Source organism: Delphinus delphis, chromosome 2 (assembly GCF_949987515.2).
Source record: "Delphinus delphis chromosome 2, mDelDel1.2, whole genome shotgun sequence".
NCBI classification, from domain to species: domain Eukaryota; kingdom Metazoa; phylum Chordata; class Mammalia; order Artiodactyla; family Delphinidae; genus Delphinus; species Delphinus delphis.
Window position 1 is genome coordinate 12128361 of NC_082684.1, and position 70394 is coordinate 12198754.

Here is a 70394-nt window from a genome sequence, read left to right on the forward strand (position 1 = left end):
CGTGGCTGGCCTAGGCTAGACACCTTACAGCCTCTTCTGAGGCTTACCTGACCTTCACCATGGCAACCCCCAGCCACGCCCCTCCCCATGTCCTCAACTTTCAGCCACCTTCTCTTGTCCCAACTTTGAGCTCTCAGCCCACAGTGATGCTGAGGGAGACTGAGGGGGCTACCCCCGGCCCTTTGTTTGCCTAAACATGCCTGGCACCAGGCCACTATTTTTATTCCATTTCAGTTGTGAAAGCCTCACCAGCCAGAGGTCGCCATTTATTCTGGGTGAATTGAGGGAGTGGTTAAGGACACTCTGCCTCTCTTACTAGACAGTAAGTTTTCAAGGGTAAGGGACAGAATCCTAATTCTCTCCATGTTCAGTTACACCTGGCATATGTTAATGTTCCCCATTGAGGAAGACTGTGAAAGCATAGTGGTCATGACAATTGACCTTGGGCTAGGGTAGACCTGAGCTTGAAGCCCATGTTCACTCCGGAGCTGTGATCTTGGGCCAGCTGCTTAACTCAGGGTGGGTGAGCTTTTTCTGTAAATGGTCAGACAGTATATATATTCTTTTGTGGGCTATATAGTCTCTCCTATAAATACTCATCTCTGCCTTGTTCCCCAAAACAGTCACACCTAAACCAATGGGTGTGGCTGTGTTCTTTTTTTTTTTTTTTTTGGCAGCACCAGCGGCTTGTGGTATCTTAGTTCCTTGACCAGGTATCGAACCCGGCCCCAGCAGTGAAAGCGTGGAGTCCTAACCACTGGACTGCCAGGGAATTACCGAGGCTGTGCTCTTATAGACTTTTATTCACAAAATAGGCAGTAGGCCCAGGATAGTATGCTGACCCATGATTTACTGTAAAAGAAGATTATAAAAGAAGATCAGGGAATTCCCTGGCGGTACAGTGGTTACACCTCTGTGCTTTCACTGCCAAGGGCCTGGGTTCAATCCCTAGTCAGGGAACTAAGATCCCATAAGCTGCCCCGCCAAAAAAAAACCAAAAACCAAAAAAGACAGCCCATGAATGTAGTCCTATATCTTGCACTTGACGTCTTGATGTTCTTGGGCAAAACTGGACTTATTCCCTCACAATAATTCAACTCAACTTTCTGTGCTCCACAACATGGCACTTTGTATGTATAGTATTTCATTTTTCTCTCCCTGTGAGATAATACCAACCGTCTGAGAAGTAGCATTGCATATGGATTAAAAGCACGGGATTCTGCAACTAGACTGCCTGGCTCCGCATTCTGGCTCTGCCACTTCAGAGGTGTGTGACCTTCAGAAAATTAACCTCCCTGACAAAACTTCCCTCCGTTGCCTTATGTGTACGCTAATAGTTCCTCCCTCTCGTGGGGTTGTTAGGAGGACGAAACAGATCTGCACATCGAATCTCCTGGGGCTCTTTAAAGATTCCAAAACCCAGGCCACACGCAGACCAATGAACTCACAGTCTCTAGGGTGAGACGGAGGCATCAGTGTCTCTGAAGCTACTCTAGGTGGTTCCAAATATGTGCACAAGTTTGGAAACTGAGGGTTAAAGTGCTCCGCGCGCTGGCTTTGATCCTTGGGTGGAATCACTGCGCCCCCTGTTCCCACGCACTCCAGGACCCCCGTCCCCACCCACCCAGCCCTAGCTCACTGCGTACCCGCCTCCCTGGGTTTCTTTAGCCTCGGAGCTCAGAAGGCCCGGCGGGTGCACGCTGGGACTCGTAGTCCCTGCGACTCTCCGGCCGCTTTCCCGCTTCCCATTGGCTTTCTAAGACGCCCCGCCCCGAAGCTCCGCCAATCACCACGGCGCAGCAGACCCTCAAAGCGGGGAGCGAGGACGCTGCTCTGCAATCACTGCAGGGCTACCGTCGGAAGGTGGCTGGTTGGAGGCGGCGCGTTGCGAGGAGTTCCCACGGTCCCACCGCAGGTAACCTTGATTCCTGGCAGGGGACTGCGGCCGGGTCCCAAGCCCCGGACCAGGGTCGCCCATCTGCCGCAGCTCTTGGCTTCAAGGCAGGGATTTTCAGTTTCCCCGGCCTTTGCTGAGTAATCCATTTCTCACCCAGCGAAAGGGAGTTTCTGCAAACGATGAATTCCGAGGGAAACCCTGCACCTCTCAGCCTGCCATGCTGTGGGGTTGTTGGTTGGCAGGGTGGGGCTCCTTCTGTTACGCGTGCTCTGGCAGGAGACCCAGGCCCCTCCGAGCTCAGAGAGAAACAGACCCGAGACGAGAGCACATTTACTAAGGTCTCATAGCCAGAGAGTGCCGGGAGGTGTCTGGGGCCTGGCTCCCATCTTCACAGTCTAGAAACAGGTCAAGCTGTTGAGGCTTGTAATGCGGAGGATTGCACCAGTTTCCAGTTAGTTCTCAGTAGTCCAGGGGGGAAGGGGTTATGTTAACCACCACAACTAATATACCCAAACGTATAAAAACATCCCTCCTGAGAAATCAGGAAAGCTCTACTTCTCAGAGGCTTGAGCTGGTGGGACTTACAGGATGATTCACATCAACAATGGAAGTGAAAGTTACCTGGATTTGGTCCCCTCTCCTAACTCTTAGAGTTGAGGTTATACCCACAGGTGTTATTCAGTGCCAAGAACTGCAGAATCTGGGGGCTGGGAGAAGGAACTTTGTGTCGTATGCTTTGTTTGAGAGGTGAAAATAAATGCCCAGGATTTGAGAGTTGCCCTGTGGTATGTAGTGAGTGGAGTAGCCCCGCTTTCTTCACTCCAGGGCTGCATTCGTTAGCAAACATATATTGAGCCTTACTCAGCTTTTTGAGCAGGGATTATTTCGTAAAGGGGAGAGGCAGTCTACCATGAACCATTCCAGTGTTCAAGGGGCAGCATCTAACCCTGACTTGTGGGAAGAGAGAGAACTTTGCAGAGAAGGGAATGATTGAATGGAGCTTGAGGGATGGGCAGGAGCTAATGAGATGTAGGAGAAGAGCGTTTCGCCTGGGAAACAGCATGATGAAGACAGGGAAAGAGCACCAATTTTGGACCTGGAGTCCCGGAGCCTGGTTGGAGCAAGGGATTTCACGTGGATAGTGGAGAACAGAGAGGCACGTCTTGGCAGGATCTCCTGTGCTGCTGTAAGAGATTTGGATTTTGTCCTGAAAGCCCTGGAAGCCGAATTTAGTAGATGTGTATCTTAGATACTCTCTAATTTGGAAAGGTGTTGGAGAGAGGCCACACCAGGGAGCTCATTGCAGTAATTCCCAGGAGAATTGCTGAGGGTTTTAAAAACTGTTGCAGCGGGAAGGGAGAGAAGATGAAAAAACTGTGAACTGTTAAGGAGGTGAACACCATACCCAGTATTGTTCAGTAAAAATATACTGAAGCGAATGCTGTCTCTTGAGTTTTCCACCTATGACTATCTTTTTAGGAAATTACCCACATTTTTTCCCCCCTTAAACTGCAGACATTGCTTTGTAGACCAAAATTCGAATCCCAGTTTAGGATGGGGAAATTATCACATATGTCGAGGATGTTGAAATCTGAATGGTTAAGCATATAAGACTTGAATTTTCCTGTAATCCAGGAGAGACAAATTAAACCCCATAATTAGATCACTTTATATCTATCAGATTAGGAATTATGAAGTTTGATACTCTCGAGAGATGATAGAAATTTGGAAGAGTATCTTAGAACAGTACAGCTGCTAGCAAAATAGGTATATCTTTTTTTTTTTTTATTTTTGGCTGCGTTGGGTTTTCATTGCTGCACGTGGGCTTTCTCTAGTTGCAGCGAGCGGGGGCTTCTCTTCGTTGCGGTGAGCGGGCTTCTCATTGCGGTGGCTTCTCTTGTGTGGAGCACGGGCTCTAGGTGCACAGGCTTCAGTAGTTGCAGCATGCAGGCTCGATAGTTGTGGCTCACGGGCTCTAGAGCGCAGGCTCAGTAGTTGTGGTGCACAAGCTTAGTTGCTCCGCGGCGTATGGGATCTTCTTGGACCAGGGCTCGAACTTGTGTCTCCTGCATTGGCAGGCAGATTCTTAACCACTGCACCACCAGGGAAGCCCCCAAATAGGTATATCTTAAGACTCAGTGGTTCTACTCCTAAAGTACCTTAGAGAAAGAGACATTTGTGTACAAGGAGATGAGTATAAGAATGTTTTTGCAACATTGTTTGTAATAGTAAAAAAATTGAAACAGCCTAAATGTCTGTTAGTAGGGGAATGTTTATAAAGTGGATATATATTTTTTAAAGTATAATAAATTGATTGGAATGAAATAACTTACGGTAGTGGTTACCTTGTGGTATGGGGAGAATGGGACAGGACATGGGGGACTATTTTTTCTGTAATGTTTTGTTTACGGGGAAAGAGGGTTAACGGATTTACAGAATATTAACAGTTGATGATCTGGATGATGGTAACAGGTATTTTATGTTATACTTTGTACATTTCTGTAGTTTAATGTGTATCCTTCAATTTTGTAAAATATAAATTATAGCAAAATTAAACTTAATAATTAACATCTGGCTATAAAAGTCATGTTCATTGATTTTGGGAAAAGACTACAAACTATTATTAATCCCAGGTTTCAAAATATAGTAATTTGGAAGAAATTCAAAAAAAGGAATTCAAGTGCCAATAAAAGCAGTGAAAATAAAACTGTAGAAAAACCATTAACCATTGGTCAGATTTAACTTTGCTAGATTCCTAATTGTAATCATTAGTAGATTTAAAAAATGTAGGGAGGGGGAAAGGTAAGCTGGGATGAAGTGAGAGAGTGGCATTTACATATATACACTACCAAAGGTAAAATAAATAGCTAGTGGGAAGCAGCGGCATAGCACAGGGAGATCATCAGCTCGGTGCTTTGTGACCACCTAGAGGGGTGGGATAGGGAGGGTGGGAGGGAGACGCAAGAGGGAGGGCATATGGAAATATATGTATACGTATAGCTGATTCACTTTGTTATACAGCAGAAACTAACACAACATTGTAAAGCAATTATACTCCAATAAAGATGTCAAAAAAAATCTTTGATGTAAAAAATAAAAATAATAAATAATGCTTTCTTGACTATATTTTGAAATATGATATAGCTGCTAGTACCTTTTGTAATGTTAAAATATAATTTTTAAAAAGTAAAGTCATAATTTTATACAGATATAAAAATGAACCAGTGTTAAAGATTGTATTTAACTTATTAATGAGGAGATTCAGTGAGGTATTACAACCAGTTGAAAGGAGAATCCAAAGTACATTTGTAGATTAGAAATACTGAAATGTGCCTTGTGAAGCCTGGATTCTTTCTTTCACTAGAGTCACTTGAACCTTCACTTGATAGAATTCATTTGCATGTCTTTAGACATGAATTACTAGCATTGCTAGTATCCATGGTTTACAGAGTTGTGAAAAAAATTTCCATAGAATCAGAATTAGATAACTTTGAAGGACATGCTCTAATCTAGAATCTGCTTTGCCACTGAATCAGAAATTTTCCCTATGGAAAAAAGTTTGATTAACTAACTTGAACAAAATCCATATTTTGTTTGAGATTTGAGATAAGACCTATTTGGATTCTTTTTTTTTTATTTCACTCTTGAAACAGGAAATCAAAGGATTTGAGAACTGAATGGGCCCTTAATAGTTTAGTTCTACCGTCTCATTTCACAGATGGACAATTAAGGCCCAGAGAGGGTCTCCCTTGACTTAGTAACTACCTGTCCCATATTAAAGAGTAATTGCACCTGACATTTTTTAAAAAATGGCAAGACGGGTTTTATTCCAGCAGTTGCATTAGAAGAGAGAGACTTCAGTATAGAACTGAGTTCAACTCCAAATACATCAAGGACAGCCGAGACTTATCACCAATAGGCAGAGTGGGAGGGTCAGTGGCTGAAAAATGACTAAGAGGAGCTTGATAAGATGTCAAAGATGGGAGGTTCTTGCAGGATTCTTGCTAAACCTGGGCTCAGCAGGCCAAGGTCTAGTCGAGAAGAGGGCTCAGAGGAGCTCGACTTAAGTTTGGTGAAGGAGGGGTCCTTGTCATCTGTCCTTGTCTCTCTTGCATGATGATTTTGTTGTAAGCCCCCAGGGAACAGAGAGCAGAATCAAAAACCTGTAGGTTTGGAAGGCTCTTCACATATACCATTGTCTGCCCAGCTGCTTCTCCTGGCTTTGACGGTTCGCTGTCTCTAACCCAGAGCAAGTAGCAAGTACAGGGCTGATGGTGGGAGGTCATAATGGTGGTTAAGGTGCGGGCTTTGGTGTCAGACGTGGAGCTGAACTTGATTCTGCTATTTAGATGGTCCTCTAACGGTAGCCTATTACTTGCATTGCTGGTACCAGTTGATCTAGAATGGGCATTCTGTCCCAAACCTCCCAAATGGATAAACCCCAATTGATGGTACACTTCCTGAAGTCAAGTGGAGTCCTTCAATTGAATCACTGACCTCATGTAGCCCTGTAGCCTGAGAGGGTTGCAGGACCAGTGGAACCAGTGAGGACCTGTCCTTGGAGGCTGCTGAAATTCATTTGTAAAGGCTTGTCCGTTGACTTTGACTTTGTGTGGTTCAGGTTCTCCTTTGACGGGTTCTTCTTCTAAGAGCTCTTTATAACCAATTACCAACAAGAGCTTTAAAATAGGGTGGTGAAGAGTACTGTGGGTATCCTGCTACTGGGGGAAACTTGGAGGCCCTGGGGTATGGGGTGCAGCGCTCCCATCTGTGGTTGCAGGGTCTCCCAGATGTTCACATAAACAGTGCTTTTTTGTGACAAGCAAGGTGGTGTAGTGGAAGAAGCAATCTTTGGAATGAGATCTGTGTGTCACCCAGCAGTGCCACTTTCTACCTAGTTTCTCCACCTCTGCGAGTCCGTCTCAGCTGAAGGGAGTAATGAGCCTGCTCACAGGCTGCTGTGAAGATGGTAAAGTGCCTCACACACTGCATGGCTCATAGACACACACATATCCCACTCACCCACCGTGTGCAGCAGCACAGCACTCTTGGGGAAACTTCCGTCCCGCCCGTGGTTAGAGCAAAAGCTACCTGGGTCATTTTCTCCCTGCAAACAGTTAGCAGACTGAACACATACCCCTAACCATCCCCTTGGAGGTCTTTCCACGCTTGGCACGTTAAAAACTGCCTTCCTCTTTTAAAGGCGTCACTGTATCCCATTATAAGGATGTATCATAATTGATTTAACTAGGCAGGCTCCTGTAGATGACCATTTATGTTGCTTCCAGGCGGGCTCCCTTACCTTCTTAAAATCTCCCCCGGGCTTCCCTGGTGGCGGGGCAGGTGGTTGAGAGTCCACCTGCCGATGCAGGGGACACGGGTTCGTGCCCCGGTCCGGGAAGATCCCACATGCCGCGGAGCGGCTGGGCCCGTGAGCCGTGGCCGCTGAGCCTGCGCGTCCGGAGCCTGTGCTCCGCAACGGGAGAGGCCACAACAGTGAGAGGCCCGCGTACCGCAAAAAAAAAAAAAAAAAAAAAAAAATCTCCCCCTTTTGAAAATGATACCAGCCACTCCCACTGGGACTGCCTCCCCCTGCCTTTATTTCTTCCCCAGCACTCATCACCACCGGACAACCTGTGCGTTTCAGTGGTCTGTCTCTTCCTGCTAGAATGTCAGCTCTGCGAAGGGTTTCATCTGTTTGGGCCCTCTTCAGTGCCTGTGAGCACCTGGTGGGTGCTCAGGCCATGTTTGTTGGACGGGTGGGTGGGTAGACAGGAAGAAGTAGATGACAGCGCCCGTGTGACTGGTGCCATGGAGGGCCACGAGCAAAGGGCGGTCGCCAAGGGCTCGTTTGTCGGGGATCATTTACTTTTTCCTCATGAACTTTTCACTCTGATGAAACAAGAATAATAGGTATGCTGCAAGATTATGACTTTGTTTTCATGTTTTGACGTTGTCAAGAACATTGCTGACCAGGAAGTTGCTGTCTGAGACCTGCTGCTTTGAGATGTATTCATTGCTGAGGGCAATGGAAGGATTAGATTACTTTCACATCTTTCCTTTGCCCCAGGCCCTGATATGTTTCCCAGAATAGCATTAGTATGTTTTTTTAAGTTGCATTTCCCAGTCAGTGTCACCCTGTGAGGCTTTTATTTATTTATTTGTTTTAAAAATTTATTTTATTGATTTATTTTTGGCTGCCTTGGGTCTTCGATGCTGCCCTCAGGCTTTCTCGAGTTGCGGAGAGCGGGGGCTACTCTTCGTTACGGTGCGTGGGATTCTCATTGCGGTGGCTTCTCTTGTTGGAGCGCAGGCAGGCGGATTCTTAACCACTGCGCCACCAGCGAAGTCCCTGTGAGGCTTTTAACTTGGCATTGTGTTCAAGGAACCACAACTCTGTGTTTATAAGAAGAAGAAAAAAAAGAAGATAGACAGGAACCATCGCCAAATGTTAACCATGAAAATATCACTTGTGTATGGATAAGGTACTTTGCCTCACCGAGGAGTAACTTGCTAGTATTTTAGTAGAAGAATGAAAGGTAAACTGGAACTTGTAAAACTAACCTGGTGGTGTTTTCTGTTTGCTAATTTAGGCATTTGAGCTCGTGATGTCTATTCTGTTGTTCACAGTCAGCCAACCATTCAATTTTAGTATTTTATTTCAATATGAAGGGGGAGGACTTGCCTCGTGGTCCAGTGGTTAAGGATCCATGCTTCCACTGCAGGGGCCACGAGTTCGATCCCTGGTCAGGGGAACTAAGATCCTGCATGCTGTGAGGCACAGGAAAAAAAAAAGAGGGGGAAAGGTCACACACCAGTGTCTCCAGAGGAATGAGCCCCTTCGGGATTAAGTCGCATGATTAAAACTCAGAAGAGAATGGTGTGCAAACCAGAGAGCCTGTTACATGATTGTCGATGCAAGATGATAAAAACCCCAGGCTGTACCAGTCACGTGGGCTGAGAGCACATTCTGGCTCCCCGTGGTTTCAGTTTTCCCGGAACGTAGCCATGTCTACTGGTTTCTGTATTGTCTCTGTCTGCTTTCCTGATACAATGGGAATTGAAGAGTTGTGATGGAAATGATGTGACCTGCAAAGCTGAAAATACTTACTTTCCAACCCTTTACAGAAAGAGTTTGCCGACCCCTGCCGCATGGGACGGCTTCCTGGGAGGCTTGGCTACAGCGGGGAGGCTGCTGGCTGGAGGACCTCAGCAGTCACTGGCACACCTCCCCTCCCGTTTGGAGGCCACTGCAGAGCTCTGGGGACGGGAGCTTGGCTGTCTCTTGCCTGACCTCACTGCTGCTGCTTCATATATTTGTATAACTTCACCTTTTATTGCCCCATGGTGAGCCCTGGGCAGGTCGAGTGGACTCGGGAGAGCATCCTCCGATACACGCTAACGTACTCACAGACCAGCAGGTTCCAGTGTTGGGGCAGCCTGGGCAGTCCACTGCCCTCATCTGTGACGCACCTTGACCGTTTCAAGACAATCTTGAAAACAAACCTGGGGCACGTTATTGTAGCTACCCGTGCATCCATGACCTTGCAGTAGAGCTAAAGAAACCTGGATCCAGCACCAACTCAGATTCTTAATTCTTACACATTAAGAACTGAGTTCTTGGGAGACGTTATTCGGGGGATAGGGTAGTGTGGTTTCTTGACGGGGATGCCAGGCTTCTGGGCGGAGCCGACTAGAGCCTGCCAGGGTTAAGGAAGAGGCCTGCTGTGAGTCCAAGTGTTGTCCTGGGCATCACCCAGAGCTTGTCAGAAATGCAGAGTCTCAGGCCCTGCCCAGGCCTACTGAATCAGAATCGGCCTTCTAACAAGCCCCCCAGGTGATCTCGGCGGACAGTCAAGTTGGAGAAGTGCTGGCCCGAGGTGCTTTTACTTGTTTAAACTTTGACCAGACTCAGGGCTTTCTGTTCTTTCACTTGGGGGGACATCCATCATTTTGAGTTTCAGCACAGTGTCAGGCACAGATGCCGAGGATGGTTTCTTAGGCTTAGACGTGGTTCATGCCTTAGCTGGCTGTGCGATCCGTGAGGACAGAGGCCTTTTCCTGTCCCTGCTGCGTTCCTGGCACCCAGCACTTTGTTTGGCAGGGTTGGAGTTCAGGAGACTCTGGCCCAATGGGTGAATGAATGAGTGAATAAATTAGTGAATGAGTGAATGAGCGCTATTTCGTCAGAAGGCATCGGAGGCAGAGGTTAGCCTCCTAGACTTTGCTCTGCTCTGAGTTTCTATATCTCAGAGCAGACTGAGATGCTCAAAGACTGTTTTTCCTCTTGTCTCAGAGTGAGAGGCCTGGCTTCTGTCACAGGAAGGCTGTTTTTTAAAATAACATAGTCAGGACACAGGGCAGTAAGATAACATACTTGTCTGAGTAATGCAAAGTGGCCTCAGTCTTGCCTTTTGTGCTTTAAAGCCCTTCAAAGTTTTGGCAATGAAGTATAAAATTGGGCATGTACTTCATTAAGAATAAAGTCTTGAGATGCAGAACCATGTGGCAGAAAGGCTGGACCAGGAATTCAGAAGGCATTGGTTCTGATCTCTGGCCAGAGCTGACTGTCTGCAGATATTGGACAAGTCACTTCTCTCATGCTTCAACCTCCCCGTCCTGTAACACAAGGATTAAAATATTTGCCCCGCCTCTTGAACAGAATAATGTAAATGGATTGTGTTATGCAAAGACATTCATTTGGGCTGCCAGTGTTAGACTCTAGCTTATCCAGATATCTCCCAAATGTAAATTGCCCCCCCTGTGTTTATATTGAATGTATGTTGAATTTTTACAAACTTTATTGTATAATCTATTAATTGTAGTAAAAGAGACAAAAATAAAGATCATCCTTAATTCCACCTACCAAGAATAACTGCTGTTAACTTTTGTCTGCCTTCCACATTTTGCTGTGCACACATTATATGTCTGTTTTCTTACAAATAGTTCATAGTATGTGGTAGGCGTTTTCCCAACACAGTCAAGTTTGTTGATGGATTTTGTCTGCCATATTCCAAGTTGTGACAAAAACTTTAAAAGGTTGCCCCAAGAGCTTTCTCAATATTCTTTGGTTTATACTCGTAACTTCAACCCACAGTGAAGGTTGGGAGCTATGGGCAGCCCCCTGCTCCACCCGGGGAAAAGGGCCGCAGAGCTAAGAATAAAATTCTGCTCTGTCATCATTTTTCTCCTCAGCTTGTTGTGTCTGACGACTAAATCGTCTTATCTTTTTGACCCGTTTGCTGTGATCTTTGCCTAGGGGCCAGTCATGTTCTTCTGTTCACGTCATTCCTTTCTTGCCTGACTCAGCCTTTTTCTTCCCAGATTTCTACAGTGGAACTCCAAGGCGCAGAATGATTTGGGAAGTCGCTGTGTTGCTCAGCTTGGCCCTGGGAGCTGGTGCTATTCCCGTGGACGATCCTGAGGACGGAGGCAAGCACTGGGTGGTGATCGTCGCGGGATCAAATGGCTGGTATAATTATAGGCACCAGGTAAGAAAATGACTCATCGTTTCCTTTATGACGCTGGCATTCTGTAAACAATCCTGAACATTGTTACTAGAACAGACTTTTTAAAAAGCCAGTTATGTTCCTATTAGGTTGGCAAAAATAAGTGCGTTGGTGAGGCTATGGAGAAATGGGAACCCTCCCACGTTGCTGGGTGGATTATGAAATGGTACAGCCATTTTGGAAAACATTTTGACAGTTTCTCAAAGTGGCCCATCTTGGGTCACCTCAGTCTGATGCAGGGTTTCTCAACCTTGGCACTATTGACACTTGGGTCCAGGTAATTCTTTATTGTTGGGGGCTGTCCTGCACATTGTAGGATGTTTGCCAGCATCCTTGACCCCTGCCCTCTAGATACCAGGAGCATCACCCAACCCACTGTCACGACCAAAGTTGTCTCCAGCCTGTGCCAAATGTCCCCAGTTGAGACCCACTGGTCTAATGCCTTCATTTCATAAATAAGGAAACTGAGACTTGAAGAGAGGCGGTGACTCACCCGAGGCCACGCAGCAAGTTGAGGTGCAGACGGGACTCTGGTCAAAGCATCGCGAGGCCTCTTTGCCCTCCACGCCTCTGCCCTGCTGCTGTGCCCTTACCCCTTTCTCCTCATCTTTCCTGGCATTCCCAGCAAATCAGCCTGGCAGAAATCAGAGCGGAAAGAATCTGTATTCGTAAATACATTAAAAATGCAGCCTCCAGATGAGAACGTAAAACGGTGCAGCTGCTTCGGGAAACAGTCTGGCCGTTCTTCGAAAGTTTCAACACACAGTGACCATATGACCCAGCATTTCACTCTTTAGGTATATACTAAAATAAATAAATAAACACATATGTCCCCCCTAATAAAACTTGTACTCAGATGATGAGAGCAGTTTTGTTCACGTTAACCAAAAAGTGGAAACAGTCCAAGTGTCCATCAACTGATAAATGGATAAACAAAATGCAGTCCATCCATGCATTTGGCCATAAAAAACAACAAGGTACTGTATACATGCTTCAACATGGCTGAACCATAAAACATTATGCTAAGTGAGAGAAGGCGGTCACAAAGGACCATAGGATTCCATTTATATATGGAAGTCTAGCATAGGGAAATCTAGAGAAACAGAATGTAGATTAGTAGTTGCCAAGGTCTGGGCAGAGGGAATGACTGCTAATGGGTATGGGTCTCTTTTGGGGGTGATGAAAATGTTCTGGAATTTGAGAGTGGTGATGGTTGCGTGACTTTGTGAACATACTAGAAACCACTGAATTGTATATATTAAAAGGTTGACTTTTATGGTATGTGAATTATACCTTAATAAAGTTGTTATTTAAAAAGTCATTGAGGGAATTCCCTGGTGGTTCGGTGGTGAGGACTGCACTCTTTCACTGCTGAGGATCTGGGTTCAATCCCTGGTTGGGGAACTAAGATCCTGCAAGCTGTGTGGTGCAGCAAAAATAAATAAATAAATAATTTTAGGGACTTCCCTGGTGGTGCGGTGGATAAGGCTCCATGCTCCCAATGCAGGGGGCCCGGGTTTGATCCTTGCTCAGGGAACTAGATCCCACATGCGTGCCGCAACTAAGAGATCACATGCCACAACTAAGGAGCCCAGGTGCTACAACTAAGGAGCGCATGTGCTGCAACTAAGGAGCTGGCGAGCCACAACTAAGGAACCCGCCTGCCACAACTAAGACCTGGTGCAACCAAATAAATAAATATTTAAAAATTTTTTTTAATTAAAAAAAATTTTTAAAAAGAGTAAGAAAATTTAAAAAAAAGAAAAAGAAAAAAAAGTCATTGAATCTTTCAGTTCTCAGAGACAAGATGCACAGATGATCATGGTTGGTGCTGGGCTTGCATCTAAGAGCCCTTTACACAAATGAACTCATTTAACCATTGTGGGGTTACGTGCAGTAGGTCTGGTTGTTGTTCCCTTTTTACGGATGCATGGACTGAGGCTTTGAAAAGGTCAGTACTTCAACCCAACGTGGCCCAGATGGCAAGTGGTCGAGCCAGGATTCAAACCCAGACTGACTAGCTCCAGAGCAGCGCCGTCCAACAGGAGAGCCACCTGTGTCGTGGCAAATTTTCTAGTAGCCACATTTTTGTTTTTTTTACAGTAAAAAGAAACAGGTGAAATTAACTTTCATATGCCCTCTTTAACCCAGTATAGCCAAACTATCATCATTTCATTTGTAAACAATATAAAAAGTTACTAATGAGATACTTTACGTTTTTTTTAAAATATACTACGTCATCAAAATCATTTCATTTGTAAACAATATAAAAAGTTACTAATGAGATGCTTTACGTTTTTTAAAAATATACTAAGTCATCAAAATCCAGTGCACGTTTACCTTCACGTTACATTCAGTTTGGACTGGTCATATTTGAAGTGCTCAGTCACCAAGTGTGGCCAGCGGCTGCTGTATTAGACAGCACGGACCTAGCGTCTGTGTTCCTGATGGCTTAGCAGGGCTGCCTCACGTGCGTTTCCCTCCCAGGGTGTCAGTTTCATATCTGTTAAATAGGGGTTGGTTTAGATGAACTTCCTACCAGCTCTATAATTTGATGATTATTGAATGACTTATTTCTTGAATGCTTTTTGTATGTTAGCTGAATCGGAAATTTGGCTTGATTGAAAAATTATGATGGCAAAATGATCCCTTTTCTTTTTAATGCTTAACCCAGACCTGACCCAGTTAAAGAGGAGCAACCCGAGTACTAACTGCCCAGCTCAGCTTTCTCCTCCCTCTCTAACCATGAGTCCGAAAGATGCAGTGTTAAACATGGGTCATTGAGAGTGGATAGGCTGCTTCCTCAGCCACCCTGGTTTTTATACAACCAACTTAAAAAAGCATGTATTATTGGTTAAATATTATTAAGTATAGGTATCCGATTAACCTTTGCCCCAGAAAACATTTTTAAGTGTTGCTAGTTTCCCTGGGTAAAATATTCCATATCAAGGTGGAATGAGGCAAGCAAGGCAAACAGAAGTGGCCACAGACTGAAATTTTCATCCCTAAATGAGGGAGGATGCTGGCACTGAGGCTGTGAAGAGGAAACGTGGGTGCTGAATCATCTCTGGCCTCAGCCCATGTACCGGCCGGACGGGTTCTCTGCCAACATTTGCCGTCTCGACTTTGGAGGCCGAGCACTAAAATAGCATTTGAAAGAATTTGTCCCCTAGAACCTACACACACTTTTTTTTCTACACAGACTTTTTTTTAAAATAAATTTATTTTATTTATTTATTTATTTTTGTCTGTGTTGGGTCTTCATTGCTGGGTGGGCTTTCTCTAGTTGCAGCAAGTGGGGACTTCCCACTGCGGTGGCTTCTCGTTGTGGAGCACGGGCACTAGGTGCGTGGGCTTCAGTAGTTGTAGCACGTGAGCTCAGTAGTTGTGGCTCATGGGTTCTAGAGCACAGGCTCAGTAGTTGTGGTGCATAGGCTGAGTTGCTCCGCGGAATGTGGGATCTTCCACGGCACAGGGATTGAACCCGTGTTCCCTGCATTGGCAGGCGGATTCTTAACCACTGCGCCACCAGGGAAGCCCCTCTACACAGACCTTTAAACTTACATTTTTATAGAGGTTTATATTTTCCTTGAGTGAACACAGCACTCATTATCACAAATTTCTTTTGTTTAGGGAAGATTTGTACACCAGGCACAATTAAATCACCGCAGAGAGCTTTTCTGTGCTTTCTGATGGTTATTTAACCTATGTTGGTTAAACTGAATTGGATTTCTCTGTTTTCCATTTTTGGCTGGGATAATGGGATGACAGAGAGGGAGTTGGCTGGTCTGCGGTGATGCTGGTGGGCGTGCGGCCTCTTGAGTATTGGGGGGAAGGTCTTGGGAGGACAGGCTCCTGCAGTGGCAGAGGCAGAAGCCAGGCTGCAGTGCATGGAGGACAGAGAGAGAGGCCCCGCAGTGCAAGCTAAGCTGCACACGGGGACAGCGGTACCATCTATTCTTCCGACAGGCTTGTAAGGGGGAAAAAGAAGTATGTAGGTCACCAGAGGAGGTACAGGACTGGAGGAGGGTTTCTTTTAGGGCAGAGATTTGAGCACGCCGAGAAGGAAAGTATAAGGCCCAGTGGGGGCAGCGGGGGGTGGTGTTAAGTAGATTGAAGGTGAAGTTCACCCTTGCCCAGGCCAACAGGAGGACGCTGAGGATGGTGGGAGTTGGGAGGACAGGCAGATGTGAGCCAGGTGTCACTAGGAGAAGGGGGCTTGGGGGGCGGTTTGAGGTCACTGCTGGGCAGTGGGGCACTGAAGGAGGAGGTCTGGCGTGTTGGCAGTAGGACAGGAGTGGTTTGAGAACAGCAGGAGGGGTGAGGGGCTGGGAGAATGCTGGTGCCTCTTCCCCTCTGCTGGTCTCAAGCTGGGGGCTGGCGCGGTAAGGAAGGGAGCTCCACCTCATCTGGGAAGGCTTTGAGAACATCCACATCCTGGGGCCAGGAGGAAGCAGGGAGGGAGAGGGAGAAGTCTAGAACTCACACACGTCGGAGTCGGGAGGAGAAGATATGATGATGGAGGGTCAAGGGCAGAGTCATTACATTTCTGAGAGACTGCCTTTCATTTTATATACTTTTAAAGTGTGTACAATGACCACTTTTTAGAAGCAGCTTTATTGAAGAGGTATACGTTTACATGTCATACAATCCACCTATCCTATAGCTTCGTGATTTTGTAAATTCATACAGTTGTGCAAGCATTACCACAGTCCGGTTTTAGGACCCTTCCATCATTCTAGAAAGTTCCCCATGCCTGTGCCCATCCCAGCCCCATGCAACCAAGGATTTGCCTTCTGTCTTTATTGTTTTGCCTTCTCCAAAAACTTCCTATAAATGGAGTCATACAATATGCAGTCTTTGTGGTGTCTGGCTTCTTTCGCTCAGCATAATGTGTTTGAGGTTGATCCATCTTGTTGCAAAATATCACGTATATTTTAAAAACAGAAACATGGATGGAGAGCAGAGCGGAGTAGGACTGACTTGGGGGAATGCAGTTAGCCCAGGAGGGCTGTCCTTGTACAAGCCAGAGGCTGGGCAGGGTCGTGGGGAATGTGGGCCGTGGACTTACACAGACCCCGGGTATAATTCCTGCTCTCCGCTCACCTGCTGTATTAGTTTGAACAAATTACGTAGTCTCGCTCTAAACCTCTGATTCTCCTCTGGAAAATTTGAGGTGGTGGTGAGCTCAGTGAGGCATCCCCGCAAAGCCCAGACCCAGGGCTTAGCCTCTGCCGTGCTCAGAGCACGTGTCAGGAAGTGGTCATATACACGCAGTGGTAATATACCCTCAAGTGGTAATATCCTCTCAATGAGCAGCCCGTGAGAACCACTTCCCAGCCCCTACCTGGTTTGAAAGTGGACCCCTTGGCAGTGACTAGAACATGCCCAGTATTTAACCTTTGCTCCAAGCCGGTTATCCTTATTTTGCTTACAGTTGGCCTGAGGTAAGGCAGCACAATCAGTGTCCAGACAGTGGCCTGCACCAGGACATCACGGGATGCATTAGTAAGCCCCGTCGGAACTCCTTACGCAGGCCATGAAACAAGCAGAGTCAGCAATCTCTGTTCAGTAGTCCAGAGGGCTCTGCCCTTTCTTTAAAGCCTTGCTCAATACCCTCCTCTCACATGGCATCTCGTATGGCATTTCTGTTTTAAGGGGAAAAAATGCATAGAGATCAGATATGTTTCAGGGAATCCATTCAAGTAACCTTTAACACCATCTCCAAGTCATTTGACTTGGCCTAACCCTACCTTTTATCTCTCTTGGGTACCAGTAAATGCTTGACTCCAACCAAAAACCCTTCTGAATTAAGAAAGTTAGAGGCAACCAAGAAACTCCAAGGACCCAAGAGAGAATCACCGCTTGGCTCTGAGACCACTGTGTGTGGAGGCAGGGCGTAGGGCGTGGTCGGGGGCAGGAGATCTGGGTTGGAAGCCATGAGCCCTTCCTGAGCTTGTCCGCATCTGTGAAATGGGTGTAAAAGCACCTGCCTGTCAAGGTGGTGGTGAGGAGCCAGACGGTGTAGGGGAGCACTAACAGGACAGGCTGAATATATTTTCTAAAATATATGGTCTTATTGAAGCCTATTTTACAGAGCATGTATAATTCACCCATTTCAAGGGCTCAACTCAATGATTTTTTTAGTACATTTACCAAATTGTGCAAACATCACCATAAACCAGTTTTAGAACATCTGCATCTCCCCAGTAAGAGCCCTTGGACCAATTTCCCTACCTCCAGGCCGAGGCAACCACTAATACACTTTCTATCTCTGTAAGTTCGCCCTTTCTGAACATTTCACGCAAGCGGAGCCCTGCAACGTGGTGTTTTGTGTATGGCTTCTCTTAGGGTAATGTTTTTGTGGTTCTCTGTGTTGTAGCCTGTATCAGTACTTCATTCCTTTTCTTGCCAAATAGTGTTCCCTTGTATGGATAAACCACGTTTGTTTCTGTTTACCAGTTGATGGACGTTTGGGTTGTTTCCATTTTTTTGTCTATTTGAATCATACTGCTAAGAACATTTGTGTGCAGGTCTTTGTATATACGGACAAATGTTTTTGCTTCTCTTGTGCAGACACCTAAGAGTAGAATTTACTGGGTCATATGGTAAATTTATACTTAACTTTTGAAGAAACTGTTAAACAATTTTCCAAAATGGCTGCATCATTTTACATTCCCACAAGTAGTAGATGAAGGTTCCTGGTTTATACTCACCAACACTTGTTACTGTCTGTCTGGCTATGAAGTGGTATCTCATTGTGGTTTTAGTTTGCATTTCCCTAATACCTAATGATCGTGGACATCATCTTTTTATGGGCTTATTAGTATATCTAGTTAAGTGAAATGTTTATTTAAATCATTTATCTATTTTTGATTGGACTGATTGTTTTATTGAGGTATAAGAGTTCTCTGCATATTCTAGGTACAAGTCCTCTATCAGATATGTGTTTTGCAGACATTTTCCTCTTACTCTGCTGTTTGTCTTTTCATTTTCTTACTGGTGTTTTTTGAAGCACTCGTTTCTAATTTTGATGATGTCCAGTTTGTCAGTCTTTTCCTTTTATAGACCATGCTTTCGGTATCATATCTATGACACATTTGCAGTTATAACTCAAGGTTCCAAAGATTTTCTCCTAGGTTATCTTCTAAAAGTTCTATTATTTTAGCCCTTACATTTAAGTCTACGATCCACTTCGAGTTAATTTTTGTATATGGTGTGAAGTGAGGGTCTAAGTTCATCATTTTGCTTATGGATATCCAAATTGTCCCAGCACCATTTGTTGAAAAGACTCTTCTTCCCCAGTGTAGTTTTGAAAACAGGAAGTGAAAGTCCTCCAACTTTCTTTTTTTTCAATACTTTTTTTCACTATTCTAGGTCTTTTGCAGTTCTGTACAAATTTTAGGATCATCTTGTCCATTTCTGCAGAAATCCCTGCTGATCGGTTTTTAAAAATTTTAAGGGTAGTAAGTCTTCTGATCCATGAACATGAGATGTTCCTCTATTTAGATCTTCTTTAATTTCCCTCAGCACTGTTTTATAATTTTCAGTGTACAGGTCTTGCACTTCTTTTTTTTTTTTTTTTTTTCCGGTACGCGGGCCTCTCACTGTTGTGGCCTCTCCCGTTGCGGAGCACAGGCTCCGGACGCGCAGGCTCAGCGGCCATGGCTCATGGGCCCAGCCGCTTCACGGCATGTGGAGTCTTCCCGGACCGGGGCACGAACCCGTGTCCCCTGCATCGGCAGGCGGACTCTCAGCCACTGCGCCACCAGGGAAAGGCCCTGGATTATTTCTTGATTTTTACTGTTGCAGTGACGCTGTGAGCACTCTCCCATTACACATAGTCTAGGGCAGCGGTCCCCAACCTTTTTGGCACCAGGGACCGGTTTCTTGGAAGACATTTTTCCTGCGGAACTCGGGTGAGGGTGGGGGATGGTTCAGGCGGTAATGCGCGCGATGGGGAGCCATGGGGAGCGGCAGATGAAGCTTCGTTCGCTTGCCGGCCACTCACCTCCTGCTGTGCGGCCCAGCTCCTAACAGGCCGCAGACCAGTAGTGGTCTGCGGCCCTGGGGGTTGGGACCCCTGGCCTAGGGTATAGCTTGGAGGAGAATTGCTGGGTTGGAGGGTACATGCTTCAGTCTGATCCAATAATGTCAAGATGTTTTCCCGAGCCCAGTGCCAATGACACTATACTTCCACCATCAATGTTTTAGTTTCCTATTGTTGTTGTTACAAATTACTACAAACTTAGTGGTTTAAAACAATACAAATTTATTATGTTACAGCTTGAGGTGAGAAATCTGAAATGCGTCTCACTAGGTTAAATCAAAGTGTCCAAAGGGCTGCTTTCCTTTCTGGTGATTCTTGAAGAGGTCCATTTTCTTACCTTCTCCAGCTTTTAAAGGCTGTCCACATTCCTTGGCTTGTGGCATCTTCTTCCATCTTCAAAGCCAGCAGTGGCAATCCAGTCTTTCTTACATTATATGCCTCTGACACCAACTTGCCTGCTTCCTTCTTCCACAAATAAGGACCCCTGTGATTACATTTGGCCTGCTGGAATAATCCAGGATAACCTCTTTATTTTAGGGTCAGCTGATTAGCAATCTTAAGTCCATCTGCTATCTTAATTCCCTTTTGCCATGAAGTGTAACATATTCACAGGTTTTGGGGATTAGGATTTGGACGTCTTTGGGGGGCTGTTATTCATCCTACGGCAGTTGGTGTTTGAGGGTCCTTGTTATTTGATAGAAATGGGGACTTAAACATTTTAATGTGTGTGTTTAATATTTAGTAACTTTTAAAAAATCATCTATGTTTAGATTTTCAGCCCCCTACTCTTCCTGGGCCTTTACAGTTTTAATGATTTCTTGATTGTCCCTGTCTGAAGCAATATCACGTTCTGGAGTCAGAATGCCTGGGATCTTTCACTGTGAGCTGTGTGACTTGGACAGGTCACCTCCCCTCCCTAAGCTTTGATGACCTCATCTATGAAATGGGAATAATTATCACATAGAGTTGTTAAGAGAATTAAATGAGATTGTGCATAGAAAGTCTGAGCATAGTGCCTGACAAATAGAAGAAAGTCAATAAATGTATGCGTTTTCATATTTATTCAGTCATCTGTTCATCTAACAGCTCTTGAGTGCCAGGTCTTAGACTCACCCACTCAACATTTAGCAGCTGTAGTTTGAGCACCCATTGTTTGCTCTAAAGTCCATTTGTGTGGGGCATCTACAGGCAAAGTGCTGGGTTTGGTGGTGAGTGAGCTTTATTTTATTTTTTAATTACTTTTTATTGGAGTATAGTTGCTTTACAATGTTGTGTTTCTGCTGTACAGCAAAGTGAATCAGTTATACATACACATATACCCCCTCTTTTTCGGGTTTCCTTCCCATTTAGGTAACCACAGAGCGTTGAGTAGAGTTCCCTGTGCTATATAGGAGGTTCTCATTAGTTAATCTATTTTATACATAGTAGTGTATGTATGTCAATCCCAATCTCCCAATTCATCCGACCCCTCTTCCCTCCTTGGTATCCATACGTTTGTTCTCTATATCTGTGTCTCTATTTCTGCTTTGCATATAAATTCACCTGTACCATTTTTCTAGATTCCACATATGACTGATATTATATGATATTTGTTTTTCTCTTTCTGACTTACTTCACTCTGTATGACAGTCCCTAGGTCCATCCACGTCAGGCAAGCTTTATTTTGATTGATGTGCTGAGAGCTGTGTAGAATATGATCTGTGGAGGCCCAGTTCCTAAAGCCCTCTTCCTTAGAGAGGCAAGTAGTTGGGCAAACTGTTTCTTTTATGCTTTGTCCTAGGAAAGACATAATTAAATAAAAGCAGAAAGTTAGGTGACATATTTCCCTTCTGTTCTCAAATGATTTCCATGTCGTGGAGTGTAGTATGTGTCATCTGAAAAAGGAAGCAAAGAATGTCTTCACCCTTTTATGGACAAGGAATCACATTAGCAAAGTTTTTCTTTTACCCTTAATATGGTCACCCTTGTTGTTATTTATTTTTTTTAATTAATTAATTTATTTTTGGCTGTGTTGGGTCTTTGTTGCTGCACACGGGCTTTCTCTAGTTGTGGCGAGCAGGGGCTACTCTTCATTGTGGTGCACGGGCTTCTCACTGTGGTGGCTTCTCTTGTTGTGGAGCATGGGCTCTAGGTGCGTGGGCTTCAGTAGTTGTGGCATGAAGCCGTCAGTAGTTGTGGCTCGCTCTGGAGTGCAGGCTCGTAGTTGTGGTGCACGGGCTTAGTTGCTCCGTAGCATATGGGAATCCTCCCGGAGCAGGGCTCGAACCTGTGTCCCCTGCGTTGGCAGGCGGATTCTTCTCCACTGTGCCACCAGGGAAGTCCCAACCCTTGTTATTTTTTAAACTAAAAAGCACATCCCTCATTTCAATTCCTGAGCTGAACTTTTGAGTTTTCACTCAGTTCTCTGAACAGCAACTATGGCAGTTAAAGTTACTGGAACCAGAAGAATCCTGTGTGATACAGAACTAGCCGCTAAGCTTTTAATCTGCTGGTTCATCATTCTAAGTCATTCTGTTCTTCAGACCTAAATCAGTGCTTTCAGGAGACTTTTCTATGGTGTGGAAAATGAAAATAACTTATTCAGGACTTTCAAAGGCCCTTGTTGCCTGTAGATGTGATGGTGGTGGTGGTGGTGGTGGTGGTGGTGGGTGTGTGTGTGTGTGTGTGTGTGTGTGTGTGTGTGTGTGTGTAATCCACATATACGCTAACTGCCTGATGAATGAAAGTTTCATGGGGGGGTGGATTTTTAAAAATTGAATTGAAAAAGATAAATGAGTGTGTTTTAAAATAATTTAAATACCTGCCCAGTAGGGAGCGGTTCACAGCACATCTTCCGTGAGAAGGAACATTGCTCATTAGAACACCAAAATTGGCTTCCTTCCGGGAGAAATCTAACACTTGACAAAACCACTTCTCCCAGGCCGATGCGTGCCACGCCTACCAGATCGTTCACCGAAATGGGATTCCTGATGAGCAGATCATCGTGATGATGTATGATGACATCGCCAACTCTGAAGAGTGAGTAGGGAGTGCTTTGAACTTGATGGTGAGGAACTTCAGGGCATTTTATTTTTATTTTATTTACTTATTTTTTTTGCGGTACGCGGGCCTCTCACCGCCGCGGCCTCTCCCGTCGCGGAGCGCAGGCTCCGGATGCGCAGGCCCAACGGCCATGGCTCACGGGCCCAGCCGCTCCGCAGCATGTGGGATCCTCCCGGACCGGGGCACGAACCCATGTCCCCTGCATCGGCAGGTGGACTCTCAACCACTGCGCCACCAGGGAAGCCCCAGGGCATTTTAAAAAATGCACACAGACACTCAGGAACCCTTAGATCAGCGGCCTAACATTAGAATATAAACAGACTCCCGGATGAAGTTCCACATGGTGCTTCATCTAGAGCTTTGACCATATCTTGGTGGGACCCAGCAATGGCGGGGACGTAGGAAATGGTGGTGAAGGTCCTTGGGCTGGGGCTTTGGAAGGATTTAAAGCATGAGTTCCCTCTCAGCTTGGGGAACTGACTCATCATTGGGTTCTGTGGTGCTTGTTCCTAAGCTCTGAGCAGGGACGCCTCAGAGGCCCTGTACACAGAAGGCTCAATTGTATCTTAGAATACATTGGAGCATCTAGCCCACTCTGGTCTCCCAGCTCCTTGTATGGATACTAACCCTAACCCTATCCAGTCTCCCAGCTCCTTGGTTCCCAGACTATGGCCCTGTACTGTGATCACGTTAACAGCTCATAATCCATCCTGAGCTTTAACACCTAAGCTCTTGTATTAAAGCCTTGTTTTCTGTTCTGTCTTTTTCTGAAAGTAGTTTTGCTCTGAGAGATCTCTTGATGACATCTTGTCCCCAAGATGCAATCTGGTGTCCAGCAGGAAGCCAGGCACACAGGGGCCTGGGTCCCTGTCCTCGGTTTGCAGAGCTCAGTCCTTCACTGCCCCTGCCAGGAACTCAGGAGTTGTGGGACACCAAGACCCCCGAGCTGCTAAAATCACCAACACGTTGGTGACCTCAGAGGCAATGAGGAATGTCTGTGACAACCACGGTCGTTTAGTATTTTAAAGCGTAACAGGGGCGTATTCACGAAGCCATAGATTTCAGAGATACGTCAAATTGTGTGCCTCACTCGTGTCCTTTGATTTTCAGCAATCCCACCCCAGGAATTGTGATCAACAGGCCCAACGGCTCAGACGTGTACGAGGGGGTTCTAAAGGACTACACGGGCGAGGTGAGGCGCATCACAGGTCAGAGCCAGCGGGGTCTGCTGTTTCATTTCAGTGATGATTTTTCCCTCTTTCTTGTACTTCTGGGATCAGAACCTCATTAGACTGATTTCTGGTTAATGTTTCGTGTTTGTATTAAGATTTGTGCTTGAGGTGTAATTTCTGAGAATTTTGAAAGAATGCAGAGGGGAAAAAAAAGGACGTTAGTTGTAGTCTACTGATCCTTAGTTTCTAATCTTGTACTTTAAGCCTCATAATAGATTTCCTTCCATAATACCTGATTTTCTTAGGATATTGCCAGTGATCTGATTATAGATTATCCGTGCCCTTTTCTGAAAATCAATTTTCTGAGCATGAGCTCTAGTACAAAATATATCTCTAAATTTTGTAAGATAGTTTTTCATTAATCATTATAGTATATAACTTCCAGCACATTACATGCCTTCCAGTCGATTGAGGCTGTATACATTGACACGTTTTTAAAAGCACCATTATGACTTCAGCCTCATGGATTTCAGAGTCTCTTTTTTGTAATGTCAGAGGGATCGAAACTAATATTCCTTGTGACAGAGAAAGTCTGAAGTTTAGCAGTTCTTTCAGTTTTATTTTTCTCTTTTAAATTCAAGAACATTTAAATCAGACACATCATACGTGTCGTATAGATGATTCCATTTTTTATAAAATTGTTTCTATATAGTTATATAGGGAAACATTTGGAATTTAGGTGGTGGGATTTTTGATGTTTTTTCTTCCTTGTGCTTTTCTGTATTACATTTGTTTAACGATTGCCTATCCATTTTACAAAATCCCCTTTAAGGACGTTGAGTGTCCTTGGGAACTGGCCTTTTAGGAGGGAAGCTGGTTGCAAAGGTCGGCGCTGATGTTTCTGCCGCCCGCTTTGCTGTCTCTCTGAGGCAGCGTGCTCTTCCTCTGCTCTTTGCCCCTACCTACCGACATCTTTGGGTTTCTCCACATGAACTTTATAACGGTTAAGAAGGAATGGCAGGCTTGCTGAGTTGGCATCAGCCAAAGACAAGATGATACTTGAGACGAGGTCATGCACATGCCCAGGAAACACTGGATCTTTCTTGGTTGCAAAGTGTTTGCCCTTAAACCTTAAGCCTTGGAGGTATGTGGACGGTGGCCTGGGCCCTCTGCGACAGACTCAGCAAACGCACTGATTTGGAGTGACAGCTGCATCTGATTTCAACTCCCCATTCTTTGTAGGATGTCACCCCGCAAAACTTCCTTGCTGTGTTGAGAGGTGATGCAGAGGCAGTGAAGGGCAAAGGATCTGGAAAGGTCTTGAAGAGGTAATGTCTGTTTATGGCTGTCACACTTTTCTGAATGACGTGGTACTCCAGAACTGAGAATTCAAACACGCCTTGCCCTTTGTTCCCGGACTATTTACCTGTGAGAGATGGCAGCGTGGGGACCTTTGCCCTGACAGGCTGCACAGACCTGGTGGCTTCTTTTGGCAGCCCATTTCTGTAACGAATTAACCCTGTGATCCAGGGTCCCTGGTTAGTCTTAGTGAAATGTTCCCCGTCACTTAAACCTGCTACGTTTTGTTATCTGTGGATCCTGGTTCTGGTCGGTTCCACTACCAGGGGAACACGCCAAGACAGGCGTGAGGCTCTGTGGCCAATCAGGTTGTAGGGCCCCCGCCCCGCCTCCTGCCGACCCTGTGCTCTGATGGCGGGTCAGCCCAGTGGGAGGAGGACATTTGTAAGTTGAGAGCAAACCTCCGTATGGGAGAAAATTCATCCCATTGCTTGCCCTGTTGGCTGTGGGTTAGAGATGTCTTGTTTAGCATCTCTTTATGCAGCATTTTGACGTGATGTCAGGGACCTTAGGAGCGTGACTTCAGAGAGTCTCAGGTACTTGGCAAATGGTGCTGTTTCCCTTATGCCCGAGGGGAGGCCTGGGCACAAGTAGCTCGTGTGAGTTAGAGCAGAGGCGGACATCTGCGCGGGATGAAGCAAATTGCCTCCGAGTGAGTTACTGCATCTCTGCAACCTTGAAGCAGGGCCCTCTGAGTGGAAGCCTGGTGAGGGGGCGCAGGTGGGCGTCCCAGGCCGTGTGCAGGCCGAGGGGCCCGGAGAGGCAGTCAGAGCTGCAGGACCATGCTTGGCGGTGTGTCCTGGCTCCCTTACTTGTTTCGGAGAGATCTGGTGGCACAGAGTGGCCGCCCGGGATGAGGCCCTGTTGCCAGAGGCCTTGCTGTCCAGATCACCCTGGGCTGTCTGCCGAGCACCCTCCCGGCTGTGACTGAGACCCTCCAGGCTCTGGGACGCGCCTCGTGGTTCAGAACGGCACCCAGCGGGAGCAGAGGAAACAGGCTGGGCGGCGGGCTCCTGGGCCCCTCCTCCCACCTGGCTGGGTGACTGTAACCTCAGATCTCTCCTGAGTTTTTTGATCGGGGTGGCATTTCAGTCCAAATGGTCCACTTGGACTCTCATGCTCGTGTGCGTGTCTCTTGGCAGTGGCCCCCGGGACCACGTGTTCGTTTACTTCACTGATCACGGAGCCACTGGAATACTGGTGTTTCCTAATGACGATGTGAGTTTTTCTTAATGTTTTAAAGACAAGCTGGGGGGAACTCTCTGGCGGTCCAGTGGTTAGGAGTCCACACTGTCACTGCCGAGGACCCGGGTTCAATTCCTGGTCGGGGGACCCACAAGCCATGCGGTACGGCCAAAAAAAAAAAAAAAACAAGCTGGGAGAATGGGAAACAAATCCTCAGTGTTGGCAGGCCACCTGTGATGTGTGTCTCTAACATCCTACAGCATAGGTTCGTATGTGGCCGCTGAGGGTGAGGTCACATTTCGCAGCTTGCAATCTATCCAGAGGCATCTCTTCCGGCAGGTTTTCCCTGCGTGTCTCCTGACATCACAGCATGAGTCGCTGTCCCTGAACTTGGGTGCAGTGCACTAGACGCAGTCATAGAACACAGTCCCTGAATGGTCCGGACAAAGTGATGAGGAAACACATCTGCTTCCCCTTTTTATTATGTGATTAAAGCCCTCCATGATGTTCTGGGATAATGCTGTTCACCACGATTATTTAGAAATCTCTCAGGATTTCTAAATAAGAATTTATAAAGCATCATTAAGACTTGATTAGTGGGTTATCCAGCAAATGGTTTCTCTTGATGCGTTTGGTCTGAATGTCCATATTCTTACCTTTCAGCTTCACGTCAAGGACCTGAATGAGACCATCCATTACATGCACAAGCACAAGAAGTACCAAAAGGTGATGTCAGTGCTTGGGGTGGCCTTGGGGAGGAATGTGAGGGATGCAGTGGGAGCAAAGCCCATGGTTCTTCGACAGGCCTCCTAGCTCTGGATGGGCTGTGTGTTTTGGAGAGGGTGTCCTTGCAATCAGTCTTGACCTCTGGTCTCCCAGGATTAGCTTTTTGTGATTCTACAGCTTCAGCTGTTATATCAGAATCACCGGCGATCTTGTTAAAGTACAGTGTGGGCCCCAGCCCCAGAATTTGGCTCAGTTGTTCTTGGGAGAGGCCTGCGGGTTTGCCTTTCTGAGTTTCCAGGTACTGATGCTCCTGGACTAGGGACCACACTTTGAGGACTACTGTTTCTAGGGCTGTCACCAATCTGGGGCAGCTGGGGAGGAAAATACCACCTTCTTATTTTCCCTTTGGCCCTCTCTGGTTCCCCCCCTTTTCTTTTTTTTTTTTGTGGTACACGGGCTTCTCACTGCTGTGGCCTCTCCCGTTGCGGAGCAGAGGCTCTGGACGCGCAGGCTCAGCGGCCATGGCTCACGGGCCCAGCCGCTCCACCGCATGTGGGATCTTCCTGGACCGGGGCACGAACCCCTGTCCCCTGCATCGGCAGGCGGACTCCCAACCACTGCGCCACCAGGGAAGCCCTCTCTGGCCCCTTTTGCACCCCGTGTGGAACCTGTGTAGCTTAGGTGTGTATGTGTTAGTAACGTGTTTTGCTCTTGGAAACTGCTCCCGGCGTTGGATGGCAGGTCAGTTTTCCTTAGCATCACCTATGGTTCCATATTTTTCTGCATTATTTCAGCTAATAGATCATTTTATTCTATTAGTCATGCATAAATTTGGGTCCTTCTGGTTTGTATGACAACAGCTTCTGTAGCCTCTGCTTCTTACAGCAGAGATGTCTCCCAAAAGCAAAAGTGAAAGACTCTTAAGAAACACGTCACCCCAATAAAGATGTTAAAAAAAAAAAATCTATTTCACCCTTCCAAAAAAAAAGAAAAAAAAGAAAAAAAAAGAAACACGTCAAGAGAGTGGGCAAAGTCAAAGTAGCATTTACGAGAGGCATGTGCCTGGACGGGGTGAGTTCACCTTTCTCATTCACCTCCCAGATGGTGTTCTACATTGAAGCCTGCGAGTCTGGGTCCATGATGAGCCACCTGCCCCCCAACATCGATGGTAGGTGGTGGGAACACTGGCCTCTGAGCCAGGCTGGGTGAGCACCTTGCTACATGGTGCAATTGGACATTCTCTGAATCTGCCCATGGGAAGAACCAAGTGTCTTACATAAGCCAGGCCTAGGCCAGCCTAGTGCTTGGAAGTAGGGGGATACCTGTGGGCAGCTCTGAGCTTCTTCTTCTCCTGGAGGATTAGTGGTCAGGGGATGAAGGGATGGAAGCTCTTGATGTGAACTCTGTAGTGCTCTGCCGGGTTCTAATAGGGCTACTTAAGACCAAGATCACAGTCTTTGGACCAGCCTCTGTCCTTTGAGATGCGTTGCTTGCTGGCTCTCTGATCTTGGGCAGGTGACTTACCCTCTTGGACCCTCAGATTTACTCATCTGTAAAATGGGGATAAAGATAGTGTCTGTTAGGAGAGTTACATTTTAAGCGATGACATCTGTCCAGCATAGTTCTGAGCCCATGGTAGCTAGGTAGTAAATGGTAGGGATTTCATATGTTCAGTCCATCTAAGTGTTTCTTTAATGAATGTTCACTTTCTATGGAAATGAAATGAGGTCCAAATCCTTCAAGATTCCAGAGCTACTCAGATCTGTTAGCACTATCTAACAGTGTCTATCAGCTGGCTTCTCTTTTTCCACATTTAGTTTTAGATGAGTTACTGAAACTCAGTGAGCAGGGCTGGATACAAGGAGGTCTCCCTGCCCTCCCTGAGCTGATCATAGGTGACCTGCTTTGATTGCACTAGGAAAGGAGGAGGAACTCAAGCCTCAAGTGGAATCCGCAGACAGCCGAGAATAAAACACGACTGAAATGTGTCTTTTAATTCCTCGTAGTTTATGCAACTACTGCTGCCAACCCCAGGGAGTCGTCCTATGCGTGTTACTACGATGAGGCGAGGTCCACGTTCCTGGGGGACTGGTATAGTGTCAACTGGATGGAAGACTCGGACGTGGTGAGACATCTGGGGGCCGACTGCTTAGCTGAGGCTTAGCTGTCAGCTGCGATCGTCAAAGGACTCGACTGTTTTCATTTTCGCAGGAGGATCTGACCAAGGAGACCCTCCACAAGCAGTACCAGCTGGTGAAGTCCCACACCAACACCAGCCACGTCATGCAGTATGGAAACAAGGTGAGGAGGGGAGCCTCGCACTTCTGATGATGCCTCAAGTCTCAGGCTGACTCACCGGGGACGTTTCTCTCCCGGTGAAGAGAAACGGGATCCATCCGGGCGAGGAACGGCTGAGGCAGGGCTGGCTCTGTCTCTCATGGCCGCTCCATCCTGGAGATCCCGCCTGTGCTTTGGAATCAGACTTAGGTTCAAACTCACAAAGTGGTGAGACTTTGGGCAACCTACCTGACCTCTCTGAAACCTCTGTGTTTCCTCCTTGGTCAAAGCCCTAGTGCACAAGGTGATAAGGAGCAAAAAGAAGGGGGTCCATCACGTGCGCAAAGCACACAGTGAGAGTTTACTGAGTCGAAAGCTTCTCCTGTGAGTTCTGTGGCTTTGCCCCGTAGAACCCCACACCCTGAGTCCTCCGGGGTCCAGCCTTCCTGCAGTTGCAGGATGTTATCTTGACCCTCTGGCTATAAATTCGAGACTTTTACCGCCCCTACCCCCCACCCCCCCAGCTATGTTCAGAAGGGGCCTAGGTGGTAAAATAGGTCAGTCCATCAGGGCTGCCCGGACAGAGGTCATAGCAGGTGGCTGCTGAAGGCTTGGGCCTTAGGTGCCACCCCTGGGGCTAGCCCTCGGGATGTGTGCAGGGCTTCCAGGAGTCTGTACGACCAGACATCACCCCTCAGGTGGCCTGCCACCAGCTGAGAGCTCGCCAGCTGAGTTCTGTTCCTTTGATGTGAGCATTGGCCTTCTAGAAGACCTTGTGAGCAGTGAGTCCAGCTATTCCCTTCAGCACTTCTCGGGCAGAGTGTCGATTGGAGGGCCTGGGAGCCAACAGGGCAGTCACAGGCCACGAGAAGTGCACTCAGGATGCCGTGGGCTTGGCCAGGCTTTTGAGGGGGGGTAGTGGGGAGGTAGAGCAGCGAGAAGGCCAGGGAAAGGTAATTCAGAGGGGGCAGGGTCAAAGGTGGCGCTGCCCCAGCTTTGTAGGGGGACTGGAGGGAGGGAGGGTACCAGCCACAACTCTTCTGCCCTGAGCTTTCTGTTCTCTTTACAATTTCCTCCACATTAGCCACGTCTGCTCTTGGTAGAGGAGGTATGAAGGATCTTTTCTAAGCATTATGTTTCTATATACGTGTGCGTATATTTTAATTTTTGTTTTAGAACTGTTTTTAGATTAGCGCCGCTTGGTTTAGGAACATGACTGCTTGTAGCATTTCTTTCCCTCTGAATCGGGATCCAGTCTGCAGTGACCCCTGCAGGCAAACACAGCCAGGCAGTCGGGCCCGTTTGTTAGGCCCTGATGCCAAGTCGGCCCCGCCCCTCGGTGGCCTTAGCTCTGCCCATCTCAGTGGACCCAGACCTCAGCTCTGACCTGGACAGATGCTCTGCACCTTCCTTCTGCTGGTCACTAGGGGCAGGCGGGTGAGCGTGGAGGGGTGAGCACAACCCAGGGTCACCCCTGGCTGAAACGACTCTGGTATGAGCGTGGCGGAACTGGGTAGCGGTTCTGCTGCAGAGGATGCCAGGCAGCTTCGAAGTTCATCATCGGTGGATTTCAGGTGGTCAAATGCATTGCCTCGCCCGCTGCTGAAGACCAAGCGCGTGCTTTCAGGCTGCGATTGTGACCCTTCAGTGGTCCTGAAACCACGTGCGGGGAGCTGTGGACTCCAGGACCCAAGGGACGTTTGGCACATCTGCCCCTCCCACTCAAACTGACTCTCTCTCTCTCTCTCTCTCTCCCCCCACCCCCTCGCCCGCTCCCTCTCCCCCTCCCTCCCCAGTCCATCTCTGCCATGAAGTTGATGCAGTTTCAGGGTCTGAAACACAAAGCTAGTTCTCCCATCTCCCTGCCCCCAGTCAAACACCTTGACCTCACTCCAAGCCCCGAGGTGCCGCTCACCATCATGAAAAGGAAACTGATGAGCACCAATGACCTGCACGAGTCCAGGCGTCTCGTCAAGAAGATCGACAGGCAGCTGGAGGTAAGTGGTGGCGAAGCTGCGGCTCCCAGACTTGCCGGGCAGCGTGTGCGAGTCCTGTCTCTGCCTCCTGACCATAAATCCGTGTTGGTGGGAGCCAAGTGACAGAGCTCTGGGGTCACCCTCCTCCTGCCACACTGGGGGTACATGGGAAAGGAAACCAGGCTTTGTACTTGCTGTAAAATGGACATGAGTGAGCAGGGCAGTGGCCAGCTTCATCAGTAAACTGGCCTTGACCTCTTTGGAAGCAGGAAGCAAAGAGAGGGAGCCTGTCTCCTGCCAAGAAGCCACGGCATATGGGTGTTTCCTCTTTTACACCTAGTTGCTTACAAGACATTTTTATTTTGCTGCTTGGTGAGTTAGTAGCTAATCATATTTAAAAACAAAAATCCAGTCCACAAAAAATTTCTGCTGCCTTAGGAAATCATAGTCACGGCCCCAAATTCTTCCTAAAATGCTTGAGCAATCTTTTACGATGACTGGGTTTGTTTTCAGCAGCTCATCAGTTTGTTTGCAACTGGCCAAATTTCTTTTCAAATTCTAGCTGTGTGGCTAGAACCACCAGGCGTGTACTCACGAGATGCTTGGCGAAGACTGTCCATTCAACAAAGCCAGCTGTGTAGACTCTATCCCCTCATCAGCGCAGCACAGGGACTGATGTGCTGGGATACAGCCTGAATTTTCTAGGGAAGAAAAAAAAAAAATCTGTGTGATCTGTCTTAAAGTCGTATATCTCATAATCCTGACAGCTAGCAATCCTACACGTGGTACATTAACCAGGATGGGGTTTTTGTTGTAGTTGTTGGTACCACAGTGTAATACAACAGTTCTCATATTTCTTTGCTCTCGGACCTCTTCACGCTCTTAAAATTATTGATCCCAAAGAGCTTTTGTTGGTGTGGGTTATATCAATATTTACCGCGTTAGAAATGAACACTGAGATTTTTAAAATAGTAACTCACTTAGAAATAACAATAAACCCATTTTGTGTTAATATATTTTTTATGAAAAAGAATTATTTTCTAAAATAAAAACAATTTGGGTGAGAAGAGTGCTATCACTACACTTTTGCAGATCTGTTTTCTGCCTGGCGTTATGGAAGACAGCTGGGTCATCGTACCTGGGTCTGCACTCACTGTTGGGCTCTTTTGTTCTGGTTGAAATATATAAAGAAAATATAACCTTACACAGATACATAGTTGGGAAAGGGAGGACATTATGGAGCCCCCAAGAAGCCTGGGGGACCCCCGTGGTCCTGGGCCACATGTTGAGACCCGCTGGTCTGGCGCACCGTGGGCAGGGAGCATTCGGGCATGAATGGAACAAACCCTGGCTGGGGAGCGGGAGGGTCAGGGGACTCGATTGAAAGTTTTGGTTGACATGGAAGCAGCTTCCTCCTTAATGATGCTGGCTTTCATTATCTGGGAAGAAAATGATGTCCACCCTTTGCATCCTTCTGTCTAAGCATCTGATGGTTTCCAGAACGGACAAAGGTGCCTGTGAACACAAAGCACCGCTTATGGGACAACAGTCTGCTTTGGGGCACAATTTCTACATGCCCTCCCGCACCCCCCACTTCCTTAGCCTGGGCCATACCTGCTCTTCGGGTATTCAGATTTAAATGCTTCCATCATGCCCGAAGATCCCTAAAAGGCAAGGTATTCCTGAAGGGTTCCAGCTGTAACGGAAGCCTCGCGTGTGCACCTTTGGCCGCAGAAAGCATCTGTTGGCATCTCTTTCAACATACTGGGGTGGAGGCTCTATGAAAGAAGCATCTAACTGGTCCAGGGTTCCAGGAGAGACTACGTTAAGTAAGATACATTTGGAAAAGATGTGTTTCTTCACAGGTCAGAAATGTCATTGAGAAGTCAGTGCGGAAGATTGTCGCCTTGATCTCAGGGTCCGATGCCGAGGTAGACAGGCTCCTGTCCCAGAGAGCCCCGCTCACGGCGCACGACTGCTACCAGGCAGCCGTGTCGCACTTCCGCACGCACTGCTTCAACTGGCACAACCCCACGGTAAGTCCGGACCCTGGGGCTGCCGGCCTCTGCATCCTGCCTTCCGTGGGCCAACTAGCTTGGCCTTCCTCTGCATCTTAAACCCCAAACCTGAGTTAGTACTGTCCACTGGGAATCACATCAGGTGCATTGCCTTGTAGAAGGTTCCATCTTGTAGAAGAAGCAACAGGCTCATTCAGGGGCCTTTGGTGGGGATGCGAGAGGAGAAAAGTCATCCAAAATCACTGACCCTAAATCTTGGCCCCAGACACTCTGAACTGTCCCAGTGGCTGGGAGAGCTTACCAGTCAAAGACCATTCAACTGCTATTTCCATTGGCCTTTGAAGGGGACTTCCTTCCCTTCACACTGTGCCGTCCCTGCCAAACCCCACCCCTCCGCCCTGCCCCTCACACCAGCCACGCAGGTTTTCTCCCTTCTGGGTCTGTTCCGACCTCTTCCCCAGATTTGTTGTTGAAGCAGGCCCTGGCCCATGGAGGAGAAGAAAGGACCTAGTTTCTGCAGATTGTCGAATGTCAGGGTTGGAAGGTACCTAAAAGCCTCCTTTCTGGCCAGTACTTGCATGATGCTTGGCTCCTTATAGGGGAGGGGTTAGCAAACTGTGGCCCGCAGGCCCGTTCCTGCCCACAGCCTGTTGGGTTTTTCCCCCCACAGCCTGTTTTTATAAATAAAGTTTTATCAAAACACAGCCACACTCAGTCACATAGCTTTCACCCTGCAGCAGAGTTGAGTAGTTCACGCAGCCTACAAAGCCTCAAATATTTACTGTCTCGCCCTTGACAGAAAAGTTTGCCAAGTCCTGCTTTAGACCCATGCTCTTCGATGACAGTAGTCACTAGCCTCACGTGGCTCCTTAAACTTGAATTTAAATTGATTAAGGATTGACATATACACACTACAATATATAGAATAGGTAACTAAAAGAACCTACTAAATAGCACAGGGAACGCTACTCAATACTCTGTAATGACCTATATGGGAAAAGAATCTGAAAAAGAGTGGATATATGTGTATGTGTAACTGACTCACTTTGCTGTACAGCAGAAACTAGCACAACATTATAAAGCAACTCTACTCCAGTAGAAAAAAATTAATTTAAAATAAAGAAATAAATGGATTAAAATGAAACCAAACGTAAAAGTCAGTTCCTTAGCTGCAGTAGCTACATTTCCCGTGTTTAGGAGCCACATGCGGTGAGTGGCTACTGAATTGAGAACGTTATAGAACATTTTCATTGTTGCAGAAAGTCCCCTCTGGGCCGCGACGTGCAGACCATGGTCATCCTCAGATGCTTCTGAGGATGGAGTGCTGGGCACTTGGGAGATAGCTCTCCATTATTAAGAGGCTCTTAATTTTATTTTTCATTTATTTAACAAAGCATTCTCTTTATTTAATGACTTTTTAAAATTCCCATTTATTTAACAAATACTTAATCCTCTGGTGTTACATTTTTTGCCTGCTGGAATCACAGAAGGTAAACACCCCCAGTTATTTCCATCTTAGTTGCCACCTGTTTGGCAGTCACTTACCATCTGTCTCCCTCACCACTGTGTCCCAGACTAAAAGCCAGGCTGCCAGGGGGAGGTCCGAGCTAACAGAGGGGAGCAGGGCCAGGGGGTTCTCGTCCAGGAGTCCTTACCTGGGCTTGAGGGTGCTGCCAATCCTGGGCACATGTGCATTTTTTTTTTTTTTTACATCTTTATTGGAGTATAATTGCTTTACAATGGTGTGTTAGTTTCTGCTTTATAACAAAGTGAATCAGTTATACATATGTTCCCATATCTCTTCCCTCTTGCGTCTCCCTCCCTCCCACCCTCCCTATCCCACCCCTCCAGGTGGTCACAAAGCACCGAGCTGATCTCCCTGTGCTATGCGGCTGCTTCCCACTAGCTATCTACCTTACGTTTGGTAGTGTATATATGTCCATGCCACTCTCTTACTTTGTCACAGCTTCCCCTTCCCCCTCCCTACATCCTCAAGTCCACTCTCTAGTAGGTCTGTGTCTTTATTCCTGTCTTACCCCTAGGTTCTTCATGACATTTTTTTTTTCTTAAATGCCATATATATGTGTTAGCATACGGTATTTGTCTTTCTCTTTCTGACTTACTTCACTCTGTATGACAGACTCTAGGTCCATCCACCTCATTACAAATAGCTCAATTTCATTTATTTTTATGGCTGAGTAATATTCCATTGTATTTATGTGCCACATCTTCTTTATCCATTCATCCGATGATGGACACTTAGGTTGTTTCCATCTCCTGGCTATTGTAAATAGAGCTGCAATGAACATTTTGGTACATGACTCTTGCATTTTTCTTACGAGATGGTCCATAAGTCTCACCAGATAATCTAAAGGTGGGAGGGGATCCCTGACTCAGGAAGGGTTAAGAACCATTGGTGTAATTTTTTTTTCTTTTTTTTTTGACTGCACCAGGCGGCCTGTGGGATCTTAGCTCCCCAACCAGGGATCGAATCTGGGCCCTCAGCAGTGAAAGTGCGGAGTCCTAACCACTGGACTGCCAGGGAATTCTCAGGAAACACTGGTCTAGTTGCTTTACATATTCCCATGTTAGGAGCTGATCGTGTTATAAAATGATGATGTTTGATTGTGCTTTTTGGTTTGTTTTCCTCTAGTACGAGTATGCTTTGAGACATTTGTACGTGTTGGTCAACCTTTGTGAAAACCCTTATCCGATTGACAGGTAACCCTGCACCTGGCATTTAAAGGGTCGGTGTCCTTCTGAAAGCAGAAGGGCACATGTAGCACTGCTGTCCTCTTCTGCACCTGGGCACTTTGCTTCTACCGGCTTCTGCCGGCTTCTACCTCTCACTGTGGACGAATTCAAAATAGATGCATCCCCAGGGTTGCTGGGTTGGGTGGGTCTGTCATACGTGTTCCATGGTGGGTTCTGTTCATCTTCATTTCTTCAGAGTTGACCAACTTCGGGTTCAACAACTTCTTCTTCCCGTTTCTTACAGAATAAAATTGTCCATGAACAAGGTATGCCTTGGTTACTACTGAAATGCTGTCGACGCTTTTCTGAATGTGAACACGTCCCTTAGAATGTGTGCTGATCAGAGACAGAAGAGCTGGGGCCAGAGGGAGGCTCCCCCCGCGGCTGCAGGCCCTCCCGGGGATGTGATCAGGCCACGCGGGCCGCACTCCAGGCCTCCCCCAGGATGGCTTGCTCACCTTTATCTACTTCCCCAGCTCCTACAGGTCCTGTGTATCCTCTGAAAACCCCACAGATGTGGGAGGCTGAATCTCTGCACTGAGAAAGGTGCATTTGCTTTTTAAGAGGGGTTTTTTGCCCACGCCTTTTACGGAGCGACACGTTCACTGGGGCTTCTGCAGCCAGTGAAACAGTCTTTGAGGAATTTGAAGTCAGAACCTCTTAAGTCTTTACAGTGATTTTATGGGAGAGGGACATAAACCCCAAATGGAAAACTATTTTTAGAAAACAGTATAATTTTTGATTGCTTTTGTATTTTATTTGTCAATGATGGACAAGTCTGAAAAATAAAGATTTATAACTGAATCCGAGTATTAATTTCAGGTCCCTGACTTTGTAGTCTGTGCTCCTGGCCCCTCTTGGTGGGGTCCGCTCCCCATCTGTGTCTTCCAGCCTCCCCTCTCCCACACCGCCACCTGCCACTTTGTTCTCCCTGCTCCCCCGACCACCTGGATTTTTCAGCCTCCTGTGCCTTTGCTCCTTGCTGTGCCTTGTGCCCTGGAGTGCCTTTCCCTCCATCTGACCCATCCTCAAGGTGTATCTGAAAGTGCCCTGTCTTCCTCAGCTTCCTTCTCTCCCACACACAAAAGTCCCCTCTCCTCTTTCCGCGGGCATTTGCGTTTTCCTTGGGGCTTTTCCAGCACTTGTAGGCGTGCCCTTACACCACGCCTGGGGGCTGGGAGGTTATCTAAGCTCCTCCGAGGGCACAGGCTGCCTGCCTTGTCTTTGTTTCCCTTGGCCCAGTGTCCCACACGGGGTGGTACTCACCGTGGGTTTGTGAAAGACATTTAAAAGTAGCACTGACTCCACGTAGTGGAATATTAAATGCGGCCACGTAAAGGATGAAGCACTGCTACAGCTACAGCATGTAGCCAAGGGAAAGAAGCCGGTCATACGAGACCCCGTATTATACGATTCGACTTGTATCTAATGTCCAGAATAAGCAAACCTACAGAAACAGAAAGTGGATGAGTGATGCCGGGAACCAGCGAGAGAGGGAAATGGGGAAATAGTGACTGCTAATGGGCATGAGTCTTTTGGGGCTGATGAAAATGTTCGGAGACCGATCACAATGATGGTTGTAAAGCTCTGAATGTACTAAATAAAACCCAGTGACTTGTACACATCAAATGGAATTATGTGGTTTGCAAATTATGTTTCAGTAACGTTCTTTTTAAAAATAAGCCATATACCTAGGTGACTGTTAAAATAGAGAGCAAAGAAAAAAGGAACACTAAAAACCACGACACTTGTGACCACCTGTCTTTATGTAGTGAAACCTGTCTTATTTAGCAGTGGTTGACGCCTTTAAAGTTTGGAGGTATGGACTGCAAGTTGAGATACTGGCAAAGAGGGTTATTTATATCTGTGACAGATTCAAGGGTGATACTTTTGTTTCTAATTGGCCCCCTTTTTTTTTTTTTGAGCGGTACATGGGCCTCTCACTGTCGTGGCCTCTCCCGTTGCGGAGCACAGGCTCCGGACGCGCAGGCTCAGCGGCCGTGGCTCACGGGCCCAGCCGCTTCGCGGCATGTGGGATCTTCCCGGACCGGGGCATGAACCCATGTCCCCTGCATCGGCAGGCGGACTCTCAACCACTGCGCCACCAGGGAAGCCCTAATGGGCCCATTTTTAATCAGTTTATGCTTTCTCCATGAGGTTGTCCTAATACATCCAATCACGTGACCAGGATAAAGAACTCATTGTCCTACAGATTTGGGGGGGCTTTAGGGATTGAAGTAACAAGTACAAGAAGCGTAAGGTGTGTGAACATGTATCACTATAGCTCAAGAATGGGCAGCCCTGGGGGCCGGCTGATGTTCAACGAAATGCAAATACTGACAAGTAGAATATTTAAAAGGAGTCTCTCAAAAGGCCTCAATGTTCAGGTGGTAAAAGTTCTGTTCTTCTATTTTCTAGAACTGTTAACTACTTTGTGACCGTGCTTCTCTCTTATTATTTGTCCTCCCTGTAGAAGAAAAATATACTTAACTATAACAAGTGCAGTAACTTGAATGTTCATGGTTCTAAAGGTTAAAAGCAGCTTGTTCATTTCTCAAATAAATGACAGTTTCATAAGTAAGTCACACTGCCTCTTCTTTCTCCTCATGTGGTTCATAGGCCCCCAGCAGATGTGGCTCTCCATCCCTCGTATTAAGCCATTTTCTATTAGATTTCTGATAAGGGTGACCTTTCTATGTGTATCACAACTAGGACCAGCATTTTTTCCCTAGTTATATCCAAAATGTACAGACATGTTCTGTCATAAGAGGTACATAGTACAGAAACTTTCGGAGTAAAACGTGGCCAACGCTTCTCTTCCCCAGAAATCCCAAATGTCAGTTTGTATTCATCATTAGAATGCCCTTTCTACATATTTACATACCTATATACAAATAATACTTTTTTGCCTTTTTATTATAAAATAAAAACAGATATAGAAAACCATACAAAACAAGTGTAATGCTTGGTGAATTGTAAGATGAACAGCCTTGTGACTACCACCCGAGAGATAGAACTTTACCAGATGTACTCGTCAAGATTCTCCTGAGAAATAGAACCAGTTGGATGTGTATACATATAGAGAGAGACACTTATCTGAAGGAATCAGCTCACATGATTGTGGAGACCTGGTAAGTCCAAAATTGCAAGCTGGAGACCCAGGGGAGGAGTTGCGGTCCAGGCCAAAGGCCACCTGCTAGCAGAATCCCTTCGTGCTCAGGGAAGGTCAGTCTTTGCTCTCCTAAGGCCTTCAGCTGATTGGATGGGGCCCACCCACATTGTGGAGGGTCATCTGCTTTGCTCAGTGTTTACTCACTTAAATGTTAACATCATCCAAAGTCCACAACATTCAGAATAATATCTGACGAAATAAGCACCGTGGCCTAGTCAAACGGACACACAGAATCAACGATCACACCGGCCACCCTGGAAGCCCGTGCGTGTGCTCCATCCCAGTCACAGAACACCCCAGCCAACCCCCCACAAAGAGTAACCACCCTCCCTGTGTTCTTTGTGGTTTTATCACAAGTGTGTATCCCTAGACACTCGTCTTAGTCTTCATTCTGCAGGTTTCCTCATTCTTTCTCTTCCTTCCAATTTCCGTTGAAGAGTCCAGGCTGCGCATCGGTAGAGTTTCTCAGTCTGGACTTTGCTGATGGCACATTCAGCCTGCTGTTCAGCATGTTTCTCTGACGTCCAGCTCTCTTACGGATCAGCAGCAGGATCCGGACGACTTACACGTGTCTGATGGGTTTCAATCCATTGTGCTTCTGTACTGAAGCTCAAATTGTTCATTTTCGGCTGATGGAATCTTAAAGGTGGGCTCCCAAGCCCTTTTGACGTGACCCTAGGAAACCTCCATAGCTTCCTTCGTATCTGGTGTATCAAGATGTTTCATTCTACATTTCCTGTCCCACAGCTGAGATCAGCTATTTCTCCAGGAAAAGCTCGTTTCTTTTCACGAGACATAGTCTTTCAAGGCAACAGTTGGACTGCTAGGAGTGCTCACTGCTCCTGCCTCCAGGCTGGCCCCCTCCAGTTCTGTTCTACATGGGCGGAGAATGTCCAGACTCCCTGTGCTGCCAGACAGGGCTATTCAAGGGCCTGGCCAGCTGCCCCGCATCCGTACCTTCCTCTACTCTTTGCTTCAGGCTTTATGTACGAGCGATCTGGAAACGACTGGTGACCCTGCATACAGCACACTCCTATTTCATTTTTCTGTGATTTTTCACTTTCTCTCACCTTCCTTGTCAGAAACTGTCAAGAGCCAGAGATTTTACCCCACTTGCACGTTAACAAGGTCACCTGCCACAGTTTCACAGGTGCTGGCAGGAGACTCCTGGGGCCATGACAAGGGACTTCATTACCCCTGGCAACCAGGCGCACGTGCTTCATATTTGCTTCGACCCCTCTTGCCTGCCAAGTGCCCTGAGGGGAATGCGGAGGTGGGGCCTGGTAGAAGCTATGCACACAGTGGGTCTGGATCAGGCTGAGGAAGAAGGGCTGTGAGCAGACCTGTCCCACTTTTACCCTGCGGCGAGACACTCTCTTCCAAAGTGAGAGACGTTATTTTATCATCTTGGTCAGGAAAAAAAAAATCTGCCCTCTTCCCAGGAGGCAGAAATTCTCTTTATCCTCCAAGACTAGTCAAATACTCTTAAGAAGATGGTCTTGGGCTTCCCTGGTGGCGCAGTAGTTAAGAATCTGCCTGCCAATGCAGGGGACACGGGTTCGAGCCCTGGTCTGGGAAGATCCCACGTGCCGCGGAGCAACTAAGCCCGTGTGCCACAACTACTGAGCCTGTGTGCCACAATTACAGAGCCCGTGCACCTAGAGCCCTTGCTCCGCGACAAGAGAAGCCACTGCGATGAAACGTCTGTGCACCACAACGAAGACTAGCCCCCGCTCGCCGCAACTAGAGAAAAAGCCCACGCGCAGCAACAGAGACCCAATGCAGCCAAAAATAAATAAATAAGTAAATTTTAAACATTTAAAAAAAAAAGAAAGAAAGAAGATAGTCTGGAATAAAAGCTGTCAGTGAGTCTTCACCAGACATGCAGGAGATCCATGGAGAATTCCAGCAATCTTCAGGGGTTCTGCAATTCCCTTCTGCTTTTGGCCAACCCTTTATCCTTCAAGACCGAGCTCAGGCAGCCCTGTCTGCAGGGAAGCCCTCTGCTTCCTCCAGGCGGGTTACATGCCCTCCCCTCCCTCAGGACCCCATCACATCCCATGCTGACTGTTGTCACTACACTGCTCACATTAAACAGAAAATATGTGCATGGCTCGGTAACCCCCAGGCTTGAGTTCACCTGGACTCCCCATAGATCATTTAATGCCATCATATGGAAAAGGTGTCCCTTTCTCTGGGTGGACACAGTCCTGTGCCAGGGTGACAAGTGGAGCCCAGACTGGATTTCAACCCCACTTGTCCCCTCAGCCGTGTAGCCTTGGCCGTGAACAACTTCCCTGCCCTCATGTGCTAGCTCTGAATTTATTTCCCTTTTCTGAAAGATCTAAGGCTTCGCTTGCCCCAACCCGGGAGCTTGTCTGATCCCCGCGACAAGCCTGGGAGATCAGGGCATGAGCATTCTTAAGAATGGGGACACTGAGGCACAAAGATGTTGAGCATCTTGCCGAGGGCTCACAGCTGGCCTGGAGCCCAGGTCTCCTGACTACGAGTGGAGGTTCTTCCCACCTTCCAGCTGAGCAGTTTCTCCGACTTTGAAGCCAGATTTCAGAGTTCCCTTTTGGTGGAGGGCTGCGTCAGCAGCAAAGAGGTTTCCCGGAGGGCATTCCTGGGAAACCGCTGTCTTCCAGCAAACGGCTGACAGCTAGGGAAGAGGAAGAGCCGCAGCCGCTGTGAATCAGCGCTTTTCTCCCGAAGCCCTGCCCCACCTGACCTTCCTGCGAAGGAAGGGCCCAGTTCCTGCCCCAGCTGCTCCCCCGCTTCCCCGCCCCAGATGACCCTGCAGAGCAGGAGGTGGCCAGTTCCTGGATTCCGGCCAGCTGAGTGCACACACAGCGACCGCATCTGCAACTGCGTCTGCAGACGGGTGCCGTGCCTTCCAGATACGGCCTCAGCCGCCAAGTGGGGATGACAGGCTGGTCTGTGGCTGGGGGAGGGAGGCGTCTCCACTGCACCCAGAGGACCCTCCCCTCCTCCCTCTGTCCCTCCTCCCACTCAGGGCCTCTGCTCTTCTCTGCCCACCTCCCTTGCAGACCCGTCCCTTGTCCCCCAGCAGAAACTTGCTCATACTAGGGAGACCCGGATTCAACACATTAAGGTGTTGTGAGGCCATCGTGGGCCAGGTGTCTGCAGGGGCAGTTCGGGACTTCTCACGATGGGCAGGGCTTTGCACCCAGCTGTCGCTGGTAGGCCCTGGGGACGGAAGAGCAGCAGGGCCTGGGCATGCCCTGGTCTCTGCAGAAGCCCTCGTAGCTTCTCCCAGCACCGCTGGCTCCAGTCTCAGCCTCAGGGACGGGGGCGGGGGGCGGGCAGTAAAAGTGGAGGGAAGGAGGGAGCCAGCCGGCCAAGGGGAGAGGGGACAAACGCTGAGAGGACACACAGCCGAGCCCCTGTCCTACGTCCCAGCCTGTGGCCCGATCACCCTTGGACACAATGACCCCCTGTTCAGGGCCTGTGGAGAAACCAGGCCGCTTCACTTGCATCTTGGGCCTCTGGATCAGGTCAGCCCTGCGATGCTCACCATGGCCTCAGGCAAGTTCACCCAGAGCGGGCCTGGCGGGCGAGGCTCATCTGACTTTGGTTTTCTACCAACAGGTCACTTGGGATGCTGCACCAGGTAGAAAACAGAGCCCTGAATTTGGGGGTAGGTTAGCCCTGAGTTCAAACCTCACTTTGGCCTCTAACCAGCTGTGTGACCTTGGGCAAGTCATCCCTTGTTATGGGCCCAGTTGTGATCCCTCCAAGTTCATGTGTTGAAGCCCTAACCTCTAGCATCTCAGAATGTGACTGTGTTTGGAGACGGGGCCTTAAAGGGTTAATTAAGGTAGCATGAGGTCACATGGCTGCGCCCTAATCCAATAGGACCTGTGTTCTCAGAAGAGAAGGAGATTAGGGCTGCTCGGGCCCAGAGAAAAGGCTGTGTGAGGACAGAGCGGGAAGGCAGCCGTCTGCAAGCCAAGGAGAAACCAGCCCTGACCTGCGACTTCCAGCCTCCGGAACTGTGAGAAAATAAATGTCTGCTGTCTAAGCTGCCCCATCAGTGATATTTTGTTAAGGCCGCCCAAGTAGACTAATTCTCCCCCTTCCTTTGAGCCTCTGCGTCCTCAGCCATAAACACCTCCCACAAGGGGCTGGTGTGTGGATTAAATAAAATCACACAGAGCAGCCACTAACCAGAGCCAGGCACCCCCGTGAGGGCTCAGTACATGCGAGGGTGTTTCTGCGCCCTGAATCGGGCCCCCACACCTCCCCGGGGTAGAAGGCATCCAGAAGACAGGGGTCCAGATACCCCCACCCCTCCTGCTCTCTGGCCTCTCCTGATGGGAGAGGCCCCAGGACGGTGGGCCCGGCACATATGCTTGTGCGCACACACACACACACACACACACACACACACACACACGTGTTCTTACAGTGGTCCCCGGTCCAGCTCACTGGCTGGACAGAAGACTCCCAGGGCTGGGCTGGTGTCCGATCCACCCTCTGAACTCCAACCCCACCCCAAGTTTGGGCCCCACTTGGCCAAGAGGGTGCTTGGGTAAATGGACCCGCCTCTGACGTTCCCCACCAGCCTCAGGCCTAGTGGGAGGTGGTGGGCACTTTGCCGTACAGCTGGGGGCACGAGGCTGTATGGCCAGCTCAGCTCAGGGCTGCAGGGAGCACTGGAAGCTCAGGAAGGCAACAGTGTCTGCACTGGGTGGTGGGTAGGGGGCTGGGGAAGGAAAGGGCAACCTGGGATCAGAGTCGGCTACCCTCAGCTTCTGATCTGAGGGTGGCCTCAGAGCAGCAGCTGTTTGCGTTTTGTCATGTCTGTTATACCGAGCCCCGGCCTGGAAAGTCCTCCAGGGCTGGCCGGCTGCATCCTGGAGCAATCCCTGCATCTCACACAGGGCTGGCCTGGAGCCAGAGTTCGACAGGCGTTTGCTGACTGGTGAACGAGCTGGTTGCTGCCCAGGGGTATAATCCGGGCGAGTCCAGCCCACCTGCCCTGGGCGCACCGCTCACTGCTGTTCACACTGGGGCTCCACGTGAGCTTCGTCTGTTTTGCTCTCTGCTGTTTCCCAGGGCCTAGGAGAGTGCTGACATTTAACAGGCACTCAGCAAACACATATTTTAATCAGTGCTGAGGACACAGACATGAAGGGTCCAAATTCGGTGGAGAAAGCAGAAATATCAACAGACAAATGCAATTTGATGAGCTATCTCTTGTGAGAGAGATGATCCGAGGGGGCTGGGGGCCAGAGACAGGGACTACCTGGCCAGCCTAGGAAGTCAGAGAAGGCTAACTTCCTCCAGGGGGAGGAGACGGGCTTTGAAGGATAAAGAGAGTTGGGCCACGCAAAGACTATATGGAACGTTATTCCTGGGCTAGGCGGCAGAGGCAGGAATGATGGGAACCGTGGGTGGGAGGAGACAGGAGATGACCAGGCTGAGGGGCAGACAGGGGCCAGGGCCCGGAGGGCTGAGAGTACGCTGCAGATTCTGTCAAAACATAGGGCCCTCGGTGGAAAGGAGGTGGTCTTCTGTACTCCACCTGGGAAGGGGATTAGGCTGTTAACGGGGGGCCTGGCTGGCTGAGCAGAGCTCTAGCCCAGGAAAAGGAGACGCCTTTTCAAAAGGACTTTTATTAAACACTCCCCACACGGTGCCTCTTGCCACAGCCCTGGGGTGCCCCCCAAGGCGACGGCCCTGTCAGTGTCCCCCGTGGCCGAGGCTGCGCTCACCCACGGAGCCACGGAGCCGGCTTCACTTGGAGGTCCCAGTGCACGTCTGGCTGCTCCTGGAGGGGCTCGGGAGCTGCGGCGGGGCTGCGGGTGCTGAGAGCCAAGTGCAGGCTCTTATGCAGGGATCGGGGGAGGGCTGTCTCCCCACACACCCTGAGCTGCTCCTGAGATGCTGGGAGGGTCCAGAGCATCCCAGCTCCATCCTGTGGGAAGAGGGGCGTGGGAGCAGCTGGGGCCAGGCCACTCCTCCTGAGGACAGTCCTGGGGAAACGGGAAGCCCTCCCCGGAAAGACTGAGGATCGGGCGGGCATGGGGGGCAGGGGCAGAGGGACTGGCCTGAGGGGCTGTGTGTGAACAGGGGCCAGGCTTGGACTCTGCTTCAGGGGGCTGGAGAGTCCCTTCTCCCTCTGAGACGTTTCCCTTTCTGCCTAATGAATAACGTGGCCTCTAGGGGGCTACGACTCTCCTTCAGGAAGCAAGCTGGAGGCCACTGATCACGTTGCTTAAGTCACGCTGGTCTACGCGCGCTCAGTGGGTTGTGAGCACGTGTGACGCGTGGGCATTCCTGTTGGGAGAGTGTGTGCGTGCGTGTGTGGGTGTGGCTGAGTGTGAGTGTGTGGGGTGAGGGCGCGGACCGGGTCTTCTGACGGCTTCTCCACCTGGGTGAACACTGCCTTTGGAGGGGCTGCAGCCCCGGCCTCACAGGAAGTTGGGCTCCCGCACCACGAGGCAGGGCGGCCCCCCGCTGCCCCCGCCGCCGTCCAGGGGCCGGTACACAAAGTGGAAGTCGCGCTTGGGCTCGCTCCGCAGCAGGTAGCCCTTGATGCGGTGCGGCAGCGCCTCGTCGGCCAGCTGGAAGCAGCGTCCGTCCACCAGCACGAAGAGCCGGTGGTCCTGGGGCTGCACCACCTCGAACTTCTCTGCGCACTGAGCGCACAGCACCTCGGCCAACGTGTCCGCCCGCGACGCCAGCGTCCGTGACTGCTGCTCGGGCTCCAGGTACGACACGCAGATGAAGTCCTATGGGGCGAGATGCAGGGGGCGTGGGTCACCGGCGTCGGGTCTCACCCCCATCCCGATGCTGGGAGCTTGGGCAGGAGTGAGGAGCTGCGTGGTCTTGAACAAGTCCTTTGGACTCTCTGTACCCCAGGGGTCCTCTCTATGGATGGCAGGAGGGGTCGTGAGGCTGGCAGTCGGGGCACCTGCAGCTGACCCTGCTGTGTGATCTCAGGCAAGGGCCTTCCCTCTCTGAGCCTCAGCTCTCGATGGGGCCGACCATTCCTGGTCAGTCAGTTGGCTTGCAGTCTCGGCAATGAGTGAGAGCGCCCGCCCCCTGGTGGTCAGTCCACGTGCTCGCCATCATTTATTCATCTGTCACTCGCTTTCTCATCTCTTCCTCCCTGAGCCCCTCTTCCTCCCAGGTGCTATGCTGGGCACGCAGGGCAGCATAAATAAAACCAGAGGTTCAGACCCACCCCCAGCATCCATGGCTCAGCTGGGGCAGCTAAGGCAGGTAGAACAGTTCAGGCCTTAGGGCTGGAAGAGCCTGGGGGTGAGAAGCGTGGTGTTCCGAGAGGGAGCAGGCAGGCAGGGAAGGGCGGGGGGGGGGGGGGGGGAGAAGACTTAGGGGAAAGGGATTGGGGAGCTGGGCCTGAAGGATGGGGGCTTTAGGACAGGTGGAGGAGTTGCACCTCATAAGCTACGTGGGCAAGGGTGAGGCAATGCCTGCGAGGCTGGGGATGGGAGCATTCGCACAGAACATCACACTCACACCTTCCTCCACCAGAGATGGTGGAAGGAGTCCCTGCCTGGCTTTGAATCTGCTCCCACTGTGTGACCTACACCTCTCTGAGTCTCCATTTCCTCAACTGTCAACTGGGGATAAAACCAGTCCTTACTACGTGGCTGTGAGGAAGCACATAAAACTAGCTCAGAGCCTGGAAGAGTCCCCCTTCCCCCGAGGACCCAGAGGACGGGTAGGAAGTGGTGTGTGCAGGGCTGCCCCCTCGTGGAAGGATGGTGGCAGCACAGCCGTCTCCTGATGAGGGGGAGGTGGACCATGAGGGCGATGACCGCTTCAGAACGGTGGTAATTATGGCTGCAGAGTAGTGAATGTGTGTGAAGGGCAGGCTCTGTGTCCAGAGTCTTTCTTCCGGGAGAGGAAAGCCCACCCACTTCCTTGGGTCTCAGTGGCTGCCTGTGCTCTCCTTGTCCCCGTTAGGCCTCCCAAGGGCCCTTTACACCGGATGACGGTCAAGCTCCGGGCCTTCACTCCCAGGGGAGGGATTTAGGGCATGGGGTGCAGAGGAGGCACCGGGGGAGGAGGAAGAGGGTGGTGACCTCCCCATAACCCAGAGACTCCTCATCCCAAACCTCTTCCTGAGCTTCGCCTCCCTGAGCGGGAGGCACTGATGCGCTGCCTGTCAGCACTGGGAATCCACAGGGTGGAAGCAAGAAGTAAGGAATGCCTGGGTCAGGCTTGGACCAAGAGTGTCCACATTCCAAGAGCTGGTGGAGGGACAGCTGTCCCAGGAGGCGGTGGGGAGTGGTGGTGTGCTGGAGCTGGTACTTGCCAACTCATGCTGGCTCATAGCCGCTTCCCAACTCCAAGTTCAGTGATGCCAAGTTAGTAGCTTGAAATCAGCCATGGTGGGAGCATTTATACCATGGAAATCGACAGAAGCTGAAATCAGAGGGTTTTTTTTCTTCCCTCCCCAGAGAACCAGTTACTGAACATTATCAAGACACCATTGATTAGAGGAGAGGGCACATCAGCTTGGCCGCCTAGAACAGGTACTGGGGAGGCAGAGCTCAAAGAGTCCAGAGTCCCCCTGAGCTGATAGGAAAACTGAGTCCCAGAGAGGGCAGACACTGCTCGGGGTCACACAGCAAGCTAGTACAGAGCTGGGTCCACACCTTGAGCCTCTTGCCTCCCAGGCCTGGGCTCTGCTGGTTACAGAAGGGCCATCTGGAAAGCCGGGCGTGGGGTTCAGGTCCAGCGAGCTCTGGGTGCCAGGTAAGTGAGTCTGTAGAGCTGTTTACAGCTCTGGGTTGCAGCCTGGCTCACTGTCCTAACTCTGGCCATTCTGCATGCACCCCAGTCTCACTCTGTCCCAGGCCCTGGGCTTGGGACCCCTAAGACCTACGTGAGCAATGGGCCCTGCTCTCTCAGGGTGATAGCTTCATACACAGATGGTTACAATACAGTGTATATGTGCTGTAAAGGGCGAAGGAGCAGCAGGAAGCACAGAGGAGGGCATCTAACCCAGACCATAGGGAATGAGGGGCAGGAATGGGAAGGGGTGGGAAGCACAGGTGGGAATGGGCCCTCGTGGGCTTCTCACTGGGACGACTTACTGTTCACATCTCCAGCCCTAACAGCCTGCTGCGACATCATAGGTGCTAAGGAAGAGTGGATAAATGTCCCATATCCCTACCATGTTTGCCCACCGAGGCCTGCTGATACTTTTGTAGTCTCCACCCCTTAACTTCCACTCCCACCCCGCAACCGCCACTGGGCTGGGCACACGCTGGCAGGCGAGAGCCGGTGTCTTTGCCTCCCACGTGAACGCCCCTGGGGGCTGGGCTGGCTGGCCAGAGCAGCCAGTCGGCGTCAGGCTTGTTAGCCGGCGGGCAGTAGGGATGGTCTGGGGCAAGGTCCGCCGGCCCCCTCCCACCGTCTGTCCCAGGCGTCCCCCCTTCCACCGTCTCTCGCAGGCGTCCCCCCCTCACCGTCTGTCCCAGGCGTCCCCCCTCCCACCCTCTGCCCCAGGCGTCACCTGCACGGAGGAGCGGGAGGCCCGGGCCTTGTTGAGCGTGCGCCGGCGCTCCCAGCGGTGGATGGAGTCCTGCACCTCCACGCTCAGCTGCCGGGTCACCGTGATCTTGTCGTAGTTCTTGATGTGCTCCAGGGCCCCGTAGGTGGTGGTCAGATAGTAGGAACCTGCGGGGGGAAAGGGTGTGGAGGCTGAGCCAGGACCGACTCCGCCCACCCCCAAAGGGAGGGGGCTGGTCCCAGCTCGGCCCGCCCCGCCCACCTCTCTAAGCCCCACCCATCGCCGCTGCAAGGAGGCGCCTGCCGCCCCGTTGGTCACCGGCCCAACTTCAGCTCTGTGCCCACCGCAGCCTCACAAGCTTCAAGTCCAGCCCTGATCTGTACGGCCCCGATCAAAGCTCGTTCCTTTTGGGACGTAACTCTTGCTTGTATTTAAGTGATGTTTTAAAATGAGTTTTTAGTTTTACAATGAGCTTTACAATGTAAAGATACACAAGAAGCACGGATGTCTTTAGGGTGGGGAAAGGGGTGCCTTGGAGACATGGGTGGGTGGGAGACTCCACACTGTATGTGTCATATATACCCTATTTTAAAAAACGACTTAAAAATATGTGGAGAAAATTTTAATTACGGTCATACTATCACACACTATTTTTTAAAGATTTAAGGAAAGTAAAAACTTTGATTCATTTATTTCTCCATTTCTTTTTACCTTAAGTTAATTCACACATATTCCTAATACCTAATGTTTCCTAATTTAAGCTTCGAAATACATCAGACTACAAAATTTACATGAAGTGTTAAGATAAAAGATAACAATTTGCGCAGATGCTTACAAGTTTCCTCTCCTTGGCTCGCTGGAGGCTTTGGTTAAAATGTTTCAGAAGCACTAGCCTTGTTTCGCCCCTCACTCTAGAGGAGGCAGGGTGGCTTGGCCAAGGACTTGCAGTGCTTCCCTGGGCCTCCTTCCCACTCACCAAGCCTCTCCCCAGCCCTTTGGGTACCAGGGCAATGAGTTTTGACATGAGGCCCATCTGCTAGTGAGCCGCCCAAATCCCATCTTCTCTCTCTTCCTAATTAACTGAACTCTACTTTTGTGGGGTAAAGCCGCACTCAACTGAAAATGCTCACTTCCTAGATTCTCTTGTAGTTCAGGGTAGAGGGCAGGAGACCCCGTTCTGGTTACTTAGATGTAAGTGGAAGTCCCTGAGTGGCGCTTCCAGGAAAGCCTTTTGCAAGGGACAGACTCAGTTACTGTATCCCTTCTGGTTTCTGTCTGTCCCCCTTCCTCTTTTCTGGAACACAGAGGTGAGCCTGGAGGCACAGCGGCGGTTTGTGATCAGAGGTGATAGGCACAAAGACAAAAGTTCACATCCTGAAGAGCAATGGAAAGAGCTGGGTCTACGATTTCCTGATGGCGGGGCTAAAAGCTGCCACCATTATCAGCTGCTTACCCCAAGACTTCTTGATGCAAGAGACAAACCAGTCCCTCACTCTGATTTAAACCATTATTAGTTACATCGTAATTATTTGCAGCCCAAAGCATTCCTAACTGCTCCACTGGATGAAGCCGTCTACATATTCCTACAAATTTCACAACCAGTATGGGAAAAGTTCATACCCTGACCGGGGTGGGCGGGGGACGAGATAAAGGGGTTTATTGCCACAGGATCACTCGCCCTTTCATGGCAGTGTAGGAAGAAGACAGCTTTTGAAATAGGTGTATCAAGGCCAGCATGGAACTTGGCTTGGTGTCCCTTATCAGAGAAGGGCCGGCAGACCTCTCATGGGTCTCCTTTCCCAGCCCAGCTCAAAGCCTGGGTGTGCAAGAAGCCTTCCTTGGTGCCTCCAGCCCTTGCTGGCAGAGAGCCCTGTCCTCTAGTTGGCATTCCCCCATGGTCCTGTTTCCCATCGTGATCACATCCCCCTGGCTGGGAAGGGAGGAGCTGAGTGCAGTGTGCTGACTGCGAATGGTCAGTTTTGGAGTCAGAGAGCAGGGTTTAGGTCTCGGTCTTCGGCAGAGAGCCCTGTGCTCTCAGGTGAGTTAGTGTCCTCTATGCTCCCATTTCCTCATCTGCAAAATCCATAATGTTGTGGAAAGTAAATGAGATCAATACACATGAAGTGCAGTTCTCGGTAACATGCGAGTATTGCACGGTGGTTAGGTGACCTAAGGGAGCTGCTCTGGAGGTTCCCCACCCTCTTGGGCAAAGGGGAGGAACTCGAAGCCCTGCCAGTGCACTCCTGCCTGCTCAAGCCCTGCTTTTTTTTTACAGCCTCCTGGCTCTCCCAGTAGACCTCCCTTGGACTTGGGGGTCCTGCAGTTCCTGCCATAACCACTAGGTGGCAGGCAACTCCTCGCACTGTGAGTTTTGGAGTCGAGCGTTCTCTTCAGGGAGAGGGTGCTGTCCATTGATGGGAAAACCTCATTGCCTCTCTTAAGAGATTACTAGCCCAGGATGGCCAGCTGTCAGCCAGGGTGCAGCCGGGATGTGGGTAAAGGAATCTATGAGGGTGCTTCTGGAGAGGTTTGTATTTTGAGCTGGCTCCAGCCAGGTGCCCAGCAGGTGCCTGGGTCTCCCATCTGCCCTGTAATTGCCCAGAGTGGTGGGAGCTGCAGAGAGACGGGGGAGAAAGGGGTCAGGGTCCCATCAGGCCAGCGTTCAGGTCCTCTCTACTTCTTACAGGAAGTCCCTGATCTCTCACTCTCCAGAAGCCTGCTGCGAAAAAGTGGGACCCAGTCACAATCTTTGCCAAATTCCAGCACGTGGAACCAGCTGAAAGAATGTGACGGCCTTGCAGGCTTTTTGGTGAATGCAGATGTGTTTGTTCAGACTGTGAAACACAAGAAGGCAGAGGCCCCCTCCACCTCTCATCCTTCCCCCAGCTGCCTCTGCAGAAGGTGCCCAGATGGTCTGAAAACCCCAAACCTAGCCCAATGCCTTCCCTTTTCCAAGCCAGAGAGGTTAAGTGACTTGCCCAAGGTCTCCAGCCGATCAGAGGCAGAACTGGGACCAAATCCAGCCTCCAAACTGCTCTTTTTTCTACACCCTGTGTTAGTTCTCCTCTTAGGATGGAGTAACAAGTTCTCAAGAGCAGGGACTTCCCAGGGGCCTGCCCTTGTCCCGGGCATGTCTGACTCTGCAGAGCATCACGGGCGGGGACTGGCCAGCAGGGGCTCTGCTTCTCCGCACCCCCCCACCTCCCAGGCAAGCCCCTCTTTTCACTGCACCTCAGAGGCTTTGGTGACGGAGCACCCTGTGGGCCACCACCCAGCAAAGACAGGAGGGTGAACCTGGGGAAACTCAGGAACACTGCCCGCCTGGCGCTCCGTCCTCCTGCTCTTGGGCCCAGATATGTCTAGATGGAGGTCTACCAGCTGGCAGACTTGGGTGGAAGCTCCTGCCCATGCTGGAGACCCCCAAGTCATCCTTCTGTCGGAGTCCAACACCTGTGAGGCTGGGCTGTCCTGGCTGCTGTGACCTCCCACCCTGGCTATGGGCGTAGGAAGAGAGAGAGGCACCCATGCCACACAGCCCACCTCCTGGTGCGTGCAGCATGGTCCTCAGAGCTGCCCTGGGCAGGGTCTGCTGGGAGGGGCGGTACGTGGTGGCATGCGAGGCTCTGCCCTGCCATCTTTTCTTCCAGCAAACACCTCATAGATCCCTTAGAAATTTCCCCACAGGTCCAGAGGTAGGGCAGGGGCTCTGACCCTTAAGTCTAAAAGGGGCAGGCTGCAGGGTATTCAGGCAGCTTTGGGTCAGAAAATGTGGAATGTTTAAGATCTTTATGTATTCATTTGTACTTGGCTTGCCTCAAAAATACTTAATGTAGTCCTATACATAAAATAGATAGGCAACAAGGATTTACTGTGTAGCACAGGGAACTATATTCAATAGCTTGTAATAACCTATAATGGAAAAGAATCTGAAAAACATATATATATATAATTGAATCACTTTGCTGTACACCTGAAACACAATCTTATAAATCAACCATACTTCAATTTTTAAAAATACTTAATGTAGCCCCGAACAGACTAGCTCTCCTGCCTGCAGGACCTCAGCTTTCCCACCCGAACCCCCTGTGGGTTTCGGGAACAGGAAGAAGGATCGCAGGAGGTTATGACAGGATTGGGGCAGGGGGCTTCAGGTCCATAAGGAGAGGATAGTTGGGCCAAGGATGTCCCTGTCCTGTCCCTGTTCGCCACTGCGCCTGGCCTGGAGTCCTGTCTGGCAGCAAGGATGCAGGCCGTGGACGGAACAGGAGCCACGGCGGCCAGGGCAGGGCCGACCACTGCCAGAGAGACGGCCAGTGCTGAGATCAAGTGCAGAGCCCCACAGCCTCGCTCCATCCTTCCACCCGCCAAAGGGCTCTTTCCCTGACACTCTCTATGACTCTACAACAAACCACGGGGGCGGGCCAGTCCTGCACAGCTTTACACGCTCCCCTGAGCTTCCAAGAACTCACAGAACCAACCACGTCATACTGTCCCCCCCAGAGACCGACACAGTCTAAAAATGCAAACAGATGCAAAGAGGGCCAGCTTATCTCAAGAACCACAAAGCCCAAAGGGGCCACTGGGAGCCTAAGAGTCTCTTCACCCTTTTGGGGGTGGTGTCTCAGAGGGAGCCTGGGGCTCCCTCAGAACTGCTATCTGGGATGGCTGCACCTCAGGGATTCTTGGTGGAGGGGTGGCCGAGGCTAAGTGTATGGGACGAAGTGACAGGAAGGAGGAAAGGGAAGGGGAGGTGAGGGTGGGACAAATTACACCCCTGTCATCATCCTACAGGAGAGTGCCTGGCCTCTTGCCCACACCACAGCATTACCCTCCTCCCACTGACGCGTACCTGGCCCAGATCTGGATGAGCAGGGGGCTGAGTCCCCAGGGCCACCCCTGTCTAAGAGCTGACCATTGTTCCCTTATCCTGTACACTGCCAGCAACTGCTGTTCCCTTTGTGAAGACTGCCTCTCCCCCTTCTTTATCTGACTGGCCCCTATTTATCCTTCAATGCTCAGCTCAGGCATCACCTCCTCCAGGAAGCCTTCCCTGATTGCACAGCCTGAGTAACGTGCTCTGGTACTCTCTGGGCTTCCCTTGTCTAGCATAGGTGACAAGGTCTCTTTACTGGCCCAGCTCCCCTGCTAGTCTGTGAGCCCCCCAGGACAGGGGCTGTGTCAGGCACTGTTGTGTCCCAGGGCTTAGTGGAGTCTGGCATCCAGGAGGTAATTGTTGGGCCCTCCAGCAAGCCTTTGGTGTGGCTGGGTCAGGAGTGGGCGATGGGCCCCAGGGTTCCGGAGATGGGCCTGGGGTGGTGACTCACCCTCCCCCAGCTGCAGGGCAGGGTCCATGAGCTCCATCATGTACTCCACGTTGAGAAGCATCTCCGTGAGATTGCTGCGGGCCAGCACATACATGAGCACCGGCAGGAAGTCGTCTGCCCCGTAGGACTTCCCTGGGAGAGGAAGGAGGCAGAAGGTGGTGAGTGTGAGGCTCTCCTTGTGAGCCGCTCCCTGCCCAGGGCAAGGGGACGGTGGTTTGCTGGGTGGGGGGTGGTCACCCCTGGAAGAGGAGCCTTCCTGTTTTCTCCTGACTCTCATGACAGGGGGCGACCCTGGGATCAGCCTGGTCGGGAGGCCTGAGACACAGTCTGGGTTTAGGAAGAAGGAACTGAGAAAAGTGCCCTCTGCTGCGTAGGCAAGACCCAGTCCCTTCCCCTTTCCCAGCTCTTCCCCTGCAACGCCTTCAGTTAAGTTCACGTCACACTTATTCATGGAAGCACCCAGAAGCAGATGTCTGTCTAACACTGACGTCTTTTGGGAACCACACATCTCTCTCTCCACTTGCAGAAGTGAAGCCCTCCCTCGACCAGATGCTACCAGGCCTAAAGTTTCCCCTCCAACCTTCATTCTTTTGGGTTAAGCAGTGCCCTTTCCCTAGGGTTTCTTCTAAAACGTAAATACCTCTGAAAGGAATAACTTATCACTACTGCTTTTGTGGGAGATGTTCCCGGGGCTCAGAGCCTCTTGACAGTAATAGATACCTTGGGGAAGGAGGGGGCTGGAGATGGGCCTAAAAGATGCCCTGACAGGGGCTTCCCTGGTGGCTCAGTGGTTGAGAGTCCGCCTGCCGATAAGGGGGACATGGGTTCGTGCCCCGGTCCGGGAAGATCCCACATGCCGCAGAGCGGCTGGGCCCGTGAGCCATGGCCGCTGAGCCTGCGCGTCCGGGCCTGTGCTCCGCAACGGGAGAGGCCACAACAGTGAGAGGCCCGAGTACCACTAAAGAAAAAACAAAAAACAAAAAACAAAAAAAGATGCCCTGACGGCCTTTCACGTTTTTTGAGAGAATGAAATGAGAAAAAGAATACGAAAGTGATTCGGTACCCATGAGCGCAATGGAAAAGTCAGCTATTATTGACATATCTGTTCCGCTTTCTCAGGCGGCCTCAGTTTTTCCACCTGTAAAATGAATCGGCTGATGGGGTTGGTAACACGCAGCACTGAAAAGCAGAGTCAGACCCGGACTCCTTACCAGCTATAAGACCGTGGGCTAAGTGTTCTAGCTCTCTGAGCCTGCATTTCTAGACACATGTGAACTGACACAGATAGCATGACATCCAATGGGGTTTTGGTGAGAATTCTAGGAAATGATTTACAGTGGAGTGCTTCTATACCGCCTCCATGGAAATGCCCACTAAGGAAGAATGTCGTTCCTCTTATTCCAGCTCTGTGTTCTGAGCTCTCTGATCATTTCTTTCAAGGTTCTTGTGCCTGTGCACAGAATTAGTCAGTTTTGGAGAACATCTTCCATAAATCTTTATGAGCCTGAGACACGACTAAAGAGTTCCTGGGGAAAGATTATTTTGTGCCTGCAGTTGTCTTCCACGTTGATAATTTAATCATTAGAATTCTGGCACACGGGAGATTCTTTTCTTGTTTGATTTATGAATTAGGGAACAAGGCATGTCCAGCAGCATGGATGGGAAACAGTTCTGTGCCTTTTGGAATTCACCTGTAACTCATGCATTGGTTAAGAGCTGATTGAATTTTCACTCCGCCTCCAAGAACACCAATTTTTTCTTGCTATTGTATTAACAGCTCACCCAAAAATACAATCAGGCAAGTTCATTTGCTTTGGAGCAGTAGTTCTCAACCAGGGTGATTCTGCCCTTCAGGGGCCACAGCACAGCCCTCCATAAAGATGAATTACTCAGTCCGCACATGTCTATAGTGCTAAGGTGAGAAACCCTGCTGGAAGGGACAGTGACGTTCAGCCAGAAGGATGGTCCAGCTCCAGCCCAAGGTCTGAGGACTCAGAGAGATGGGGAAGGAAGCCCTCTGGACTGCGGCTCTGTGCCTGGTGGGGATGGAAAGTGCTTTGCCCTTTTCTTCTTCTCCCCAAGCCCTTCTTGAGGATCTCGGCTGATTCTCAGGAAGGGCTTTGGGGCCCATCTCCTTGGTTCCATGACACTGCGTTCAGCTAGCCCACTGCAGGGGACTCCTTCGATCCCAGGTCTGTCCCTCCAACTACCGGTGAGCACTTCCTCTCCGTCTCCCCAGTACACAGAGCACGCACGGCAGAGGTGGTGCTGGGTGAGTGAATGAATGAATGCTGAGCTCCCAGCAAGAGCTCAGAGCCCGGGCCTGGCACTGACTCAGACGGGCCTCTACACGGACTCCAGGACTCCTTCCCCCATTAGGGGGAACTCAGAACGACAACTTCCTACTCAGAATGGCATTCTGCCACCATCACACTCCCATGGGGCACCCCACTGTGCTGAATCTCGGTTGAACTCCTCGGGCACTTTCACTCCTCTGTGCCTTTGCACACACGGTTCCCTCTGCCTGGACCGCCCTCCCTACCTTTCCCTTACTAACTTCTCGTGGCCTTCCCACATCCTCAAGCACAGTTGGATGGTTCCTGCTCTAGTGCCCACACCCTTGACTGTTTCAGAGCCTGCCCTTTTCCTCGGATCGTGAACTCCCTGAAGGCAGGGTTGGAGGCTATGTGAGCTCGGGCAAGTCACTTAACCTCTCTGAGCCTCTGCCCCATCACTGCCTTCCCAGTCTCCAGCACAGAGCTTGGGATGCAGGACACCGACAGTGAGCTGAACTGGACCCACATGTGCTCCCACCAGGCACCACTCTGTCTTGCCCATGGTTGGGGCCATGGTCAAGGAAACTAGGATCCATTATGGGCCTTAGACAGTGGTGTGACGAGAATCCTTAACAACCGGCCCTGCTAAGAAAAAAAAAAGTTCTGATTTGCTGCATTTGCCAATTTGCATGGCATAAATCTTTCCACAACGGCCAGCTTCAAGCTACCAACATGAACATGGAGTGGGGAAGAGATGCAGACGGCTAGCTCCCATGAGATGGTTCGTATCATCGCTGACTTAGCACACCAGTGGCCTTGGATTCATCAAGTCCAACCTCACTGTGAGGAAACTGAGGCTCAGGGATGGGAGAAATTTGCTCCAGGCCCCACAGCTGGTCAGCAGAATCTGGGTCTCTCTTCCCTGATGTGGTGAGAGATGCCCACACAGGATCCCTGACCTGAGAGCTATTTGTGGACAAACATAAACTTTAAGCATCATATAAATGCACTGGCTCCCACCCGACATCCTAGGGATGGTTAGGGCTGCATTCTCCTTCCCTGAAGCCTGGAGCCCAAGGCTTAGGGCTCGGGGCTCAGCCCTGCACACAGTGGGGCCTCGGGCAGCAACACTGAGAGGCTGGGGCACAGCTGCCAAATAATTCACCTGTGGTCGAAACATCTGTCTTGCGTGGATCAGGGATCGCATCCATCAGGCTGTACCTCTGAAAGGCCTGCTGGGCTGCAGCCTGCATTTCCTGCTGACTCCTGCTTTCTTTTTGCCAAAGTCACATCTGTTTTCCATCTGTAGATGCTGGGGGAGCCGATTATAGTTCAAAGAGCTGGCTGGGGACCTGATGCGTGTTTCATAAGCTGGGGGATTTTGGAGGAGAAGAGCTCTGATAAAAATGAGCTAAAGCGTGCACACCTGGGTCTCACAAACCGTGAGGACACTGGATCAGGAGGCCCCCGACTCGGCCGCTTAGCCAGCTATGTGATCTCGGGCCACTACCTCTGAGCCTCACTTTTCTTATCTGCAAACCAGAGGTAATAACAAAATTCAGTCTGTTACTCAGAGCCCTTGTGAGCGTCGAACAAGTGGCTGGATTAAAAATAAAGTGTTGTCTTCTAGGAAGCATTTTCTAAAAGAGGGCTTGGCAATTTTTTTCCATAAAGGGCTGGATAGTAAGTATTTTTAGTTTCATGAGCCACATGGTCTCTGTCCCAACTATTTGACTCAACCATTGTACAGAAGCAGCCAGAGAGACACTGTGTAAATGAATGAACGTGGCTGTTTCCATAAAAATTTATTTACGAAATCAGGCGGCAGGCCAGAGTTGGCCTGCAGACCCCGATCTAGAGGAAAGAATCTATCATCTTATCATAACTGCCCCTTGAAATGTGTTGACTGGGTTCTTATTGAAAGTGGGTGTGGCTGGTGCAACGATCCTGGGGCAGCACACGGCTGCTTTGGCCCTAACCCTCTGCCACGATTCCCACCTGAAGCCACTTCCTTCCCCCAGGAAGTTTTAACCCAAGACCCCCACTCCCCACCAGCTAGGTTCAGTGCCCTTATAACGGGTTTCCCTGGGCTTGTCATTGAAGAATGGAAAAACAAATACATGTTAACTCAGAGAGGCCTCCCCTGACTTCCCAACCCAGAACAGCAAACTCCTTCACACTCCCCAGACCGCTTAGCCTGTTTTATTCATTCTAGTGGCCTGTTTCAGCATCTGATGATAGATTTTGTATTCCTGTTTCCTTGTTTATTAGCTGTCTCTCCCCAGGTAATGAAAGCTTTACGAGGGCAGGGACTTTATCGTGCTCACTGTTTATATCCGATGCCTCAACAGTAGTAGGTGTTTGATAAATATACTTGCTAAATAGGGCTTCCCTGGTGGCGCAGTGGTTGAGAATCTGCCTGCTCATGCAGGGGACACGGGGTTCGAGCCCTGGTCTGGGAGGATCCCACAGGCCACGGAGCAACTAGGCCCGTGAGCCACAACTACTGAGCCTGCGCGTCTGGAGCCCGTGCTCCGCAACAAGAGAGGCCGCGATAGTGAGGCCCGCGCACCGTGATGAAGAGTGGCCCCCGCCTGCCACAACTAGAGAAAGCCCTCGCACAGAAACAAAGACCCAACACAGCCAAAATAAATTAATTAATTAATAAACTCCTACTCCCAACATCTAAACAATAAATAAATAAATAAATAAATAAATATACTTGCTAAATGAATGAATGAATATCATTTATCTCACTGCACGGTTGTCGCCTGTTGAATGCTCTGTTTTTCCACTTGAACTGTGACCATCCTAAAAACAGGGGCTGGGGTTTCCTGTTAACATCCATACTGTCAATAAATGTTTGTTGAACTGCTGAATGAATGAACTTATCTGATAAAAACACAGGATGGCAGGAAGTAGAAAGCCTCTAGAACAGGAGGTTTTCAATTTCCTTTTGCAGTGGAATCCTTTCGTTAAGGGGTAGATCTTATACAGAACTGGGCTGCTCTGGTTGATCAGAGTCGGACAGCAGGGCTGGCTTGCTGTTTCCCCTCCTCCCCCTTTCCCCTTGCAAGATGTCCCCAGTCCCTCGAGTCCCTCGAGAGTTCCCCGGGACCAGTTGGAAAACCACTGGTCTAGTTTGAACGCCCAGCTGCACGGATGAAAGAGCTGGAGCCCGAGGGAGGGAGGTTCCCTGTAGTCTGTGGCTGACGTGAGACGAGAGGCCAGCCTCTCTCCCACTGAGCTTCCCAAAGCGACCCTGTTGGGTTGTTTGTGCTTTTTGCAGATGCTGCTTAAGTCTCAGTTCTGCTTTGAGCAACAGTGGATCCCTGAGGAAATCACTCCAGCTCCCTGGGTTCCTCTTCGGAGAGCTCAGCCCACAAGCCAGTCAGCCACACAGGCTGCGGGTGCAGAGACCAGAGGCCAAAAGTCCCAGCCTGGCTGGAAAACGTGTGAAGCCACTGTGATTGGGCCTGGCCTCCCTGAGGTCATCTCTGACCCCAGGGCACCCTGGAGAGGCAGGAGAACACAGCAGTACAGCACAGGACCTGGATCCAAGTCCCAGGGCCCCACTCACCTGCTCAGGTGTGACCCTGAGCTTGCTGCTTCACCCTGCCGAGCCTCAGTTTCCTTGGCTGTAAAATGGGGATAACAACAGTGCCCACACCTCGTGGGGGTGGTTGTGATGTTTCAGTGACAAGACAGATAGAGAGTGATTAACATGGTGCCTTCTGGGTTACATGTTACACATGGTTATTATGCAAGACAGGAGGGTAACGTGGCTTCTAATCCTCAGAACGTGACATCTTAGAGGTCCTGAACCCCATTTCTGTTGTGGGCATAAAAACAAGGTTATGCTTTGTTTCCAGGCCTGGCACATATGTTCTCTGTCTGTCTCTCTCTGTCACCTGCATGTCGATGCCCAGGGGGACTTAGAAAGCCTCCCTCAGCCTGGATCCCTGGATGGCTATACGGAGCAGAGCCCAGTCCCCACTCCCCAGCCCTCCTCCATCCAACTGGACTTCCATGCATGAGAAATGAATTTGTACTGAGTTAGAGATTGCAGGGTTTATCTGTTATAGCAGAAAGTATTTCCTTAACTAATTATCTATTTACCTACCTATCTATATCTACTTCAAAGAGACCAGATAGAAATCTACCGCAATACTAATCATCCTTTTCTACAATAAACATTAGTGACTTTTGTCATCAGAAATCAGTTTAGATTTTTTAACATCGATTTTTAGAAACCAACAGACTGACCTCCCTCTCTGTCCTGTCTACCCTCAGTCAATGTCATAGGCCTGTCGATCCCTGCACCTGGGGTCTCCCAACCCCCGCCTCTGCCCTGCCTGAGCCAGATACAGACTCTCGAAGGAAGAGAATAGCCTGCTGGCCTTCACTGCCCTCTCGGATGTTGCCTGCTCTTTATTCTTTTAAGAAAGAGCCCCACATTTGTGTGCACTGCATTCTCCTTTCCTCCCCGCAACGCCTATCTTATGGAGGAGTTCTTGGGTTTGAAGCTATTTCTCCCCAACAGCAGGGCCAGCCCTGAATGCTGGGTCTTAGACACTGAAGAGGTGGGAAGAGCTTGTCTGTCAAAGTAATGGGACAGATGATTCTAGAAGTTCTAACTGCTCTCACCGAGCCTCATGCAGTCTGCTCCTGGCTGCAGGACAGAGGGCCAGGTCTATCCAAAGCCACTGTCTCTGTGAGCTCCCCACCCTCCCTGACACGGGCCCCTAAACCTGCTACAGTGGAGGAAGCACTTGATCAGGACTCGGGAGCTTTGGGACCCGTTCCCAGGCTGGCTGCTTGGGACAGTGATGGAAGCACAGGCTCTGGAGTAAGGATATCCTAGCTTTGAATCCTGGCCCATCTGTATCATGGGCATTAACAGCAACTACCTTTCTGGAAAAGACAGCCTGGCCGTTACCTCAGGCTTTGTGTCTCTAAGTTCTGCCTTTCCCACTGTCCCAGCCAGTCTCGCCAGCAGCCAGGCCGTGTGGATACCAGTTACTATCGCCAGCATCGTGCAGTGGGAGAGATGGGCCGGTGGAGCTTCTTTCCTGGACTTGAGGGGCTGGGGCAGGGCAGGTGGGGGGAAGGGCAGTTTTCTGCGTAGAGTGGGTGTCGGTGGTGGAGGCCGGCGGCAGCCAAGCCGGCGCTGTGCCCTCCACGGGGTCGCCCATGCCTCCCAGGGCTTCCATGGTGGGGGGGGGGGGTGCTGGGGACCACACTCAGAGTAGCAAAGCTCTGGAAGCGTCTGGTGGGTGAGGGGGTGAGGGTGCGGGAGGGGAGCGGGGCCGGGTGGGCGGAGGTTGTGAGCAAAAGACCTGGTCCTAAGGTCACTGCATGTCAAAGTCAGAAGAGAATTTAAGAGTCAGTCCAGATCTGGCTGAAAATGCCTAACCTCAGTCTAATCATGCGGAAACATCTGACAAACACAAAATGAGGAACTTTCGTGACAAAGAAAAGATGGGGAGGGGGCAGGGAGGGAAACCTGTATTCTTTAAAGATGCCAATGCCATAAAAGACAAAGAAAGGCTGTAACGTTCCAGATTAAAGGAGGCAACTAAATGCGATACCTGACCTTGGATCGGACCCTGAACTGGAGGAGGAAATGCTAATGAGAGCCTTGTTAGATCAGTGACCACCTGGAATACAGGCAGTGCAGTGGAGAAAAATATTTTATTGATGTAAGTTTACGAAGCAGACAACTTTAATGTGGTTATGTGAGGGAATATCCCTATTCTCAGAAGTATTTAGGGGTAAAGGGCCAAGATGTATGTGACTTGCCCTTATATGATTCAGGAAAAAATTACATATGCACAGAGAGAGTATAAATGATAAAGCAAATGACGTAAGATATTAACAGTCCACAAGGGGTAAGTGGATGTTCCTATTTTAATGTACTATTCCTATTCTTGAAGTTTTTGAAGTCTGAAATGTTTTCCAAATGAAAGGTTTTCTCAAAAGGCCAAAAAATTTAGCAGCAGAACTGGTTATTTCAAACAAAATCCCAGGTGGAACCCTGTGTGTAAAAGAGGGACAAGCAGGTTTGTCTGGGGTCAAGCCCAGTCCTGTGTCCCTCTGGCGGCCCCTGGGGTGCCTCGGGGAACCCAGCTTGGAAACCACTGAGTGGCTGCATCCTCCACATTTGGAGCAGCCGTTCCTGCATCTTCACATCTACTGGACACTCACCCACACACCTGTTTGCCTCTGAGCCTCGCCACAGCCCAGGTGAGAGAGGTGTTCCCAGCCTCTTTTTGAACGGGGCTAGAAACCAGAGGATCTGGAAGATTAGTACCTCCTTGGGGCCACGCAGCCCAGGTGTTTTCTGTGTGCTCTCCCCACCTCTACCCTGCACGGCAACCTGCAAGGTAGGTCTCATCATCCCCATTTTACACACAAGCAGAGGCCCCATGAGATTCAAGTCTAAGGCTACAACACCGGAGCGGGGTTCAAACCCACATCCTTGAAGGAACCCTCAGACCCCTGCTCTTCTTGGCGGAACTGCTTCCTCTCAGGGAAGAGGCTGAGGTTCCGAGTGGGGCAGCCCAGGCCTGCTCGGGGCACAGGTAAGATTGGGAGCCACTGGGTTCACAAGGCCAGTGCTCACTCAGCAGTGGGAGGGGAACCCACTGTCTGGCTCTTGCCAAGAAACCCATCTGTTCCTGGTGGGTCTGCTCCTGGTGGGGAATCTTCACACGGAGCCTTGATCCCGTCCTGAATTTCTGGGCTCAGAGTCTCCCTGCCTGGAGCTGGCTTTTGAATCAGCAGAGGTTCCTGTCTTCCTGCCCCTGCCAGCCAAGGACAAGGAAACTATGAGTGTCCTTGTTCTGTTCAGTCTTTCACGGGCTGAGCTCCGGCAGTGCCTCTCTGTCTTTCTTTTCCCTCAGATTTAGCCATTCCCTCCCCCATTCCCTGCTCGCTGGTAAGTTTTTAGTAAGTAAATTCATTGTCAGCAAAACAGTGTTTGAAGTCACTGCCAAGACACTGAGTGTTTAAAAGAACTGCAGGAAGCTCAAGGCTTCTGAGTAAACGGGGACTCGCTGAGGACGCAATTGCCCATTTCAGGCCCAAAGCTGCCTCCCTGATAACGGCTCAGGGTCTGTAGAGCCCTGGGTCCTGACTTTGCCCCGAGCCCCCTCAAGGCAGGGAGAATGACTGCCCGAATGAGAAGTTCAGCGGGGAAGGTAACTGTCCTTGTTAAGTGCCAGCCACTGGGCTGGATGCAAACTGCAGACTCATCTCAGTCTCACAACAGCCCCGTAACGCGGGTGTAGCTGTGCTGACTTAACACAGGCGAAACTGAGGCTCAGAGCACCGAAGTTACCTGGACACAATCACACAGCTGGGAAGGAAGCCCGGATCTCTCTCTTCCACATTCCCCCAAGGTCCCAGGCCCGCCTGTCTGTTCTCGCTGAGGCTGCTCCCAGCAAAGGGTCCTACGGGGCTTTGTCTCTTTTCCTGCCCTGATCCAGCTGCCCCTTCTGCACACCACGCAGGACACCCCCTGAGCCTGCCTCCCTCCCCCGCTGCTGACCTGGGGCCGCCTCGCTCTGAGAAGGTTCCTGGCCAGCCCTCTGCCACGCCACAGTGGGGACTTAACCTCCAGCCTCACATCGCTGCTGTGGGCTCCTGGACAGCTTCCTGGGTTCCGCACCCCTGGGACAGAGCAGGTCCACCTCTGAGAGCTCTGGGGGGTGCAGGCTGCCTGCTGACCCCCACCTTACTTCCTTGGCGATTTCTGAGGCGGTTTCTCAGCTGTGGAGCTCACACGCTGGCCTGTTCTCTGGACTCTGCACCGCATGGGACATCCCATCTCGAGGTCTGACTCCCACTCCATGAAGAAAACCCTCCACTTCAGCACCCCGACTCCACTGCTGTAACCCTCTCTCTTCCAATCACATTTCCAATATTATGATAAAGGGTTAATGTGCAGCTGTAAGTCAGGGTGGCATCTGCTTACGGGGAACAGTATTCATTCTCACAGTTGACTGTTGGACCCAAGTCAGTTTAATCCAAAAGAGTGACTCCAACCTGGAACTGTGGCCTGTTCCAGGCCTGTGAGGAAGTTTTTCTAGGGTGAGGGGACCTTGCACCATCCCCCAGTCACACACTAACAGATGTTTTCTGTTGGCCTGTGGTCACACTGGCCTGCCCTTCTCCAAGGCAGATGGAGAATCCCTACCCTAAAACAGCCACCACTGGTCGAGCCCGCCAGGCACCATGCACTGAGGTTGACATTTTACATATGCTGTTTCCAATACCCACAAGCGACCAAGTGTGGCTTCTGAACCATTAGGGGTCCTAGTTTTGCCTCTTTGTAAAACAGCTTCCTCAGATGAGGAAACTGGGTCTTACGGGGTTAAGTAAATCACTCAAGGTCACACAGGTAGTAAGTGACAGAGCAGGAATCTGAACCTAAGTCTGTATGGCTACAGAGGTTAAAACTCCCTCCACTCTCCATTACCATGGCTGTCATGTACAGTTACGCAGGTTGCTTACTGAACAGGGACGTCCAGCTGAAGGGGTAGTCAGGGGATGAAATCCAGCCAGCATTGTGCTCAGTGTAAGGTGTGCACCACGGTGCAGTGATGCCTGTGCTTGTCTGCCTGGAGGAGCACTGGGACAAACTGATTAGAAATGGTCCTAATGATGCCCTTCCCAACATCTGCACCCCCTGCTAGGTGCCTTTGCAGCTCTTCTCATCAAGCAGGGAAGTCTGGTTCCTCACCCCTTAAATCTGGGCTAGTCTTGTGACTAAACGAGTCAGTGAAATGTGTCAGACCGGCGTCGTGCCAGTTCAAGTTCATATCGAGAGGCCTTGCAGTCTGTACTTGCCCACTTGGACCCCAACTACCGCCATGGGTACAAGCTTGGGCTAACCTGCTGGAGAATGAGAAACACGTGGCCCAGTCACCCCCATCCGAGACCAGTCAGTAGCCAATCGACCACCCAACACATAAGCAAGGCCATCCTAGCCCAGCTGGCCTCCAAACGACCCCCTCCGACCACAGACCCTCGCATCAGCCCAGCCCAGCGCGGGCACACCTGCCCCACTGGCTTCTGTAACTGAGTTACGTGGCCATTATGGGTGGAATTGTGTCCTTCCAAAACTCATATGTTGAAGTCCTAGCCCTCAGTACCTCGAAATGTGACCTTACTGGGACATTGGGTCTTTGCCGATATAATTAGCTAAGATGAGGTCATACTGTTGTAGGGTGGGCCCCTAATCCAATATGACTGACGTCCTTATCAAAAGGGGAAGCGTGGACACAGACACGTACACAGAGAGCACACCATGCAAAGACTGGAGTGATGTTGCCACAAGCCAAGGAACTCCCAGAAGCTAGCAGAGAGGCCTGGAGCACCTCCTTCCTTACGGCCTTTAGAGGGAGGAGGGCCCTGCTGACACCTTGATCTCTACCTGCCAGCCTCCAGAACTGTGAGACAATAAATTTCTGTTGTCACCAGTTTGTGGAACTTTGTGGCGGCAGCCCTAGCAAACGAACGTAGCACCTTTGCCTAATTCATACGAAGGCACAGTATGGGCTGGCTTCCTTGGCTGCTTTCAGTGTGGCAGCCAACCGTGGCTCCCCTCCCGGCCCCCAGGGAACCCACGGTGGCTACTCCTGCCCCAACAGGCTTCTGATTCTGGGAAGGCTTCTCCAGTGCCTTCCAAGGGCTCTGGAGTTGTCGAGGGGAAGGGGTCCCAGCCTCATACGATATCGCTGCTCCAGGGATCCGGAGAGCGCCCCCAGCCCGGGTCCCTCCCGGCTGCCCACCTACCTGGGTTGCCAAGGGCCATGGAGTCGTAGATGAGCTTACAGGTCTTGAGCAGGGTGGAGATCTTCTTCTCGGGCGAGTAGGCCTTGTGCATACTGGCAAACTTCTGCAGGATCTTCTCCATGATGGGCACCTCCGGCACGCTAGTGGTCACGCCCAGGTCGGTGGTCGTGGTGGCTAGGATCACCACCTGGTTCTCCTTGAGCTGCTGCAGCGAGCCGTCCTTCCTGTGGATCTCACGCAGGCAGGAGTTGATGGCCTCCTTCAGGGGCTTCAGGACACACTTGTACAAGGCAGACTCCACGATGGCTTCTGCAGGGGGGCGAGAGCAGGAGGGTGAGGAAACCAGCTGCAGGGATCCTGCCCCCACGTCTTGTTGCCTGACAGTGTGGCTATCCCCATGCCATGTCCCTGGAAGGACATACTCACAGCCCCGGCAGGTACAGCCCGCAGTTCTGACAGGTGAGACAGTGTAGTACATTCAACAAAAGCCAACACTGCCAAGGGCACAGGAGCCACGCATGGTACGTAATGCTTTTCACAGGGCCTGGCACACATGAAACTCTCACAGGGCTGCTTACTAGCACACCACCTCAGAGAGCACCATGTACATGGGAGTTGTGCAGTATACAACCTGTGCAGCTGTACCTGGAGGGCCTGGGTGCCCAATAAATGTTTGGTAGAGTTATTCTTGATGTGTCTCTTTCAATGACCAGATGCATCTGAATCTAGTCTCAAGAATACAGTATAGCCAGAACCTGACTTCTTACCATTTCCACGGCTACCACCTTGACCTAGGCTGTCATCATCTCTTACTTGAGTTATATGAATAGCCTCTTGCCCTGGCTTCTTTTAGTCCATTCTCAACACAGCAACTGGCATAATCTTGTTATGCCGTGTTTGATCATGACATTCCTGTGCTCAGAGCCCTGTAAGGGCTCCCATCTCATCCACCATAGAAGCTGCAGTCATTCCCGTGGCCCACAAGCCCCCTCTGCGACCTGTCCCTGTGACCTCTCTCGCTCACCACCCGTTTGCTCCCTGTGCTCATGCTGCCCCAGCTACCTTGGCCTTCTTGCTGTTCTGCCAAGCGGCCAGGCTTGCTTCTACCTCGGGGCTTTTGCACTTGCCATTCCCTTTGCCTGGAGAAATGCACGTGGCTATCCACATGGCTTATTCCTTCATTGTTCAATGTCATCTTATCCCAGAGGCGTCCTGATCAGCTAGTGGAATGAGAATTAGTCATCTCTGATCTCACAGCGGCTGTACAACATACATGCCATAATCCCCACTCCACAGATGGACCAACGCAGGCTCTGCCGGTGCAGGTCGCACAGCTAGTTGGGGCCTGAACGAGGATTTGAACCCACGTCAACTTGACACCAAGGCAATGTTCAGCTTTGGTTGACAGTAGGGAAATATTCTTGGAAAGTCTTTCTGGCTCTGTCCGATCCCCAGGGTCTCAGCTACTGGCCCAGCAGGGGAGGTCCCAAGTCCTGTCCCTGTAGGGAGACACCTGAGCTGCTCTATCCCTGGGAGGTGAGGGAGGGGCCCATGTCCCCACGGCTGAGTCTCAGTAGAGGCCAAGATAACCCTTCCCTGGCACGCACGCCTAGGCTTGGCCCATGTCTGGGTCTAGGGCTGGTCCTGGCTGTCTTGGTCCTCATCCTGCTGCCTCCCTCTTCCCCTTTGCTTCTCCAGCCTCTTCAACAGGATGACGGCTGCCCTTGCCTCCGTCACCCCACTCCTGTCTGTCCTTCCAGGCCCTCAGAGCCTCTGCAGCTAGAGGCGTGGTGACCCGGAGGCAGGGACCTGCGGTCAGCTTCCCCATCGCCCCTGGCTCCCGTGTAACCTTGACCAAGTCCGTTCCCCTTCCCGGGCCTTTTTCCTCATCTACAGAATAAGAGGGTCCATGCCCTCTAGGGTCTCTACATCTCTGCAGCCACCAGATCTCCTGCAGGGACTGCCTCTGACCCTCCGCAGCCATGTGTGTTCGTGCTTTTTTTTTTTGGCCGCTAATCGCTCCTGCTGACTTGTCTCCCTAACAAAACCAGGAGCATCCTGAGGGTGGGGTCCTGCCCAGCTCTCAGGTGGTTGAGGTTCTGCCATCTAACTGGGCCCATGGGCCGAACTCGGAAGGAGGAGACAGAACAGCAGAGGGGTTAGTTCACGGAAAGGGAGGACCATCTGGGTTTATCCCTGGCTCCCCCCCGCTCCCAGCCCCTGCCCCAGGATGCGGACCGACCTAGCTCCTCCTCGGAGTGCAGGGCAGGGTCCACCAGGGCCTTGAGCTCGGTGCTCTGCAGCAGGTAGCTCTTGAGCTGGGTCATCATGGTGCGGATCTCCTGCAGCATCTCCATGCTGGAGGTCTGGTGCGCCATCATCTCCAGGCTGTACACCTTGTAGTCCTGCACCAGGCTGCCGAAGTACGAGGCCTTGTCCTGGGCCAGCTCCACCACCTTCTTGTACAGCTTGCGGTTGTTGGAGAGGAAGGCGCTGAAGACGCTGGAGAAGCTCACGAAGCTCAGGCGGTGGCGGGCCTTGCCCAGGATCATCGACGACTTCTTCTTGATGCCGGGGCTGCTGAACTGCTCCAGCTCCTCCTCTGTGCTGCTGGTCGAGTAGGAGTCCTGGTCTGTGGCCGAGGCGGGCACCCCCAAGCTGTCCGAGAGGGAGGCCAGGGAGCCCTTGAACTCCGGGGTGCTCTGGGGCCGGGCCCCGGGCCGGGCACGCGGGCTCTGAGTGCCAGCCGTGGGGGCAGGACCTTGGCCTTCTCCCAGTGGACCGGGCCTGGGGTTCTCGGGGGCCTCCCCGTCCGTGGAAAGCTCGGCAGTCTCCAGGGGAATTGGAAGGACCGAGACCAGCTGCCGGGAGAGCCGTTTCTTCCTGGGAGGTGGGACTGGGGGTTGTCGAATCTTCCTCGGAGGCTCTGGCATGCTGCCCGGATCGCCGGCTTTGGCCGCTGCTTCCTGGCCTTGCTCTGTGGTTCTCTGAGGCCCGTCCCCAGGGCTGCCGGAGGTCCCCTGGGGAGGCAGGCGGAGCGGGGATGCCCTGGAAAGACCCGCCGGGTCCCCCTCCGCTGCCGCCCCCCTGTCCGCCTTCCCTGCACTCGGGTCCTCCAGGGAAGCCTTCTCCGCGATGCGGCGTCTGGGAGGGGCGGCGGGGAGGCTCTTCTTCGTGGGCGCTGGAGGGACGGGGGACTGCAAGGGGCTGGGGGCTGCCCCCGGCTTCATCTCTTCCTCCCTGAGGGGGCCCAGGCCTGCGAGGGGACGCGGGAGCCTCTCACAGGCTGTCATGGGTGGCTGGCTTGGAAGCTCCGGGGGGCCTGGGGTGTGGGGTGCCAGGCGGGGGGCAGACGCTGGGGGTGAGGGAGGAAGGGCCTTGGGATGCGGAGGCGGGGGAGCAGCCGCTGAGGGAGAACCAGGCAGAGGGCAGGCCAGAGGGGGGCCGGGGGGAGGAGGCCGGCTGGAGCTGGGGGGATGGAGGGGGAGCGGCGGGGGAGGGGGGGCTGGGCGGCGAGGGGCCCACCTGGAGGTGGGGGAAGTAGCCTCGGAGGCGGGAGGCGACGGCAAGGGGCAGCTTCCCGGGGGTGGCTGGTCAGCCGGCAGGGAGCTGCCGCAGTCCTCGATGAAGACTGGATTCACAAACCACAGGCGGCCGTTTCCTATGGACAGCTCGATTTCACACGAGCAGTTTTCGTAATGGGCGGATGACCTGAGAATGGAGGCGGGGGGCGCTCCCGGGGCTGGGTCTCTCGGGGCCTCCACTGGGCTCCCACCTCCTGGCCGGGGGTTCAGCGAGGAGTCCCAGAAGCCTGTCGAGATGAGGGAGGGAGAGGCGGTCAGTCCTGAAGCCGGGCCCCAGCCTGGCCCGGGCGGTGTCTGTGGGCTGCACGGGGGGCAGGGCGAGGGAAGGCCACACAGTGCTTGCTTCACCGCTCAGAGGGTTGGTTTCCCCTCTTGGACTGTTTTAAACCTCTCCCACTACTTCCTGCTTTGAGAGGGGAAGCCCCACGCCATCCTCCCCTGCGGTGTCGGGCTGGGGCCTGGACGGTGCTGGTGACAGGCTCAGCTTCAGTCCTGTCCCCTGGCGTGTGAGACCCCACGGTGGGGGGGGCACCCATGCCCCGGGGTGCAGGTACGTACGGGGATGGAGGGGGCAGAACCCCGGAGCTCCCGATGCTGACCGGCTGGGTGCTTTGGGGCAGGTCACCGGACCTTTCTAGGCCTTCATCTAGTCATCCCTAGGATGGGGTCCCGACAGAGAAGTTGCTTCGGGCCTGTTTGGGCCACTGCAGTTGTCACAGCGGGAAGAATGAACTATGGATTGTAGCCAGTGAGCT

At 50.6% G+C, this 70394-nt stretch overlaps 2 protein-coding genes across 3 annotated transcripts in view; one reads left to right on the forward strand and one right to left on the reverse strand.

Annotated features, from left to right (window-relative positions):
• The first annotated feature begins 1819 nt into the window (after positions 1-1819).
• Positions 1820-36769, forward strand: LGMN (legumain). Its single transcript, XM_060004016.1, has 14 exons — positions 1820-1915; positions 11222-11388; positions 22377-22474; positions 23609-23690; positions 24913-24998; positions 26172-26247; positions 26878-26940; positions 28042-28108; positions 28947-29065; positions 29152-29241; positions 31014-31214; positions 33059-33229; positions 35865-35932; positions 36210-36769. The coding sequence occupies exons 2-14, from the start codon at positions 11251-11253 to the stop codon at positions 36250-36252; spliced, it is 1302 nt and encodes a 433-aa protein (XP_059859999.1). The 5' UTR covers positions 1820-1915; positions 11222-11250; the 3' UTR covers positions 36253-36769.
• Positions 36770-44467: 7698 nt separating this feature from the next.
• Positions 44468-70394, reverse strand: part of RIN3 (Ras and Rab interactor 3) — a 119228-nt gene continuing 93301 nt past the window's right edge. The window contains exons 6-11 of one of the 2 annotated variants that reach the window (XM_060004017.1): positions 68298-69866; positions 66056-66364; positions 53979-54110; positions 48658-48821; positions 45538-45898; positions 44468-45081 (exon numbers count right to left, since the gene is read on the reverse strand). In XM_060004017.1, the coding sequence (XP_059860000.1) occupies positions 45578-45898; positions 48658-48821; positions 53979-54110; positions 66056-66364; positions 68298-69866 (2495 nt within the window). In that variant the 3' untranslated portion in view covers positions 44468-45081; positions 45538-45577. Of the gene's footprint in view, positions 45899-48657; positions 48822-53978; positions 54111-66055; positions 66365-68297; positions 69867-70394 lie in introns of both variants that reach the window. The other variant, XM_060004018.1, reaches the window with a different exon arrangement.

Bases quoted from the DNA above. Each gene is read 5' to 3' on its own strand.
- LGMN (XM_060004016.1), top strand. From the start codon at position 11,251: ATGATTTGGGAAGTCGCTGTGTTGCTCAGCTTGGCCCTGGGAGCTGGT. The intron at 31,215-33,058 runs GTAAGTGGTGGC...GTTTCTTCACAG, and splicing joins AGATCGACAGGCAGCTGGAG to GTCAGAAATGTCATTGAGAA. The intron at 33,230-35,864 runs GTAAGTCCGGAC...GTTTTCCTCTAG, and splicing joins TCAACTGGCACAACCCCACG to TACGAGTATGCTTTGAGACA.